We start from the raw sequence: 64,792 nt of genomic DNA on the forward strand, positions 1-64,792 counted from the left end.
TCGCTCATCATGCACATGTACCTGCTGTAGAAGTAGTGGATGTGATTCACCCTCCTACATCACACGCATGAGTATAATGAGCAATTTGTGGCACCCGCTCATAATGCACATACGAGTGTCACAACATGGCTGCCTGCACCAGGGGCTCCCATTGGCGTGAGCTTTTATTTAAAAAAAAAAAAAACTATTGTTCTGTCAGACAGAGACAGAGTTACTAATCCCCAAATCCGAATCCCGAAAGGGAAAAAATCGTATTGGAACCAAAAATTTAGCGACTTTTTTGTCACTGACGTGATTTCGCGTATTTGTTGCGATTTTTTCGTATTGACCGATTGTAAATGGCGAAAAAAACAATCTGATTTTTTCGCAATGGCAATGAAAAAGTCGTGGGAATTATACGAAAAAAGTTGCGACGGCAACGAAAAAGTTGCGGAACATACGAAAAAGTCGCAAAAATACAGATCATTACGAAAAAACACATTTGGACGCCTTCGGACCGTTTGTGGATTAGTAAATCTGTCAAGGGGAGGTTTAAGGTGTAACACAAAGAGACACAGTTGGGATGGGCTCCAGAAGAAGAAACAAAAGGAAATCACCGGAATAGCAGTTCTATCTGTAACAGTGAGAGAACAACAGAATGTCATTTTGGCCTGGGACTGAAAACATTCTGTGAACTAATGCCAACGTTCTGTTTATCTCTGCAAATGGGGCATTGGAAAAAGTGAAAAATATTCATGACTCAATTTTCCTTTAAGGTAATTAAACATTACTGAACCTTGACCAGAGTCAATATCTTAGGCTACCTTATTAACTATGTAGCATCATTAATTTAATTTGGAGTGTATTATTCTGTGGGACATTTAATCACAAATCACATGACCCTGAAGTTAAAGATATAGCGTTTTTTCAATTCATTGCCTGCTAAGCAGTCTATTTTTCCTCTATGCTTCTCATTACGAAGAGCCCACCAGTGCAGAGAGAACTACAACACAGAGTGGCACATTTATTAAAGCACTTTGTGGCTCTTGCATCAAGTGATGGGCAAATAACTGCTCCCATTCAGTCGGATCTGACTACTCACAAGAGCATCAGTATACATTGGGTGTGATTTCTGATCTGATCTTATGGGCACAGTATATTGTATGTCATTTCAGCTAGACATATGAGAATATTACAGGAATTATTGAGGGAGATTGCTACATTCTAAATAAATATTGCAATGTAAAGATCTCATTTAGCCAACTTGCCATATGTGAGTGGGGCAGGGAGCGTTGCCTATGATGGCACTTTACCAGAACCAGAAAAAAGCAGGATTAGTTGTATTGATGTAAGTGAATGCAAATGGGAAGTGGGGGTTGATAGATAACCCCATTCTTAGCTTTCAGCAATCATACTGGATGCAACTGCATTTGGATCTTTAAAGCAAACATGCCAGAGAAAAGCCAAATATGTAGCCAGCATTGCTATGCGTAGCTAGGCAGATTCGTAATAATTACACCCCAGGAGCATCAATACCGAGAAAGGCAACTTGCACCCTCCATATACACATACAAGCAGTGGGATATGGTGTCCACGCAGTGTCGGACTGGCCCACAGGGACACTAGGAAAATTCCCGATGGGCCCAGGTCAGTGAGCCCTCCTGCTTCTAGCCATTTGACCTAATTCATGGTCATTACTTATTTTTCTATGGGAACAAAGCAATTAAATATATAGAAGAAGTAAGAAGTGAATGAAAAAGTGGAGAGTGGGCCCATGGGCTAAGGTTTTCACGTGCATGCCCCTTGCAACTTTGCAAGTTGTTTTTTTCCCCCATTGAGTAACATGATTCAGGAGCCCAGTGCTTGGTGTCTACCTCCCTGTAAAATACTGGTCATCCTGGGGCAGAAAGGTGCTGCACATTGTAACTGATATCATATAACCAGCACAGAATTCTAAATGTATTTTTCTTTAAAATTCTTTATTTATTATTTTTTCATAAAGATACAGAACGAAAATGGGTGGGGGGTAACAAAGAAAGACAGAGGATTCTCTGCATAGAACATATCTATGTATCCATTCACAAAATACATCGGCTTACATATGTATATACTAATTTAACATTAAAATAAGAGCAGGAGAATATGTAGTCCCATCTAACTCGTATCAGTCTATTTCATTTTAACAGTTCCAAATACTGTATATACTCGAGTATAAGCCTAGTTTTTCAGCACCCGAAATGTGCTGAAAAAGTCACCCTTGGCTTATACTCGAGTCGGGTGCCATGGGTCCCTCCAGACTAGCACCCTCTGTCCTTTGTGTGCAATTTAGGCCCCCCGCAACCAGACCCTCCAGTGCCCTGACCCACTCCCATATTCATCTTTATCTACCATCCTCACGTGTCCCATTCTGCACTAGATATTGCACTTTATGTTCTATATAAACTATATATAGTTTTGAAGGATTTTAACTCTTTGTGTTTTTGCTTGGCTGCTGATTGAGCTAAGGGGTAGTACTCTTAAGGTATCGTTGATACCATGTTGTTTTTGTTGACCCTCTTCTCCACTTACAGAGCTAGTTTACTGTTTTTCTTTGAAATAAATATTTAAAACCATATACCCTACTGATGCCTCATTTAATGTAATTTTATTGGTATTTATTTTGATTATTGAAACTTAGCAGTAGCAGCTGCATTTCCCACCCTAGGCTTATACTCGAGTCAATAAGTTTTTCCAGTTTTCTTAGGTAAATTAGGTATCTCGGCTTATATTTGGATCGGCTTATACTCGAGTATATACGGTAAGTAGTTTGTGGTTAAGCACAGTATCACACATTTGCACAGTATTACAGGTAAGAGCTTCATTCTGCTCCTAATGTTCTCTCTGTTGTACTAATATGGTATATACTGTAGTATATGATTATAATATATTTTCTATATGTAGAGATACCTCTTTCAAATGGAAATAAGTTATCCACGGCATCCACAATTCAGTATTATGTATTATATTTTTCTCACCTCTTCTATAGGTTTGACCCAGTCCTGATATGTTGGAGGTTCAGCACTTTTCCACCCTTTCCACTTTTCATGGCCTTTGCTGCCTGAAGCATATTTATTAATTATCTGTTTTTGATCACTTTGTCTGTCTTTATGTTGTGGCAAAGAAGTAGAGGAAGATTTACTAAAACTGTTATTGTTCTCAATTTAGAAAAAAAAAAATTCTAATAAACTTATTTCCATGAAAGTCTGACGTTGATCAAAAAGTCTGAACTGAAAAACCACATGTGGGAAAAAGTCATGAAAGGAGTAAGTTTTTTTACTTGTTGCACGATAACCTCAACAATTCGAAGCAAAGAAAGATGTTCCAGGGATGGGGAATCTGCCATTGACTTCTACATGATCTCGACAAATTTTAGATGGCGTATTTTCAGATTTGGAATTGACACAGTTCTGTCGCATAGTTAATCTCAAAAAAACTGCATCTTTTTTTGGCGACTTAAAAAATCCGAATCGGAAGAATAAAATATCCGACCATTAGTAAATGGCAACTTAGTTTGAGTAAAAACTAGTGTGATAGCCTTGAGTGTAGGTGCCTTCTTCCGAAAAGGCAATGCCAACATAGATTGGATGTGCCTAGGAACAGTTTCTTCAGTCTCACTGGTGTGTAGTACCACCTGGATAACTATTTATAATTTGGATGCAATAGAAAGTCTTGTGGACTGAGTTGTATGTTGTGTATCAACCTTCTTCTGTCAGGGATAATTGTAACTCCTTTTCCCATGCAGATCTGTGACTGGGGGTTAATGTTATATTGTCTGAAAGTAGGTGTTTATAGACATAGGTTTGTAGATATTAGGACATATTAGTTTTTATAATGTCTAGTGGTTTGATTAGGATTTTCCACCACCATGTTTGTTGTGACCGTTCTTGGTTGCATATCATACTGTTAATAAAGTGTCCCATGGGTAAATATCCCATCTCTTTTACACTGTAGCTAGAGTTATCACTCTATTATTATGTATAAAATCAATAGTGTTGGTTTGTTTTGATATGTTCCCCAATGTCGGAATGTTTGTCTATCAATACTGTGGGGGAAGTTTTGTATAAGAGGTTGTAGGCTGTATGGGGAGCTGAAGAGCTTATATCTGATACAATTAGGTTTCCGCACCTTTATTGTTGCACCAATCAAGGTATGCTGTTTAATGTTTTGTGGTATATTGTTTTCCTTTGCCCATAAATTATTTAGAAGAAGTATACGGGTCTCTGACTGTTCTGTTTCTAACAATAATTTGTATATTTTGCAGTTTCTGTTGAAGTATCCTGGAGAAATGCATTGCGACATTGATTTTCAAAAAGTCTCTAAAAAATCCAGTTCTCTAAAAACTCATGCCTTCACGACATCTGCCCCCTTATACATGGTTGATACAAGGAGCAGCCCTGCAAATGCCCTGTATTGCTCTTTGCCTGATCTATTCCTTTCCTTACCACCCGTCTATGATAAAGTAGACTTTAATGTAAGGCTTTCAGGGCATATGGAACTTATTGCACCACAGTGCCCTCCATCTGGACATACGGACATGTTCAGAAATGTAAGTTCAAAGACTCTCCACTGCTGTTTACTGAAATTCACTTGGTTTATTCATAAGGGGTTTATATTAGTCTGTGTCAGTTTTGCCTTCTGCATCACAGAAGCATTGCCATCTCGGCTAAACTAAAGAAGGAATATGTATAGTAAGGATACAAAGCAGAATGCAGTGGGCACAGTGCACTTTCAGATGTAATTGCCTTTTTTTCCCACGATGCATTTGGTTTTTCAAGAATTCATGTGTCACTGTGTGCATAATACTGTGTGCAGTCTGCCTGGCATTAATTCCAGTGTTCACTCAGGTCAGTTCTGGAGTTCAGCCAGCAATTTACATCCGCACCTAAGTGTCCCAGCGCAAGTGCACTGTGTCTATTGACCCAGGACCGCTGAAGGAACCCTGTAACTACCGCCTGGTCAAGAGGTGACAGTAGCTCCAAAACACACAAAACAATTGGCGCAGGAAGGAATATATACAAAAACAGGAAGGACTATACGAAAGTGCCCAGAGTGCAGTTAGACTCAAATACCTTTAATAAAAGTGGGATTGGATGCAACTCACTATGGGAAAAGCACAAAGATCTCTTATTTAAAGACATTTCCTTTAAAATATAAAGGTGACCAAACACTATAAGATCTTGCCAAACGGGCGGATCTTTTCACCGATATGCCCACCTAAGGGGGGTGATGTCAGAGTAATCCAATCATTTGGTCCAAGGGTCAACGGTTGGGATTACAATGATGGGAATAGGACCTGTTGGAGAGATGTAGGGGAAAAATCAAACCTGCCCGATCGACATCTGCCAAATTTTATGCCAGATATCGGTCGCGTAGGCCCATCAAGGGTTCCCACATATGGCCAAATAAGCTGCCGAATCAGTCTCTAAAGAACCAGAATCTGCAGCTGAAATCTGGTCACCTTAAGGCACAGTAGAGTTACAGATGCATTGTGTATTCCCTCTGAATGGAGGTGGGACAGGTGCTATTGTAAATACACCTTTAGATACCATAAGGCACAGAACGGGTTAATCTTGGCTCTTTTTGTAATAAGGGAATTCCTTGATAAAAATGCCTTCTACTTATTGCAACAACCACATTACCATGTAAATACCTACTCCTCTAAATCCCACCGACAGAAATGTAATGGGATAGCCACAGATGCGGTTACAGGTTATATATATTGTACCACTGAAGGATGTTATGGCTCTAGGGCAATAACTAGAAAAAATATAATTTGCACATAAAATTGATGCATCAGGTTGATTTTTATTTATTATTGTTTAAATTGCACCCACAGTACAACAACATTATATATATATATATATATATATTTATTTATTTATTTATATATTTAGTTAGATCATTATATACTGCAGCAATTGAATGGCTGGGGACTCTATTCAGCAGATGAAGAAACAAACCCTTATATAGATAGCAAAATAACATTGCTAAATAGTTATGGCATCCTCATAACCCCCTTCCATTTGTCCTGATTTAGATGGAACAGTCATAAATCACAGACCCCAAATGGAAGGATGGAAGGGCAGTGGTTGAGGTTTCTGCAGACTAGGGGTACAACCTAAATTGCATTCTAAACTGAGAATACAATGTGCTGAGCTTCTTAGTGGTCCTCCATAATGTCATTCACCCAGTCTATATAATGACAGACTTTAGTGTACACTCCTGGATATCCTTTCGTGGCGCAGCCATATCCCCATGATACCACCCCGAAGAGTTCTCCATCACAAACCAGTGGCCCACCAGAGTCTCCCTAATAAAAAAGGACAAAAATTAAAATGAGTAGAACTATTATATTTTTACATACATACTTATTTATAAATTGCCCTATACCTTCTCTGCACACTGATAAGGTATAAATGCCAGGGTGCATGGGCAAACATACAAATAATGCTGATTTTTCCTTCTATTTATATTTATTTATATGTATATATACCTATATAATCGATTTCCATTAGCATAATAATATTGGAAGCAAATGTTTCTCAAAAAAGGTTTTTGTAACCATTGTATTGATGTTGTGCTATGAAATATTTTGGAATAAAATGCAAATGTACATCATGAGAACATAACCTTTTGACTAAAACCATCCAGAATAACACAAGGGGCTGCTAATACTAATATAGGTGCTAAATTGTACAATGGCAGATACAGGTAAAGGATCCGTTATCTGGAAACCCATTTTCCAGAAAGTTCCGAATTAAGGAAAGGCCATCTCCCATAGACTCCATTTTAAAGAAATGATTCTAATTTCTAGAAATGACTTCCTTTTTCTCCATAGTATGTTGAACTTCATCCAAACTAAGATATAACTAATGGATTGAAAACAGTACTATTGGGTTTATTTAATGTTTAAATGATTTTTTAGTGAACTTAAAGCAAGGAGATGCAAACTACGGAAACACCCCTTACCCGGAAGACCCCAGGTCCCGAGCATTCTGGATAACAGATCCCATACCTGTACCAGTATCCTGTCAAAACTGCTGTATGGATTAGTTTGTATACTTGCCTGGCAGGAATCTTTGCCACCTTCCTGGAAGCCGGCACAGAACATGTTGTTAGTAATATCATCACCATAGGAAGATTTGCAGCTGTCTTCAGGCAGAACAGGCAGATCCAAACATTGCAATCTGTCAGGGAACTCTCCTGCAAGAAGCATGACATCTGCTCAGTGTACTTCACACCACATCTCACTCAGTGTCTGACTAGGCTGGCAGGACTCCAGGAGAAAACCTGGTTGGCCCTGTCCACCAAGCCCCGCTACCAGGGCCCGCTATGGGGGGGAGTCACAGGCCCTCCTGCTGTGAGCTGACTTCAAAATTGAGGGTGTTAACTCTGGTGCCTGCATGTTTTTTCTTCTAACAAGATGAAGTCCCGGTAAAGCCGCGTGGGGATTGGATGGGATGGAGAAGTTCAAACTTCACCAATCCAATCCCTGTACAGCTCTAACAGGACTAAAGTGACAAATGAGCATCCAGAAAGATTTGTTGCAGAAAGAAGATACAGGCACTCAAGCTCCCGCCCCCCTCTACCAAGTCTGCAGCTCACTGACAGCAGGGGGTCCCAGCTGATTAAGTAAGTGCAGCCCTGCAGGGCCCCCTTGGGGGGAAGGTTCATGACTGGGGTCGGGGGGGGCTGATATACTCGGTGGGCCCCAGACACCCCAGTCTGACACTGATCCCACTGCAATCAACATTCATTCAATATCGGTTCCAAAACTATTGTGGTGACCCCAGTAGGGCATCCCAAACAGCTAGGAAAGCGGCACAGTCTGAAGATAAATTAGGCGAGGTTTGTGGCAAATGCAACAATGCTTTCATGTATCTGCAACTTGTTGTGAGCTACATTTTGGACCACAGAGGGAAGCTTAAACCCCTCATTCGTGTTCTAATTTTTAATATTTTCTCCCAAACTAAAGCACTCTGTAGTCTCTAACTGACAAATTGTTACTGATGCTTACTGCTATATTACTGTATATTTTCTTCCATTATCTTGAATGCATTGCCCTAATCCCTTTTATTCCATATTTTTGTACTAACAAGAATAGTTACTTACCAAAGAAACCTGGACGCATATTCCCATAGCCAGACACAACGCACGTAGTTCCTTTTATTGGGCAGCTATGTGCCAATGGGATGGGTTGAACATAGTGATTGAACTGAGCTGGTTCTGCTAATTTAATCAACATAATGTCATTGTCAATGCTGCTGCTGTTGTATTTATAGTGCTGAAAGGATTTCTCCACCTGGATTATCTGTACGGTTCCTTCTGCCTTGGAAACATCGTGCATGCCAATGTGAGCCACCACGTACTTGGGTCTGTGTGAAAGGAAGAAATAGCAAGTCAAGGATAAGTTGTCTTCTAATGGATATAAAAACAAAAAAAAATGGAATAAAGGAAAGACAATCTGGTGCTGATTAAGTACAAACAAAACCGACCAAAACGTATAACCTATTAACAGACTCTACTCTATGAAATTGCTGGGATATATTATATAATGACTCTCAAAGCCAGCCACAAGGAATGTATGGGCGCTGTTCTCTCATAGATTACAGTCTATGGGTGGGATAAGGGTATCAGATACCATTTTTTTAAAGACTCAGTAAACTTATTCAGTAAAGGTATTTGGAAACCTGTTATCCAGAAAGCTCCGAATTACGGAAAGCCCGTCTCCCATAGTCTCAAATAATTTAGAATTTTAAAACTGATTTCCTTTTTCTCTGTAATAATAAAACAGTACCTTGTACTTGATCCCAACTAAGATATAAATAATCCTTACTGGATGCAAAACAATCCTATTGGGTTTAATTAATGTTTTATTGAATTTTTAATAGACTTAAGGTATGGAGATCCAAATTATCGAAAGACCCCTTATCCGGAATACTCTTGGTCCCAAGCATTCTGGATAACGGGTCCTTTACCTGTATATTGCAATGTCTTTTCAACAGAGGTTATTTGAGGAAAAAAAACATTGTCTTTCATTTACAGCAGGATAGTCCTTTACTTACAGCAAGTAGCAGTGGGCAGCAGAAACAATCCACCTTGGCGCAATTAATGACCCCCCACAAAAGAAGCTCCCTTTGTAGTTCAAGTGCACCTGCCAAGGCTTGGAATGAGGGGCGCACTCGTATCCGCCAACAATCCGGGAATCATCCAGGGGACCAGCAGCTGGTAACAAACAATATCTTATAAACAAAGCCAGGGGATTTGCACAGAGCTGGGAATTCATTAAATAGAGGTAGGATTTTTATCACAAACAGTATTAAACTGTATCCTTCAGATCTAGAATTGAAATCACTAGACTCCAAAATAACAGCATTCCTTTACATTCCAAATGTGTGAAGTATTAGAATCAAGCCTTGCATTGTATTAAAAACTGCATGAACTCTTTTTTCTGTTAATGTCATTATTATTACAATACAATATGTAAGATACACAGACCAGTGGACCCACCAACATCAGCTTTTTACCTGCAACTGCTAGGAACATCATAGCCCAGAATGGAATCATGGTGGGTATTTTTGAGGGTGTCAGTCACTAGCTTGACTGGATTGAAAGGACTGTTCATTAGAAGGAGAAGCCCATTTATAGGCAGAAAATCAACACAAACCGAACAGCTGGTTCCTTTCCATGGACCATCTCCAGACACCTGTAGGTTCACAAGCCATGGCACACACCTCATGAAAATTATGTTTAAGTGATCCAGGTCAAAGTCTGGCTTGTCATTATTTACAATAGAGATCTCCTGCCTTTTCCAATAGCAAAAAGTATTCATTAAAAATCTGTAGCATTTTTACTCTGATGCATTTACATGTATGGGGCCTGTAATCTAGAATGCTTGGAACTTAGGTTTTCTGGATAAGGGCCCTTTCTGTAATTTGGATATCCATACTATAAGTCAGTGCTGTCCAACTGGCGGCCCGCGACCCCCCTCTCTGTGGCCCCCCACCTGTCTGGCTGCTTTGATGGCTTACTCTTGTGAAAGCTTTAAATGGTATCAGTACTGAGATTAACTGGCCCCCTGCATGGTTCTCACCTCAGATTCAGGCTGTAATCCCCCTGTATTGTTTAAAAATGCAATCCCCTGTGTTGTTCACACCTTTTAATCCCTGCATTGTTCAACCAATGCACTGTTCACACCTCAGGCTCAGGCTGTAATCACCCCCATTGTTCCCCTGTTCACACCTCAGAGCAGTAGAAACCCACAAATAAACCCTGCACACTACAAAAAGAACATATACTGAGGTGGTACTGCAATTAAAAAGTTTTTTTAATATATAGTTATTGTGCAGACTGTAGGAGCAGTGCCAGCATTGTTTCACTGTATGCTGCCTGTGTGCGCCATCACTGGGCAGGGTAGGGCAGCAGAGTATGGCACATACAGGCAGGGTAGGGCAGGCTGAGTATGGCACACACAGGCAGCATAGGGCAGGCAGAGTATGGCACACACAGGCAGGGTAGGGCAGGTAGAATATGGCACACACAGGGAGCATAGGGAAGGCAGAGTATGGCAGGCTTTTGCTGTACCATTGCGTATGGTCATGTGATAACATGGGTGTGGTTTCAAGTCGGTGTGGTTTAAAAAGGGGAGTGGTCAAAACTGGCTTCCATTATCGGCCCTCCACCACGTAGGCCGGAAAAATTCTGGCCCTCGGTACCACAGAAGTTGGACAGCACTGCTATAAGTCTACTGAAAATCATTTAAACATTAAATAAACCAAAGCTAATTGTTTTGCCTCCAATACAGATTAGTTATATCGTAGTCAGGACCAAGTACAGGTACTGTTTTATTAATACAGAGAAAAAGGAAATCATTTTTAAAACTTATATGCTTTTGAATTTTTTGAATTATTTGCTTATAATGGAGTGTATGGGAGATGACCTTTCTTTAATTCGGAACTTTCTGGATAACCGGATTCCGGATAACCATACCAGTACCTAGACAAGCAGGTATAATGACCCCTAATCTTCTCTAGTACCTGCATTAAGTGCCAGGGTAGACAAAGACGTTACAATTCACATAGCAGCACCGGATCAAGGACACATGCTGCCTACCTAAACAAAGTCCCCTATGGAAGTTATTCATTTTTAGAGATGACAATTGTAGAATTGAGCGTACAAACATTGCTCTAGTGTGATTGTGCCTAAACTCTTCCTCCAACCACAGAATAAATGATTTAGGATAAGCAAGGGCAATATTCAACTCCTATTACAGTCCCATGAAACAGGAGTCTTAATAATGAAAAATAAGACGATATCCAACAAGCCAGTAAAAAAAAAAACAACTTGTTGTTCTGTCTCATTAGGTCTCATTAAATGACCATAACAATATGTGAATACAATTCACAATTTGAGCTGACACATTCATATAACATATATTGAACTGGCATTATTGTTTTTTCTATTTTCTTTGTCCTTAATACCAAAAAACGAATCACAAGCCTACTCTGACTGTAAAAGTCCACAAACCTTGCTAGCTTCTGTAATGCACTGGATTATTAGCAAAGTGTACCCAGATAATCCATAATATAACAATCATTAATTGCATGCCACATTTTATATTATTAAAATGTAAAGCTAACCATACGTGGCTGACCAAATCAGGCTAACCCAACCAAATATCAGACCTAGACATAACTGTCAGGCATGGATTACATAGGGCAATTGATGCCGTTTTTATCCAAAGGGATTTTTAAAGCTATAAAATTCAATATCAGTGATGCAGGAGTTCATTTGGGCCAAATACACCTGCCAACAAACTGCTAAGAGAGGCCTAGTGGGCAGCTAATATCAGTCCTTTACTGTGGGGTTCAATGCGTTCCAATTTGAACCTTTGTCATAGCTCACTTTTTATCAAGTTTCTCAATTTTAAACCATACTTTTTCCTACAAAAAGGTAGCGGTACAACTGATACCACATGATGAGAGCATGATGGATAGCCAGCAAAAAGCAAACAACTGGTCATTGTAATCAGTCATTCTGAGGGCAGTGCCAGTGTTCCATTTACCTTTCCGAGAGATTCTTGGAAACTGCTATTTTATTAGGCCTATACAGCAGCTACAATTTCCATTACTAAACTGCATCTAACTAGAGATATTTCCATTTAATACTGTAATTAGTTGGCTGTGAGTCAGTTGACTAAGCACTCAAATAGGTAATAAACTGAGTTATAGGAGAATGAAAAAAGAAATGTTCACAGCAGATTAAGGGCCTGCCACTGTGATTTCTGCATCTTACCCCTTTCTCTAACTATATTTTGTCCCTTTACATTTAAGATTATATAAGGTATGGGACCTGTTATCCAGAAAGCTCAGAACCTGGTAAAGGATCTTTCTGTACTTTGGATCATCATATGTAAAGTCTACTAAAAAAAGATTGCTACATTAAATTAACCCAATATAATTGTAGACCAGGTTGTACTTACACTTTAATCAGAAGCAGTAGTGAAAAGAGCAGGGGAACTCCAGAGACTTAGGGGCACATTTACTAACCCACGAACGGGCCAAATGCGTCCGATTGCGTTTTTTTCGTAATAATCGGTATTTGGCAATTTTTCGGAAAATTATCGCGACTTTTTCGTTGCCATTCCGAATGTTGCGCAAAATCTGGCGATTTTTTCGTAGCGTTCGGATTCATTCAAGCTTCAGTATGGTGACTTTTCTTGGGCCAGGTTGGAGCTGCAGAGTGCCATTGAGCCCTATGGGAGACTTTCCTTGGGCCGGGTTGGAGCTGCAGGGTGCCATTGAGTCCTATGGGAGACTTTCCTTGGGCCGGGTTGGAGCTGCAGGGTGCCATTGAGTCCTATGGGAGGCTTCCAAAATTATGCTAAGTCTGAAAGTTTCGCCCGCCGCTTACGAGCGCTCAATACGAAAAAGTTGCGACAAGATAAGAGCGAATCGTAATGGCTACGAAAAACTCGCGTTTTTTCGCGCAAATCGTATTGGTAACGAAAAAGTCGCGACAATTTTCGAAAAGTCGTAAAGGCGCCGAAAAAAAATCGCAAAAAATACGAACAAGTCGCAAAATGTTCATTTTCCCAATCGGAATTTTTCCAATTCGGATTCGAATTTGTGTCTTAGTAAATCAGCCCCTTAAGGTACATTTGTAAAGAGTTCTGTAAAGAGTTCTAGAAGCATTTTAGGCTACAGTTTGTACATAAAACAAAAAAAAGGAATTGCAGCACTCCCTCTAGTCTTTATTCTGGAGGTGCACAGCTGCTAGAAATAGTACAGTCATTATCAGTGCACTAAGCCACATGTAACCACATGTAAGTGCCACATGTAACCGCCACATGTAGCCTCCATCAATTGGGGGGGGAACTGCAGTAAACTGAATTTGAAGTCTTATTCCATTTTGTTTTATAAACTTTGGAGTTGAACTGTCAGTTTAATGAATTTGGTGTACCAAACTTATGGAATATAATACAATCTGATAAAATTGGTGCACGTTTTCCATTTTGCTGGAGTTAAAGTAAAATTCAGAAAGATGGAGTAAAACTGGCAAAACCATTCTCGCATAGGGAGACATATAAAATAATATTATCAGTCCAAAGCAGATGCCGCACTCACAGGACTTAGTGCAACAATTGAAAATCTTTATTGATGGAAACACGTCAAACTAACGTTTCGGCCGTATCCACAGCCTTTCTCAAAGTGAACAAAAACATTTACAAACCCTCTTAAACCAAGTTTGGCGCCAAACTGTAGTTCATGACGTCATTGAGTGTCTGACCAATCACCAATCGCCAGTGCAAATGTTAAAGTAAAAACATATAAACTTATCTACATACCGAAATTAAGAATATTGTGTAAAGAGCAGCATCTATCCAGAGTACCAAGCCAAGGATCGGAGAAGAAAGAAACAGGTAAGTAAAAACTAGATCCAGAATGGAGAAGGCTGTCCCGTGTGGTCGAACTATAACTCGCACACTGTGAGTTACGAGTGTGTTTCAAGAATAAAAGAAAATATAACGACTATCAAAAGAGCAAACTACTTGTAACTGCTATCAATATCGGGAAGACAAAATCTTAGGAAGAAAGAGGGAACCATAGATTGCTAAACTTTAGTGCCCAACATAAATGCGGGTTGCTATGGTAACCAAGCCGCGCTGTCTATCCCTGTCATTCCGCTCTAACCTACGAGCGCTACTCACCGGGAGCTTTGTAGTTAGTGGCATAAAAGCACTGTTTGCAAAGAAGTTTGAAATAATATTATCATTCATACGATTGTGACTTTGTCATTTGAGGATTATTTGGTATAAAAGAGCACTTTACTCCAATTGAGCTCCATATTTATGTCACTTATGGCACTAATACATGCAGTGATATAACAAATGAGTTCCAGACCAAGGATTAGGGCTCACAAAGAGCTTATAAATTTATTTGTTCAGAGAACAAGAGATACAACCATTTAAAATAATCTTGCCATTTCATTAGTTAAACGGTTTTTATATTTTATTATAAATCTATTTAATTATTTAAAAATACATAAATATTTGTAAAATAAAGCTAGATAGAAGACAGCAGATCTTATGGTTATCCCCAGTGGCTTTGTTGATATGGGTAAAAATGGGCGTAATAATTTGGCGTGGGGTTTCCAGAGGGTAACCTTTTGCGGTTTTTTATCTCCCGAGCCACTTGGCAGGTTGCACAAAGAGGGCAGCAGCAGATGGCACCGTAATCTTGCAGGAGGGAACCCTGTGTAGGAGAAATTCTTGTTACATATTTGTATCTCTTTCAATTAAAATTTTCAATTACATTTATATAGTATTTAAAAATTTACTTTCTTGTAACCACAGATAGCCGCTTAGGGCTGCCAATACTTATAACCAAGAGTGAGGAGCCTGGCTGTTGTCACTCCTAGGAACGTCTTTCCTCCATAACTCATGCCCCTTCCATCACTTAGGTCCAGGCCTAACCCTATTTACACCCTGCAATTCATATCCCTACCCCCCTATTATGCCCTACACTTCAGCTTCCCCCCCAGGTGAACCCCAAACCCCTTTCACTGAAACTCAACACTTATACCACCCCCCTACTCCCTTGCTCTGGGGAGGGGGCCAGAACTGTTCAAGGTAAAAGTGGACAACCCCTTCACATCTTTCCTCATGTAAACCCTTTTGTCTCCATCCCTCCTAATAGGCAACCAAATTAAAACCCATAATAACCAACTTAAACTCCTCCAGTTCCTTCCAACCTAGATCAATTATAGCCCTGTAATTCCCTAGTTCAGTGATCCCCAACCAGGTAGGTATCTTTAAATTTACTACCAAATAAAGCCCCCTGTAATCTGATAGTGTGCATAGAGGCCCCTAATAGCCAATCTTAGCCCTTATTTGGCTCCTCCATGAACTTATTATGCTTGTGTTGCTCTCCAAGTCTTTTTGCATTTGGCTCATGAGTAAGAAAGGTTAGGGACCCCTGCCCCACTCATCACGGACATCCTTTCAGGATGCACAGAATCCAGTGTTGGTTTCGGTTACACCAAATCCTCCACAAATGGTTTGGCTGAATTTAATATTCAAGAGAATTTAAAAACAATGCATTGTCTGTAAACAAAAAAATGTCACATACATTTTATCGTTTGGCCAAACCAATTCTTGGATTTGGTATATCCATAATAAATGCTTTAGAACTCATCAAAGGGCACCTGTATAGGCAACATGTCACCCGGTAGGGAAGGGGCTGCCGGCATAAAATCAAGCTCGGAACAGCACAATTCAAGTTTATTTGATTCATGCAAAAGACTCACTTGAATTTTGTGGCGCTCACGTATTCCAGTTCGCATAGAACACATGGCCCCCGGTAAGAATCCAAGAAAGCAAGTCTCATTAAAGAGTTTAGAGAGGTAGCAGGGCATTATACACGGACAGACTGTCCCCAGCAAGCCTAGGAAAAAGGGAAAGCGTTAGCTACAAGGTACATAGTACAAGTCCCATTTAGACACGTTTCTAGTGTACAAGTTGGAATTTTAATATATCAGTATAGATTACAAGCCCAGTGCTGGTACAGTAAAAACAGCTTTTGTTTTCTTGCCCCAGGTCAGAGGCTCAAAAATGCCATGTGTGCCATTGAACTTAAGGCTGGGTGTGTGCATCACTATAAGCAGCCAGTGGTCTGTTTCCTACAGCAGGAGGAGTGGATCTTGTATTATTTATGCCTTTATTAAAGGGCTGGAATTCCCCTGGAATTCACATTAGACCAGTTATGGACAACCAGTCACTCAACAGAAGTTATTTAAAGGGGAACTATCACCAACATGACAATAATAGCTTCATATCATGGAAATTTTGATGGTATGTTTTTACTGTGGAAAATAAAACATGCTAAAAATGGGTAAAACCATTAGGTGTGCTCTGGGCCTAGGAAGTTTGATAGCACCCAAGTGGAGATTGTAGGAGTTGCAGAAAATGACAATTGAATTATAAACTTTGTTTTATGGTAATCTCAGCACTCTCTCTTCATGCAGGGGATAGATTTTAATTGGTGTTGGTTCCCTTTGCCTAGGAAAGTGCAGCTTCTGTGCCTTTAGAAACTGCATCAGAAAGCAGAGGCAGATTGCCGAGAGGGGGATGCTGAAATATAACTTGAATATTTCAGTATTAACTGATTATATTTAGAATGTTTCTTATTTTCACGAAATTATATTAGTCATTTCTGCAAGGCCAGAATCCACTGAGAGCACCTGGGGCCCATCATGGTTGTTAGACCCAGAGCACAACTAGTAAGTTTTGGCCCTTTTTGGCATGTTTTACTTTAACACCAAAATGACCCCCACTTGTGCCTAATGAAATTATATAAAAATAGCATTCCCATTTTCACAAGATTCTCATGTAAAAAAAGTGCAAAAATTTATCTTTTGGACTGACCATACTGGGAAATGCACCACATTATAAGTAAAGTCCATACACCCAGCTTGTTCTTACATGTCTTAAGATCAGCAAAACAATTAAAAAAGTCAGTAGTCCATGAAACAGGAACATATGGCTTCTGCTTCCAGCTAGTCCCAGGGAAAGTGTTCTGTACGTTACCCATACTGCCAGTTGTGGCTTGAGGATACGGCTGCGTAACCACTGTCAGGAGAAAAGAAAGGTGAGAAACAACAGCTAGTGAAAACCAATGGCAAAGTTGCTACGAAAAGGGAATTCTATAACATTTTGCAAGGAGTTTGTGTGCCTCAACAGATTTTCAAATCTGCCTGATCAACATTTGGTTGATTTTTATCCAGATATCAGTGAGCAGGCCCAACAAAGGGCCCCATACACAGGCCAATAAGCTGCCAACTCCTTTTATCAGCCCTAGTAGGGCCACGTTTAGATAGTGTCTTGGAAATTATACTAAACACTGTGCTGAAGCCCTTACTAGTTGCCATTTTGACATGTGGAGCCACACTATAAGGTCACCATTGAGGGCTTACAATGAACAGACAAATAACCTTGTAATTACATAGTGGGACATTTTTTTCCATTGGATTGGTGACAAGAGGGCATTCACCCGACTTGAGGAAAAGGTATAAACTAACCAGTTTGGAAGGGTTTCTTTATTACAAGGGCTCAAGGGGGATCAAATATGGATTGGATAACTTTTTAGCAGGAAGGGAATATGAAGTTACGAACTGGTAAATAATCAGCTGTATTAAAGCAAGGGTGCAACGGTAATTCTTTTTTAGAGGTAGAAGAATTCTCTTTACCCAAGTGAGCCTGAACTGACTGATGGGGATTTTGTTTTTGCTTCCATTGATTTGTACAGTGTATTGAGGGGTCGAAAACACATTATTGTCCTTTTCCAACAACACTTAGCAAATAATATGGAAGATTTTCAAATTTGTGAATGCATAGCTGCCCACCTGGAGGTACTGACTGAAGGCGCACTGGCATCTGTGTAACTCCTAATGGTTTTTGCATACAGTTTTGTGATTTCGCCGTCTGTACATGCACAGATATAGGCTGCTGTGTCACAACAGGTGTAGGCTCGGTTACCTGCACAGATTTAGACATTTGCACAGGCGAAGATGTAGCCATCAGAACAGGTGCTTCTGTGGACCCATACGTAGATTCTTGCAAGTGCACAGATGTAGGTTCCTGTGTGATTACAATGTTGTCGGCCTGTGAAGGCACAGGGACCTGCGAGGGTACATACATGTTCCTAGATGTAGGCTCCTCAGCAGGTACTTGCAAGTGAAGAGAAGTAACTGGCTCCACAATAATAGACATGCTTTCCTGACAAGATGGTGGCACAGAGGTAGAGACCTGATGGGGCACAGAGTAAGGTTTGTGAGAGGGTACAGGGACCTGCATTAATGTTTCCACATTCCCAGATGTAGGCACTTCTGCAGGCATCTTCAAGGATGTAGGTTCCTCTGTAGTTGTTGATGTAGTTACCTGATAAGGCAAAGGCATGGGGAGAGATGGCGGTGTCTGAGTAAGAAGATTTGTAGTTAACTGACCAGATACCTGCTCTAGCACAGATTTGAATATCTGCGTGGCCACATTTGTTTGTGTCTGCAAGGACATGAATGTTGGCACTTGAGTCACTTTAGATACAGGAACCTGCATGGGTACAGATGCAGGCAGCTGTGTTGACAATGAATCGGGCCCCTGCACTGGCAGAATGGCGGGCCCTTGAGTGGGTATACAGGCAATTTCTAGGGTGGGCATAGGGGCAGGCCCTGAAGAGGGCAAAGTGGGTGACCCAAATGTAGGTATCTGCATAGATATAGGAGTCTGTGTCGACAGAGATGTATTTTCCTGGTCAGGCATCTGCATAGGCATGTATGGTGGCTCGTGTCGTGTCGATTATTCACAACAGATACCAGTACCTAGAATAAAATCAGAAACACAGTGTAACAATCTGCACAGGCAGCTGTACTTTCATGTCCTTATTCTGATCCTGTGATAACAGTGCTCCACTAAACCTCTAAGACTCACTAGTACATTAGAATGAAAGGGGCCCAATCTCCTTGAATAGGCGGTTTTACATAAAATTGTTTGTGTACAAAATTGCCATATTCATACAGTAAGGTTTTTTGGAATATGGAGTTAGAGAAAATACACCTTTAAAAATATACCCGTTAGCTCTGTGTAGTCCTTAATTTAGGGGTTCAGTGACTGCCCTACACAGTGCATTTCGCACAACAGTCTAACTAAAGGCAAGTACTAAAAATAATATTCCACATGGAGTTGCAGAGATGCAAAAATACAGTCCTAAACAGAGTATACACTGCATGATGTGTGCTTATCAAAGTAAAAAGCATTGCAAGGAATATAACAGGGGGCTGCACAGCCCTCTCAGTGAGTGAGTGATAGTGTTTATCACACATTCCTATGGAATAGTTATCCTGAATGCTTGGGCATGAACACCATCCCTTTAATGGGTAGTTTACCTTTAAATTAAGTTTAGTATGATGCAGTGAAATTTCGAGGCAGTTACTAATTAGTCATTATATGTGGCTTTTGAATTATTTAGCTTTTTGTTCAGCAGTTATGCAGTTCGGAACGTCTGCAGCTATCCGGTTGCTAGGGTCTAACCATAGCAACCGTACATGCATTAAGTACATGTAAAGGGCATGACCCATACATCTAAGCTTTTTGAATAACAGGTTTCCACATAACAGATCCCATACCTATATATAGTATTTGTGTCACAAGAGAACCTATGGTAATGGCTTGCCTATAGTGGCTGCTATAGAAGGCCAATAACCTACAAAGAAATGAGGAACTGAATCACTAATACATTAATATGTGTAGAATCTCTAACAGGCTGTATATCATATGGGAAATGATAAAAAAAACAAACAAACAATTCTAAGTACAGACAAAACTGGCATTGGTGGCTCATTACAGGCAACTGCGATGCACCTTACCTTGCTGCACTCAGCCTTGTGTCTGACTTCCTTCACGCTTCACATTGATCTTTTCCAATGGTAATTGGTTTTAATAAGTATCAGGTGAAGCCAAGGCAGGGTGATTAACGCTCATAAAGAAAGTTTCATTGGACTACTATGTATAAATAAATTATATTCTGTGTATACCATAACTCCTAATCCTAGCGCTACATAAAAGAGATAAAAAAAAATAAACTGAAATTTATATTTCTACTTAAAGTGGTTTCTGAGATATTAGCAGTTTTAGACAGTTTATGCTGATATGCTTATTTCTAACTCTCTTTAAAGGCCAACAGTGTCTATGCACTTCTTGCATTCAGTTAACCCTTGGGTTGCTAAATCTCAGTTGAGTCAAAGGCCTGCTATTAGCAGTCTAAAACTGCAATTCTTGCAGAAACATAAAACATAAAAAATAAATGTAAATGGCAAAAGTGCTCAGAGAAACACCCTGAGTACATTTAGAGCTATAATTTTTGGGGGTTTAGATCCTCTGGAAATACAAATCATTTTTCCATTATTATTCACAAATCTGTCAACTCTCCTGAAATTTTCATGAGTCTCCCAACTCTCTCACTCACCTCTCCAGATGCTTGTGAGGTTGGTTGAATGTTCACTGCGCATGATGATTTATATGTGAGAGGCTGAAAGAAATCCTATACAAGACATAGAGCAGGAGGTCAGAGTTTCTAATATATCCAGAATAAGTGACTGTGTGTCATGTGACCTAAAACAGAATTGTCTGCATGATGATGTAAAAGTGGAGGGGACAGTGGGAACAAACTGACATGGGGTGGAGCTCTCAGAGGAAAAGCTGTACCCTGTTCCCCTAATCTGGCTTGTTTTGCCATCATTCATTTTATCCAAAGTGTTTTCCTTAATTTGGGATTATTCATACTAACATTCAGGCCACATTATGGGGGAGACTTATTAAGACACGTACACCCGTGCGACTTTTTCGTACACCCGCGCGACTTTTTCGTACGCTTACGCGAAAAATTCGGAAAGGTTCTGCCTCTGTTTACAATCGTTCGGTGCGGAAATTTCGTGACTTTTCGATCGCCAATACGATATTATCGTGACTAATTTTTTCGTAAGCATTTTCGTGATATTTACGATCTTCAAAAATTATCGTATCCAATCCGAATTTTTCCCATTCGGGATTCAAACTTGCGTTTTAATGAATCGGCCCCAAAGTGTGTTGTGTTTCATGATCTTCTGATATAGTGTGAGCCCCTTGGTTTATATTTATTAAACATTTACACATTGTGCTGCATTTACTCGTGTCAGGAACTATTCAGACTCGACTAGAGGCTGAATTTCTCCACTGTCACAGCAGCAGCTGAGCCCAACTAGTCCACTAGGTATATGATAAAGCAAGTATTCTATTTAAGCCAAGACATTTAAATCACTCACAAGCTACCTTAATTGATAAGCAGGTTGGCTCAAATCCCACGGGACCCATAGATAGTTTGGATTTGGGCTGAAAAACCTCGGGTATGGGTTTTACTGGGTGGCAGATCAAACCTCATTCGATGTACCTGCTTTTTGAAGGACCATCTGCTGATGTTGCTGTCCCAGTCCTGTCAGTCTGTGACATTACTGGAGCCAACAGGCCAGGGTCTGGGTCATAAAATCATTGAGGCCACTTTGGCCTGGTTGGCCCCGGGTTACTAAGCAGACTGAGGTGTAGATTTGAAACATTTTAGACCCACTTATCATTAAAGGGGTTGTTCACCTTAGTGAACAAAAAATGTGCAGCTGAAGAGAAATTGACCTCAGAACCATCCCTCATGTGTGACATCCTTATATGATGTCCCACATAGTCCTGGCAGCAGACTTAGCTCCTATTGGCTGTGTCTCCTGTCAGTCTGACATTGCTTCCTGTGCCTGTGCCTGAGTGCTGCAAATCTAGCATAACAGTATGTAAGGTTAGTGATATGCTGAGTCTGTTTGCCTATGTCATTGCAAAGTAGAAATTGGCCGATGACCTTTCAACTTTGCAACTGGTCAGAGTGCACAAGCGACCAATGAATTGGTCCAATAGGAGAAAAGTAAGTCTGGGTGTAATGATGTAAGCATACAGGAAGTTCTCAGTGTTTCAAGTTCAAAATAGGCCACTCCCATCACTTGAGAAACCCTATCAGAGAGACAGGACTGATTTAACAGGTATAAACAGTAGCTTTTACAGTGGCCTTTTTACTTTTTCTTATGGAAATGGATTTTCTGACAAGCTGAGAGCATTGTTGGTGGTTTAATAAGATTTGGACATTGAAGGTGAACAGCTCCTTTAACTGACTTGTTCTCATGCCTGTGCTCAAAGCACTTACAAACTGGCATTTTATACAGACTGGCCTTTGGTACTGACATCAATGGCAGCTGCCTGTCCTGGGGAGATTTTGGCCCTATTACACTTGAAAGTTAAAATACAAATGCAATCAAAGTATTGCCCAGTATATCAAGATCTGCTTACCAGTAGATTTACTTCCACTGATTTTCCCTGGGATATTATTCAAAATTAAATTCCAAATTATTGAAAAGTATAGTAAAAATATATAGCATCCTTCTAGTATTAAAAATCCACATCTGAGGGCTCGCACATGTGCACAAAGAGTCCCCCAAGCCCTGGGCAAGTGCATTGAAATCTAGTAAACGTACTTTCTTGCTCAGTGGTTTAAACTCATGAACACATGCAGCCTTTCCTTGCCATTCTTGTGAACGGAGCAGGGAGCTTGGAATGATATAACGTCTCTATGGTAACAGGAAGCAATGGCATTCCAAGCTCTCCTCTCCATTCCCAAGACACAGTTTTCCCAAGAAACAGTTTTGTGGAAAAAAGGCTGAATAAAAGTGTTTTGTCTGGCTGAGGTCTGTAACCAGTAATCCTGGCCAGTCAGGTTTATTCACATAAACTCTGGAACTATCTAAGGCTCATTGACAAATACTGAGAAAAGTTCCAAGTAAAATACCCAGTACTGGAATAGTTGATAAAATGCAACTGATGTTTTTTCCATTTCTCAGCAAGCTGGCTTGATTTACTAATTAAATTGAAGCAACCTTCTTATTGAACCTAGAGCAATAGCGAAGTTTGGGTAAATCTCCAGTAACCATGTTAGCTTTCTGCAGAAGGCCTTCACCTGAAATCATGCAGGTTTTAATGGAAATCAGGTCTAATGTATGTAACGCTTTTCTGACCCAATTTACCAAACCCAGGCTAGTAGTGATAAGGTGAGCATGGGTTACATTGCGACACTTAATACAAAGGGGTGAGCCTCCGCTATATGGGAGAATTAGATGGAGCTGAGGGTGTAGTTGAACTACAACTAGCTGAGGTGTGTAGTGCAAATAGAGAATAATGGACGCCAGAGGATTCTTGCTTAATAACTATGGTACAATTTATTGGACAAAGGCACAACTTTATAGTGCAGCAGGGTATACTCACAGACACAGCAGTATAGAATGTGTGATCACCGTGGATAATACAAGGGTGACACTTAGGCACAGAATAACCCACTTGGAGGATGCACAGAGGATTAGTTGACACCTGAGATATAGACCTTTCAGAAGGGAGTGTTCCGGCCGACTGTGGTCCATGGGAGAGCTCCTAACACTGGTACCTGGAGTCTAATAAAACCGGTCCCTAAAGAACGACTACAGAGGTGGTGGACTAAACCCTTTTACATCTCCTGGTTGGGGCTATTAACTGCCCTTGCTAAATAATCTGACTACTCTCACCACTTCTAGAGGGTGCTATAAGTAAAACTGTCTGTGCTGGCTAGTTCTCATTCACGGGGCCCTGTCCCCGACTTACAAAACTGGCAGTTCTCTTTACTGAGACCGTGTGTCCCAGGCCCGATGACATGCAGCCTGAGAGAACAGCAGCCAAAGAGGAAGACACTTCCTTGTGCAAGACACTATATAGTCTGCACAAGGGGAGTGGTCAACCTGGGCTAAACCTATAGGGGGTAGCCTAATACTGTAATCTGAGTGTAGAGGGCTCTGCCCTATTACAACACAGATAACATTAAGGTAGGGGATAACACCATAGGGAACTTAACCCTATGGGTCCCTACATTCACCCGGGGGAAGAATCCATTCCGACCCGGCAATGGTAAATAACAATAAGTACACTTTTCAAGCAATAACAGTAGTGCATTGAGTTAGTGCAAAAATACAGTACCCATACATCCGTTTCTGATACCCTCTCCTGAGGAGTATCTGGTACACTGGATAGCTGTAAAGAAAGAATTAGGCACATACAGCAACTTTTTGTTGAGTCATATACACTTTGAGTGTCCTGTAGGATCACTCTAATGCAAACATGGGAATTTTCCTGAGGTACAGGTTCCCAGGCACCTTCTTAGCTGTAACAGAATTTTGATTTAAACAAAATATTAACTGTTTCGTTGCTAGTTACGTTACTGTAAACCATATACATTCATGAGTGTCCTAATAGATCACTCAGGCACTTTACTTAAAACAAGTCTTGAGTCACCTTCCTGACCACTACAGGGGTGCTCAGGCACGCACTTACACATGGAAACGATCCTGCCTTCACTCAGGTGTCTCCAGGCATTTTGCTGAGCTGTAAAGAAATAGTTATTGGGCACAATTTAAACTGTTGCACACTCCCACCCATCAACTTTATTAAGTCCAGGCCTTCCACCCTAACCCAGTGTTCATGGATCTCTCGACATGCACTCCGTAGGTGTGGATTAGGCATTGGGGTCCACCCTTAGATGAGGTAGGTGAAAATAGAAGTTGAAGTGGAATGGGGCGCAGCAGTCTTTTTGGTTGTTCACCCAACTATTAACAATTTTACAGTCTCTCCTTGAGAGCTTCAACTTAGGAACAAGAAAGCAAGTCCATCACTGTGGACATAACTGCAGAAATGGAATCACACTCCATGGCGGCAAACCGGCAGTCTTTTTGGAGGTGCCCAAAACGGTGGGTGTTTTACCCTTTAACTTTAGGGAACTAACAACCCACCTCCCACCCGGGGGAAAATCCCATCTGGGATGAAGATCCAGACCGGCATGGGGTTTTCCTACCTAATGGAGGTTCCTGTCGTACTTCTCCTTGGTCACTCGGTAGGACACATAATAGGCAGGGTGTGGTTTGTCCGTCTTCCCTCCTGAAGGAAGATTTGACAGTAGAGCAAAATTTCTATCATCCTGAAATTTTCCACACGATTGCACTCCATGTTTCAGTATGGTTCGTCCGAACCACCACTCACGGGCAATATTTGACAGGTACTCAGTATCTTGGGTTCTCCGTTTTACATTTTGATGCAGGAGGCCTCCAGGAATCAGGCCCTCCCGACGGATGAGTTCCCCATACAGCCATTCATCAACATGGGCTTCCACCTCATCGTATACCCACTCTGGGGCGTATGGCATGTAGAATCCCCATTGTTGAAAAACTCTCTCATTAATCAGTCTCTGCACTCTAGATACAGAGCGAAATTTTTCTGAGTCAGCCCTTCCTGGGGCAACCCAACAAGCACTTCTTCCATCAGTCTGGCTACAGTCTGCACTTCTTGCCTCCACCCCCCGGCCTAAAGTCTCTCAGGCAGTTTCTTCAAACTTTCAGTACAATCTTTAGTATACTAGTGATAAGCCTGCTCCATACAGGTTTTCATACAGCCCGTACAATGGAGTATTTGCACTTCATGTGATCCAGCAGCCCACTCAATCTCTGTCACACACAGAAACAAGACTTTCTCAACCATATTCTCCGATTCAAATGCACCATTCTTTCAGGGAAATGGGACCAGGCTATCAGTCTGTGCAGGGCCGCCATCAGGGGGGCACAGGGGGTACAGCCGTCCCGGGCCCGGGCGATTTTAACTTTAAAAGGGGGCCCGGCCGTGCTAAAGTTTTCTTAGTAGCTCGGGCCCCCTTAAATCGATTCCGGGCCCCCTGTCATTGGTGGTCAGCGGGGGATCCTATTGGTCGCGCCCCGTGCGTACATCACGTCAGTACGCACGGGACGCAAACTTATAAAAGGGCCTGTCTTCTGCCGGCGCCCAGAAGCGCCGAGGTGTCATACAGGGAAGGCCTCGCCGGAGAAGCGCGAAGCCGCCGCTGCCAAGGAGGAACCGCCGCCAAGGAGGAGCCGCCGCACAAGACGCTGGCTACCAATGTACTGGGGGAAGGGGGGCACAGCTGGCTACCAATGTACTGGGGGAAGGGAGGCACAGCTGGCTACCAATGTACTGGGGGAAGGGGGGCACAGCTGGCTACCAATGTACTGGGGGAAGGGAGGCACAGCTGGCTACCAATGTACTGGGGGAAGGGGGGCACAGCTGGCTACCAATGTACTGGGGGAAGGGGGGCACAGCTGGCTACCAATGTACTGGGGGAAGGGGGGCACAGCTGGCTACCAATGTACTGGGGAAAGGGGGGTACAGCTGGCTACCAATGTACTGGGGGAAGGGGGGCACATCTGGCTACCAATGTACTGGGGGAAGGGGGGCACACTGGCTACCAATGTACTGGGGGAAGGGGGGCACAGCTGGCTACCAATGTACTGGGGGAAGGGGGGCACAGCTGGCTACCAATGTACTGGGGGAAGGGGGGCACAGCTGGCTACCAATGTACTGGGGGAAGGGGGGCACAGCTGGCTACCAATGTACTGGGGGAAGGGGGGCACAGCTGGCTACCAATGTACTGGGGGAAGGGGGGCACAGCTGGCTACCAATGTACTGGGGGAAGGGGGGCACAGCTGGCTACCAATGTACTGGGGGGGCACTACTGGCGGGGCACTACTGGCTACCATGTATTAGGGGGGCCCTGCTGGCTACCAATGTACTGGGGGGGCACTGCTGGCTTCCATGTATTAGGGGAGCCCTGCTGGCTACCAATGTCTCATATCTGCGAGTCCTTTGTACTAGTGGGAGGGGGCCCCAGAATTTTTTTTTGTGAGGGGCCCCGTGATTTCTGATGGCGGCCCTGAGTCTGTGGATTAAAATGAGGCTGCTGCCTGGCAGTGAGACTCTGCAATGTGATTTGGTAAAACTTACTGCCATGGTTTAGATGATTAAACCTTTGCTGCCAACCAGGTTTCATACTTAATTAGTCAAGAGATAGTATTGCGTGCTCTTCTCCTTTAGGTGCTTTTTCTTACATAAACTTGCACAAGTGAAACAGTAGCCTCACTTCTGTAAGTTAAATGAAATAGCCACATAAATATGAACTAAAACATGATCTGTTTTCATGCAAATCTTAAAATTAGATGCTAAGATCTGAGTCAAAAATATTATACTTGTTCATTTATTTATTAAGGGAAATAATTTGAAGTTATTGTGTGTGGCAAAAGCGTTTGGCCTCTAGTATTCTCAGTGCATTTAAAGGACACGGGGAACTTAGGCTGATGCCACACGTGGCATTTTTATGCTGCGTATTTTCTAATTCTCTCAGCGGCTGAAAAACGCCCGATATCATCATCCATAGAAATAACTTGAAAAGACTCTAGGCAAACCAGACAATGCGTAAATACGCTAGAAAACGCCTTAGCATGGATTTTTCAAGCGTAGGCTGAAATATGCCAGTATTTGCACAGCAACCTATTCCTATGTATACACAAAGGCAGCTGCCAGACCTAGCGGAAATACGCAGCATTTTTTACTATTTTGCACTATTAGCACCATGGGAAATGGGATTTGCTACGTCACCAGTACTAGGCTGAAAAACTGTGTTGTGTGGCTGGGCTGTGTGGCTTGTGCGGCGTTTTTAGGCTGAGAAAAAACGCAGTGTAAAAACGCCACGTGTGGCATCAGCCTTACAGTTAGATGTTTCAGTCAATTGGATGATAATCAGCTGTGAGTGGGGGACAAGGAGGCCCTGCCCTGGGTCTTTGCCAGCCAAGTCTGACCTTACAAGGTACATTACAGGTTTGTGGAAGTGTCATGGCTGGAACAAAAGAATTTCTAAGGATTGATGCTTTAGTTATTGATGCTCACCAGGCTGGAAACATTTAGGCACATTGTGCCCAGGAGCACAGAAGGCTGAGTTGGACTCAGACAAATGAGCACTATTTTTATGGTCACTTGTGGTCATTTTCCTAAAGTCTAGTCAGTAACTGATCTTGTTCTGAGCGCTAGTGATGAGCAAAATGTTTCACCAGGTACAGATTCACTGTGAAATTCGCATTTTGCCATTGCCGAATTTTTTCGAGAATTTGCGTTAAAAAAAGCGTGAAAGAAGGTCACACACGTCAAAAAAGTTGCTCTGTAGTCCCATTTCACCACAAAATGTGGGGCAGATTCACTCATCTCTAGTGAGGGCTTAAACTTCTAGTTACACCACTGACATCAGTATTGTTGGACTTGCAACAGGGCTACCCAGGGCAGGCAGCCATTACAGTCAGATGTGTGTGAGTGGCCCTTACTGTAAGAACCGTGCATATTACACAATTATGCAATGAGCAAAGCACATTTGATTAACAGGCAGCTTAGTTACATGGTAACGCTTCAGCAGATTCTCTCCCTCAACTTCTCACACTCACACACTGTTCCTCCCCTGAAGCCTGTAGGACCCCAGTCATGTAGGAATGCACAGGCAGAGTGCTATTGGCCGTACAGGGGCCTCCTCTCCACAATAAACCTTTCCCCTAATTCTCAGCGGTGCCCTCACATACCGTGCCCTTGCTTCACCCGTAGATTCTCCCCTACCCACACCTAACTCTCTCAGTTCCCTGCCTGGCACACAGTCGCCTCTGCCCCAAAATACTCACTTCTTGTCAGGACAACAGACTGTCTTTCTTTCTCGCTAACTATCTTTCAATCGCCACAGTCTGCTTAAAAATGGTTTCCTTTTTCTCTGTAATAATAAAACAGAGATACAACTAAGATATAATTAATCCTTATTGGGTTTATTTAATGTTTAAATAATCTACTAATAGACAAATAGACTTGAGGTATGGAAATTACGGAAAGATCCCTTATCTGGAAAACCCCAGGTCCCAAGCATTCTGGATAAAGGGTCCTATACCTGTAATAATAAACTAGTACCTTGTACTTGATCCCAATAAAGATACAATTAATCCTTATATGAGCCAAAACAATCCTATTAGGTTTAATTACTGTGTATATAATTTTTTTAGGAGACTTAAGGTAGGAGATCCGAATTACAGAAAGACCCCAGGTCCCGAGCATTCTGGATAATGGCTCCCATACATGTACTGGTACAGAAGCTTTAAATCACAAAATGTTTTTCATCTGGGACAAAGGGCATGCTGGGAAATTCCAAATCGAAGAGCTTCATTTCACTTGCAAATTGGGAAAAAATCTCTTTAATTCTGTTGGACTGATATTCCTGTAGCTTTACCATATCTGTTGTTACTCAATACATTTTGTAAGAAAAATTATGCAAAGAGGGTTGATGCTTCATTGTTTTATTGGATACATTTTACACACAGAATAGCACTGGTATCTATTGTTGTGTATTGCATACAATATGTGGTATTTTATTTTGTGCTATAATAAATGGTGATGTATAGTAAGTGCCTTTCAGGCTCTGAGCTGTTTTAGTTGTTGTTAATAATATTCTGCATCCAGTTGGTAAAGTTACAGACTTTAAGGTACACTCCTGGAATACCTCTTCCCGAGCAGCCATTTCCCCACAATATTATTCCGTAGAGCTCTCCCTTTTGGGGGATTCTTCTGTTCAAGCAGCGATAACACACATTTAATGTGTTTGCACAGGCAGAGAAAGGGACTCTGACGTTGGAAACTCTATTATAGAAAGGCACAATGCAAACCACACAAAATAGCCGGAGACACATCACCAAATGTCACCAATGTGAGTGAGGAAAGTGGAATTTGATTGGGGTCCTGTTGGCCCCGGTCATGAGGCTAGAGGTAGATTTAAAAGAGTGCCTGCTTGGTGCAGTCAAATTCACACCTATTGCCTGTTATCAGGTAATGATTTACCCTTACACAGAGCCAGGAAATGCTATTACACTAAGGGGCACATTTACTAAGACACGAATTCGAATCCGAATTGGAAAAATCCGATTGGAAAACGAACATTTTGCAACTTTTTCGTATTTTTTGCGATTTTTTCGGCGCCTTTACGACTTTTTCGGAAATTGACACGACTTTTTCGTTACCAATACGATTTGCGTGAAAAAACGCGAGTTTTTCGTAGCCATTACGATGCGCTCGTATCTTGTCGCGACTTTTTCGTATTGAGCGCTCGTAAGCGGCGGGCGAAACTTTCAGACTTAGCATGATTTTGGAAGCCTCCCATAGGACTCAATGGCACCCTGCAGCTCCAACCTGGCCCAAGGAAAGTCTCCCATAGGGCTCAATGGCACTCTGCAGCTCCAACCTGGCCCAAGGAAAGTCTCCCATAGGGCTCAATGGCACTCTGCAGCTCCAACCCGGCCCAAGGAAAGTCTCCCATAGGGCTCAATGGCACTCTGCAGCACCAACCTGGCCCAAGGAAAGTCTCCCATAGGGCTCAATGGCACTCTGCAGCTCCAACCCGGCCCAAGGAAAGTCTCCCATAGGGCTCAATGGCACTCTGCAGCTCCAACCTGGCCCAAGGAAAGTCTCCCATAGGGCTCAATGGCACTCTGCAGCTCCAACCCGGCCCAAGGAAAGTCTCCCATAGGGCTCAATGGCACTCTGCAGCTCCAACCTGGCCCAAGGAAAGTCTCCCATAGGGCTCAATGGCACTCTGCAGCTCCAACCCGGCCCAGGGAAAGCCTCCCATAGGACTCAATGGCACTCTGCAGCTCCAACCCGGCCCAAGGAAAGCCTCCCATAGGGCTCAATGGCACCCTGCAGCTCCAACCTGGCCCAAGTAAAGTCACCATACTGAAGCTTGAATGAATCCGAATCTTTCGTACTCGGCACGAAGGCTACGAAAAAGTGGCGACAAAATACGAGTGCATCGTAACGGCTACGAAAAAGTCGCGACAATTTTCCGAAAAAATCGCCAAATACCGATCATTACGAAAAAAACGCAATAGGACGCATTCGGCCAGTTCGTGAGTAAGTAAATGGGCCCCTAGGGGTATGATAATGAATGTCACTGATCAAAGCCAAGCAGTAAAAGCAGATATAGAAAATGCAAAAGTCAGCAAATGTGGCAGGAGAAATGCCTGGTGAGACAAAGAAGAAAGGCCTGGGTTAGGGGTGTATGATTGGAGGGGCAGTTAGGTGATGGTAAAGGCAGATGAAAAAGATATTAATAGTTGCTAGTTAACTGTCTAACTCATTAAAATATACTTAAATTTGCTATACTTTAAGTTGCTATACTGCCAAGCTGAAACCCCCAGCCAAGCTGCTCCCATAAGATGGATAGATATAGTGAGATATAAGCTAGAATAGTTATAGTGGAAGTTAATATAGGAATACAGATAAAATATTGAGTTTTTAGGGCCAAATGTTGAGAGAAAGATTATTTCTCTACCTCAGGTATCAATTCTTCAAACTTTTTTGACCACGCCCACCTTTGTGGCCACGCCCCAATAAATACACCCCATTTTTTTCTAAAATTGCTCCTTTTATATAGTTGGAATGGTGAGATCAGACGCAAATGTGCAATACCTTTATATTGTACTATTTAAGGAAAACAATATATCAACTCCTACATATAAAATACAAATATAGAGAGAAGGCAGTCAGTTATAAGTGAGTTATAACTATGTACCAGTTTTGCCCCCCCCATACACAGTGCCCCCAATGGCCCAATAGACAGTGCCCCCCTAGACAGTGCCCCCCTAGACAGTGCCCCCCTAGACAGTACCCACCATACACAGTGCCCCAAAGACAGTACCCTCATACACAGTGCCCCCATAGACATTACCCCCCCCATACACAGTGCCCCCAATGGCCCAATATACAGTACCCTCCATACACAGTACCCCCATACACAGTGCCCCCATACAGAGTGCCCCCATACACAGTACCCCCATACACAGTGCCCCCATTGCCCCATACACAGTACCCCCCCCCATAGAAAGTGCCCAGATAGAAAGTGCCCCCATAGACAGTACTATGCTGGGAGTAGCAATACTGGGAGTAGCAATGCTGGGAGTTGCAATGCTGGGAGTCACACTTTAGCAATAGTCGCAGAGCAAGAGGTTGGCCATTATTATGGCAAGTTTTGAAATTTCCTTGCTTTCAACCCCCTCCCATTCTAGTGCAGGATTTGGGCTTCCATCATCAACAGCCTTACAGATATAGCAAAACATTGTTATAATATCCACCCTAGTACAACTGTAGGGGTATACAGGACAGGAATTCAGCGCGCACCCCAAACCTCCCCGCCATGTCGGGTCTCCCTATCCATTGCCTGGGGCGCCAAGGGGGGTGGCAGAGCAACCAATTGGGAATCCCTGCTTTATACTGAACCCTCCTGCCCAATGAAAAGCTCTATGCAGGCAAATGCTAGTTGCCAGGACCTGTGAGCACCCCTCCACGTGATTAATGGTTATAGAGATAGAAAGAATATAAAGCTATATAAAAATGATACAGGTTGCCATAAAATGTGCCAAATGGTCACTTTGAATTGGAACTGTAACTCAATAAGGCTAGAGGCTAAGTCTCCCTAAACCTGCTTGGCACATTAAAAGAAACAAACAAAAAAAAAAAAAAAAAATACCTCACGCCATATACGCAGGCACTATACGCAGCTACTATACACAGGTGCTATATGCAGGTACTATACTCAAGTGCTAAATGCAGGTGCTATATGCAGGTACTATACACAGGTGCTAAATTCAGGCGCTATACACAGGTGCTATACACAGGCGCTATACGCAGGGTACTATACACAGGTACTATACACAGGTACTACAGTATACGCAGGTACTATACACAGGTACTATATTATACGCAGGTGCTATACGCAGGCGCTATACGCAGCATACTACACGCATGTACTATACACAGGTACTACAGTATACGCAGGTACTATGCACAGGTACTATATTATACGCAGGTACTATTCACAGGTGCTATACATAGGTACTATACACAGGTACTATATGCAGGCTCTATATAAAGGTACTATACGCAGTATAGGTGCTATATGCAGGTACTATACGCAGGTACAATACTCAGGTGCTAAACACAGGTGCTATATGCAGGTACTATACGCAGGTACAATACACAGGTACTATACGCAGGCACTATACGCAGGTACTATACGCAGGCGCTATATGCAGGTACTATACTCAGGTGCTAAACACAGGTGCTATATGCAGGTACTATACACAGGCGCTATATGCAGGTACTATAATCAGGTGCTAAACACAGGTGCTATATGCAGGTACTATACGCAGGTACAATACACAGGTGCTATATGCAGGTACTAAGGTGCTAAACACAGGTGCTATATGCAGTTACTATACGCAGGAACTATACACAGGTAGTATACGCAGGTACTATACACAGGTGCTATATGCAGGTACTAAACACAGGTGCTATATGCAGGTACTATACACAGGTGCTATATGCAGGTACTATACTCAGGTACTAAACACAGGTGCTATATGCAGGTACTATACACAGGTGCTATATGCAGGTACTATACGCAGGCACTATACGCAGGTGCTATAAGCAGGTACTATACACAGGTACTTTACACAGGTACTATACGCAGGCACTATACACAGGTACTATACGCAGGCACTATACGCAGGTACTATACACAGGTACTACAGTATATGCAGGTAGTATACACAGGTACTACAGTATATGCAGGTACTATACGCAGGGTTTAGGGGAGGATGTCAGACAGGGGCCCCTGCTGGGAAGGGTTAGGGGTGCGTGGCGGGGACCCGGCTGGAGGAGGCACCTTGGGGGGTGTAGGGCCCCTGTCCGGAAGCCTCGGTGGACCTTGCACCCCCCAGTCTGACCCTGGCCGGGGGTCCCCTTGTGGTAGAAAGTGGGTTTATTATCTAGAACTTTAGCCAGAACTGGGCCCTGTAACAGAATCCCCAGTACTTACCTATACTTTTCTGTATATAGTGAGATCCCTTTCCATATCCTGTGGAGAATCACATCTTAGACTGACATGTCTCACATTTCTCTGGGGCTCAGAACCCCAATCAGCAGCATTATATAGAGATTCAGGCCTGTCACTAGCAACTGCCCCTTCATACGCAACTCTAATTATCATGGGGCTACAGCCTCTCTATAAAAGCGGTCCCATAATTGCATGACACCCAGCGGTGGGCCAAGCCAACCGGGTGCCTTAGGAAAGCCGCTCGACCACCTCGCCCCTGCACCTTCTCGTCCCGCATGTGTGGTTTGGCGCGCAAGTGCAGTTTGGGGGGTTGCGATGTGATGGGTCATTGCCCCCACCCCGTAATGACAAGCAGCGGGTCAATGACAATGGAGGGCGGACTAGGAGTAGGCAGGAGAGGCTCCTCCCCCCCCCCCCCAGTCGTTGTTCCCTAGGCAGCAACCAATTGGGAATCCCTGCTTTATACTGAACCCTCCTGCCCAATGAAAAGCTCTATGCAGGCAAATGCTAGTTGCCAGGACCTGTGAGCACCCCTCCACGTGATTAATGGTTATAGAGATAGAAAGAATATAAAGCTATATAAAAATGATACAGGTTGCCATAAAATGTGCCAAATGGTCACTTTGAATTGGAACTGTAACTCAATAAGGCTAGAGGCTAAGTCTCCCTAAAAAAAACAAAAAAAAAATACCTCACGCCATATACGCAGGCACTATACGCAGCTACTATACACAGGTGCTATATGCAGGTACTATACTCAAGTGCTAAATGCAGGTGCTATATGCAGGTACTATACAAAGGTGCTAAATTCAGGCGCTATACACAGGTGCTATACACAGGCGCTATACGCAGGGTACTATACACAGGTACTATACACAGGTACTACAGTATACGCAGGTACTATACACAGGTACTATATTATACGCAGGCGCTATACGCAGCATACTACACGCATGTACTATACACAGGTACTACAGTATACGCAGGTACTATGCACAGGTACTATATTATACGCAGGTACTATTCACAGGTGCTATACATAGGTACTATACACAGGTACTATATGCAGGCTCTATATAAAGGTACTATACGCAGTATAGGTACTATACGCAGGCACTATACACTGGTACTATACTCAGGTGCTAAACACAGGTGCTATATGCAGGTACTATACGCAGGTACAATAAACAGGTACTATACGCAGGCACTATACGCAGGTACTATACACAGGCGCTAAACACAGGCGCTATATGCAGGTACTATACACAGGCGCTATATGCAGGTACTATACTCAGGTGCTAAACACAGGTGCTATATACAGGTACTATACGCAGGTACAATACACAGGTACTATACGCAGGCACTATACGCAGGTACTATACGCAGGCGCTATATGCAGGTACTATACTCAGGTGCTAAACACAGGTGCTATACGCAGGTACAATACACAGGTACTATACACAGGTGCTATATGCAGGTACTAAGGTGCTAAACACAGGTGCTATATGCAGGTACTATACACAGGTACTATACGCAGGAACTATACACAGGTAGTATACGCAGGTACTATACACAGGTGCTATATGCAGGTACTATACTCAGGTACTAAACACAGGTGCTATATGCAGGTACTATACACAGGTGCTATATGCAGGTACTATACTCAGGTACTAAACACAGGTGCTATATGCAGGTACTATACACAGGTGCTATATGCAGGTACTATACGCAGGCACTATACGCAGGTACTATACACACGTGCTATATGCAGGTACTATACTTAGGTGCTAAACGCAGGTGCTATATGCAGGTATATACACAGGAGCTATATGCAGGTGCTATATGCAGGTACTATACACAGGTACTATACACAGATACTACAGTATACGCAGGTACTATACACAGGTACTACATTATACGCAGGTACTATACACAGGTAGTACAGTATATGCAGGTAGTATACACAGGTACTACAGTATATGCAGGTACTATACGCAGGGTTTAGGGGAGGATGTCGGAGAGGGGCCCCTGCTGGGAAGGGTTAGGGGTGCGTGGCGGGGACCCAGCTGGAGGAGGCACCTTGGGGGGTGTAGGGCCCCTGTCCGGTAGCCTCGGTGGTAGAAAGTGGGTTTATTATCTAGAACTTTAGCCAGAACTGGGCCCTGTAACAGAATCCCCAGTACTTACCTATACTTTTCTGTATATAGTGAGATCCCTTTCCATATCCTGTGGAGAATCACATCTTAGACTGACATGTCTCGCATTTCTCTGGGGCTCAGAACCCCAATCAGCAGCATTATATAGAGATTCAGGCCTGTCACTAGCAACTGCCCCTTCATACGCAACTCTAATTATCATGGGGCTACAGCCTCTCTATAAAAGCAGTCCCATAATTGCATGACACCCAGGGGTGGGCCAAGCCAACCGGGTGCCTTAGGAAAGCCGCTCGACCACCTCGCCCCTGCACCTTCTCGTCCCGCACGTGTGGTTTGGCGCGCAAGTGCAGTTTGGGGGGTTGCGATGTGATGGGTCATTGCCCCCACCCCGTAATGACAAGCGGCGGGTCAATGACAATGGAGGGCGGACTAGGAGTAGGCAGGAGAGGCTCCCCCCCCCCAGTCGTTGTTCCCTAGGCAGCTGCCTCTTCTGCCTCCCCCTAGTTCCGGCCCTGATGACACCTCATCCCCATCCCAAATACCTATACAATTGTCAATATAACAAGAAATGTGACCTATAAGGATTACAATCTCCTTAGATGTGGAGCCGCTCAGACCAACCTATAAAAAGACCCTGGATGGATGGTAATGTAGGGACCCAAAGGGTTAACATGTCCCTATGGCTTTAAACCCTACAGCTCCCTAGTTTGTGCTGTTACTGGGCAAAGCCCCATGTATCAGTTTATAGTTTTGCATGTGTGCCTTATTGGTTTACAGGTTGACCCCACCCTTTGCACGCCATCATAGTGTTTAGCAAAGGGGTGGGTCTTCCCCTTCCTCAGTAAAGCCAGACTACCCTAGAGAGGCCATTTTATCTCTAGAGAAGAAGTGTGAGTATTGATTTCCCTGCACTACTACTACTATTGGTCTTGGACAATAAACAGTTCAAGTTGGTTTGCAAGAGCTCCTGGCATCCATTCCATCATTTATTTAAGCTTTGCACTACATAGTGGCAGTGGGAGGTATAGTTCTGCAACATCCTGCATAAGCACCTTCCATACAGCCAAGGCCCATCCTGCTGAAGCAGAGTCACATGTACCCCATGCTCTATTCACTAGCTGGACAAACTTGACTTTACAGTAAGTTAACTCTTTCCCCCTGAAAAAGCTCATTGGGCTTTTATATATTTGTTGTTGTTGGTTTTTTGCACTTACTATTTTTTTTTTTTTACTATTGTCATTGTTTTGTTCATTTGTAGTTACAGTGGGGCCACTGCTGTGTATCAGTGCCAGTGTTAAAGTGCCAGGGCCTGAATATCTGCCATCCGTACCCACTGCCTCTCAGTGTATATAATGTGCCTGGGGTATCAATACCCACTGACATTCTCTCTATAAAACTACATCTAAAGGGGAGGTTCACTTTTACTTTAACGTTTAGTCTATTATAGAATGGCCTATTGCTAGCAACTTTGCAATTGGTCTTCCTAATTAATTTTTTTTTTATAGTTCTTGAATAATTTGCCTTTCTCTTGTGCTTTCTTTCCAAATGGGGGTCACTGACCCCGGCAGCCAAAAAGTATTGCTCTGTGAGGCTACAGTTTTATTATTATTATTGTAATTTTTTTATGACTTTTTTATGATTTTTCCTTGCAGGGCCCCTTAGCTATTCAAGCCCTGCAGTGTAAATATACATGAATCTCTCAGTAAGACCTACACCTCTATTTAAAGCTTTAGTGACTGGTCCACATTTAGTTCACCTTTAAATAAACACTAAAGTATGTATTGAAGCTTATAGATGGACCTATTCTTAGCAACTTTTCAGTTGGTCTCTGTTTTTATTACTACACTTATTAACCTTCCTTTCCTATCTTATTCTGGCCTTCATCTGAAAATGCTCTATAAAACTAAAACACATCTAAAGGGGAGGTTCACTTTTAAGTTAACTTTTACTATGTTACGGAATGGCCTATTCCTAGCAACTTTGCAATTGGTCTTCCTAATTAATTTTTTTATAGTTCTTGAATAATTTACCTTCTCTTCTGCCTCTTTGCAGCTTTCAAATGGGGGTCGCTGACCCCAGCAGCCAAAAAGTATTGCTCTATGAGGCTACAGTTTTATTATTATTGTAATTTTTTATGACTTATTTTTCCATGCAGTGCCCCTTAACAATTCATATTCCCATCTCTTTTTTAAACTACTGGCTGGTTGCTAGGATAAATAAGACTGTAGCAACCCGATAGCTGCTTAAATACCATATGGAGAGCTGTTGAACAAAAGCTAAATAACTGAAAACCATTAAAAATAACAGAGAACCAATTGCAAATTGTCTCAGAATATCAATATCTACATCATATTGAAAATTAATTTAAAAGTGAACTACCCCTTTGGGTTAACCCTTTAGCCTCCCCAAACAAAAAATTCACCCTCTGTCTATGGGTCCCACTAATCTGATAAAGTTTCAGCAAGGGCACCCTAAGGGGCTACTGTATCGTGAAATATATCTGTAGGGTTGTGCCTAACATGGGGGCCCATACTCGCCCATAGAGTCTCTCCATACAGGCTATGAGCATACCCTACAGTGTAAATATATATTAATCTCTCAGTAAGGCCTTAGTTCACCTTTAAATAAACACTAAAGTATATATTGAAGCTTATAGATGGACCTATTCTCAGCAACTTTTCAGTTGGTCTTTGTTTTTATTACTACACTTATTAACCTTCCTTATTCTGGCCTTCATCTGAAAACGCTATCTGGTTGTCAGGGTCACTGACCCTGGAAACAGATTAAAAACCCTAATGATTAATAGTGATGCTTCTATTATATCATCATTTCTGAACTTTCTATTCAAGCCTTTTACTATTCTTCTTCCATTCTGACCTCCCAACTGTTGCCCGCTCGTTGGGGTAATTAAGCCATTAACCCTTTAAGTGCCAAGGGACGTAGATTCTACGTCCCAGGTACCAAGGGACCAAAGTGCCATGGGACGTAGAATCTACGTCCAATGGCACTGTCGGGTTTACAAGCGCTGCGCTCGCTTTTAAAGCAGCGCAGCGCTTGTAAAGCCTTCACAACCCCCTAGGCAACGAGCGAATAAGGACATACTCACCGATCCGGTCGCCCAGCCGCACCGATCGTCGCTCCAGCCAATGACAGCAGTGGACACGCATTGATGACGTGTCCACTGCTGTCCCTTTAAATAGCGCCGCCTACTGTCGGCTCCCTCACTCCTGCTGCGCACGTTGGACCGGATGGAGCTCCCCTGCTGCCTGCCTGCTGGATTTATCGACCCTGATCGCCTCTGATCGCCTGCCTGCCTTGGGTAAGCTGAACTACAACTCTCTACCACTGTTTATTTTGCTTATTTCTATCTCAACTGTCTAAAAATTTTTTTTTTTTTTTTTTTTCAATTTTTTCTTCTATCTTTGTCATTATTACACTTTTGTACACATACACACTTATTTACAACTTTCCCAAGCACACACAGACACTTACACACACACTTACACTTACACTTTTTTTTTTTTTTTTTTTTTTTTTTTTCTTTCTTTCTTTTCTTTTCTTTCTTTCTTTGCTTTCTCTGGCAGTCTTTTTTTTTTACTAAAACTTTATTTCTGATCTTGCTCTATAATTATCTGATTTATTTGGTTGCATTTTAGTGTTTTTTTGGCATTTTCATAATTGATTTCTGTTTTTGAATTATTCTATTGCACTGTAACTTTTTTATTGCTATTGGGTGCTGAATTTGCAGTGACGTTGGTGGATCCAGGGCTCTGACCACCGATTTCATTGCAATTATTGTTCTTCTGTTGGTTTAGGTGGTTTTATTGGATTTTACTGATTTTATGGTGTTTTATCTTTGCATTGTTCTTTGTGTGTTTAGTGCCCCTAAAAGGTTGCTTTTGCAGTGACATTGGTGGATCCAGGGCTCTGACCACCGATTTCATTGCAACTATTGTTCTTTGATTGCTTTTAGTGGTTTTATTCCATTTTAACTTCATTTGATTTCAGTTGTTCTAGAAAGGTCCAGAGGTGCTAAGATTGTTCTGGTAGTTTCTATTGCCAAGGGTTAGGCTGATGCCACACATGGCGTAGGGCTGATTTTTTCAGCAAGTGGAAAAACGATTGCCGAAAATTCAGCCCTACGCTTGCTACTTGTGCCTGCACCCGAATGAATGGGATACGCTCGGGTGCAGGCACATGTAGCCGATATACGCATGAAAACGCGAGACTTTGCATTCTCACGCGTTTTCATGCGTATATCGGCTACATGTGCCTGCACCCGAGCGTATTCCATTCATTCGGGTGCAGGCAAAAAAAAAGGGGTGCATAGAGTGCAGCCCCAATATTATGCATTTTCAGGTTTGGTGGCCATGTACTTATGCGCAACCAGACATAGGTATCGTTTTATTCAGGGGAACTTGCAGATTGATGGTTAGTAAGTTTTTGGTAGTTGCCATGGAGATTTTGGGGAGAAATCTAGGTTTTTTATCTGGTTTTTCCTTGATTTCTGACCAAAGCGCTGACTTCTGCAAGGGACTGCGGCCACAATTTTCCATGTAGAAAGAGAAGAATGGTGTCTCTGAATAGCTGAAGGTGTGCACTTTTCGTAAATATATAGATTGTGGGGGTTATCTCACAGGTAGGGGGGGTTAACACTGAAAAACTGCAGGTAGTGCACATAGAGCGCAGCCCCCAAAATTTCAACTGAAATTGCCCTTATGCATTGCCCCTGTTTTGGGGCATTTGGTGGCCACGTCTTTATGTGCACCCATACATATGGGGTATCGTTTTATTCAGGGGAACTTGCAAATTGAGGTTTAGTAAGTTTTTGGTAGTTGCCATGGAGATTTTGGGGAGAAATCTAGGTTTTTTATCTGGTTTTTCCTTGATTTCTGACCAAAGCGCTGACTTCTGCAAGGGACTGCGGCCACAATTTTTCATGTAGAAAGAGGAGAGTGGCGTCTCTGAATAGCTGAAGGTGTGCACTTTTCAGAAATATATAGTTTGCGGGGGTTATTTCACAGGTATGGGGGTGTTTAGACTAAATAACTGCAGATAGAGCACAGCCCCCCCTTATGCATTGCCCCGGTTTGGGGGCATTTGGTGGCCACGTCTTTGTGTGTACCCATACATATGGGGTATCGTTTTATTCAGGGGAACTTGCAGATTGAGGTTTAGTAAGTTTTTGGTAGTTGCCATGGAGATTTTGGGGAGAAATCTAGGTTTGTATCTGGTTTTTCCTTGATTTCTGACCAAAATCTAGGGTTGTATCTGGTTTTTCCTTGATTTCTGACCAAAGCGCTGACTTCTGCAAGGGACTGCGGCCACAATTTTCCATGTAGAAAGAGGAGAGTGGCGTCTCTGAATAGCTGAAGGTGTGCACTTTTCAGAAATATATAGTTTGCGGGGGTTATTTCACAGGTATGGGGGTGTTTAGACTAAATAACTGCAGGTAGAGCACATAGAGCACAGCCCCCCCTTATGCATTGCCCCTGTTTGGGGGCATTTGGTGGCCACGTCTTTATGTGTACCCATACATATGGGGTATCGTTTTATTCAGGGGAACTTGCAGATTGAGGTTTAGTAAGTTTTTGGTAGTTGCCATGGAGATTATGGGGAGAAATCTAGGTTTTTATCTGGTTTTTCCTTGATTTCTGACCAAAATCTAGGGTTGTATCTGGTTTTTCCTTGATTTCTGACCAAAGCGCTGACTTCTGCAAGGGACTGCGGCCACAATTTTCCATGTAGAAAGAGAAGAGTGGTGTCTCTGAATAGCTGAAGGTGTGCACTTTTCGTAAATATATAGATTGTGGGGGTTATCTCACAGGTAGGGGTGGTTAACACTGAAAAACTGCAGGTAGTGCACATAGAGCGCAGCCCCCAAAATTTCAACTGAAATTGCCCTTATGCATTGCCCCTGTTTTGGGGCATTTGGTGGCCACGTCTTTACGTGCACCCATACATATGGGGTATCGTTTTATTCAGGGGAACTTGCAAATTGAGGTTTAGTAAGTTTTTGGTAGTTGCCATGGAGATTTTGGGGAGAAATCTAGGTTTTTTTATCTGGTTTTTCCTTGATTTCTGACCAAAGCGCTGACTTCTGCAAGGGACTGCGGCCACAATTTTTCATGTAGAAAGAGGAGAGTGGCGTCTCTGAATAGCTGAAGGTGTGCACTTTTCAGAAATATATAGTTTGCGGGGGTTATTTCACAGGTATGGGGGTGTTTAGACTAAATACCTGCAGGTAGAGCACATAGAGCACAGCCCCCCCTTATGCATTGCCCCGGTTTGGGGGCATTTGGTGGCCACGTCTTTATGTGTACCCATGCATATGGGGTATCGTTTTATTCAGGGGAACTTGCAGATTGAGGTTTAGTAAGTTTTTGGTAGTTGCCATGGAGATTTTGGGGAGAAATCTAGGTTTGTATCTGGTTTTTCCTTGATTTCTGACTAAAGCGCTGACTTCTGCAAGGCACTGCGGCCACAATTTTCCATGTAGAAAGAGGAGAGTGGCGTCTCTGAATAGCTGAAGGTGTGCACTTTTCAGAAATATATAGTTTGCGGGGGTTATTTCACAGGTATGGGGGTGTTTAGACTAAATAACTGCAGGTAGAGCACATAGAGCACAGCCCCCCCTTATGCATTGCCCCTGTTTGGGGGCATTTGGTGGCCACGTCTTTATGTGTACCCATACATATGGGGTATCGTTTTATTCAGGGGAACTTGCAGATTGAGGTTTAGTAAGTTTTTGGTAGTTGCCATGGAGATTTTGGGGAGAAATCTAGGTTTTTATCTGGTTTTTCCTTGATTTCTGACCAAAATCTAGGGTTGTATCTGGTTTTTCCTTGATTTCTGACCAAAGCGCTGCCTTCTGCAAGGCACTGCGGCCACAATTTTCCATGTAGAAAGAGGAGAGTGGCGTCTCTGAATAGCTGAAGGTGTGCACTTTTCAGAAATATATAGTTTGTGGGGGTTATTTCACAGGTATGGGGGTGTTTAGACTAAATAACTGCAGGTAGAGCACAGCCCCCCCTTATGCATTGCCCCTGTTTGGGGGCATTTGGTGGCCACGTCTTTATGTGTACCCATACATATGGGGTATCGTTTTAGTCAGGGGAACTTGCAGATTGAGGTTTAGTAAGTTTTTGGTAGTTGCCATGGAGATTTTGGGGAGAAATCTAGGTTTTTATCTGGTTTTTCCTTGATTTCTGACCAAAGCGCTGACTTCTGCAAGGGACTGCGGCCACAATTGTCCATGTAGAAAGAGAAGAGTGGTGTCTCTGAATAGCTGAAGGTGTGCACTTTTCGGAAATATATAGATTGTGGGGGTTATCTCACAGGTAGGGGGGGTTATCAATGAAAAACTGCAGGTAGTGCACATAGAGCGCAGCCCCCAAAATTTCAACTGAAATTGCCCTTATGCATTGCCCCTGTTTTGGGGCATTTGGTGGCCACGTCTTTATGTGCACCCATACATATGGGGTATCGTTTTATTCAGGGGAACTTACAGATTGAGGTTTAGTAAGTTTTTGGTAGTTGCCATGGAGATTTTGGGGAGAAATCTAGATTTTTATCTGGTTTTTCCTTGATTTCTGACCAAAATCTAGGGTTGTATCTGGTTTTTCCTTGATTTCTGACCAAAGCGCTGACTTCTGCAAGGGACTGCGGCCACAATTTTCCATGTAGAAAGAGAAGAATGGTGTCTCTGAATAGCTGAAGGTGTGCACTTTTCGTAAATATATAGATTGTGGGGGTTATCTCACAGGTAGGGGGGGTTATCACTGAAAAACTGCAGGTAGTGCACATAGAGCGCAGCCTCCAAAATTTCAACTGAAATTGCCCTTATGCATTGCCCCTGTTTTGGGGCATTTGGTGGCCACGTCTTTATGTGCACCCATACATATGGGGTATCGTTTTATTCAGGGGAACTTGCAGATTGATGGTTAGTAAGTTTTTGGTAGTTGCCATGGAGATTTTGGGGAGAAATCTAGGTTTGTATCTAGTTTTTCCTTGATTTCTGACCAAAGCGCTAACTTCTGCAAGGGACTGCGGCCACAATTTTCCATGTAGAAAGAGAAGAGTGGTGTCTCTGAATAGCTGAAGGTGTGCACTTTTCGTAAATATATAGATTGTGGGGGTTATCTCACAGGTAGGGGGGGTTAACACTGAAAAACTGCAGGTAGTGCACATAGAGCGCAGCCCCCAAAATTTCAACTGAAATTGCCCTTATGCATTGCCCCTGTTTTGGGGCATTTGGTGGCCACGTCTTTATGTGCACCCATACATATGGGGTATCGTTTTATTCAGGGGAACTTGCAGATTGATGTTTAGTAAGTTTTTGGTAGTTACCATGGAGATTTTGGGGAGAAATCTAGGTTTTTATCTGGTTTTTCCTTGATTTCTGACCAAAGCGCTAACTTCTGCAAGGGACTGCGGCCACAATTGTCCATGTAGAAAGAGAAGAGTGGTGTCTCTGAATAGCTGAAGGTGTGCACTTTTCGGAAATATATAGATTGTGGGGGTTATCTCACAGGTAGGGGGGGTTAACACTGAAAAACTGCAGGTAGTGCACATAGAGCGCAGCCCCCAAAATTTCAACTGAAATTGCCCTTATGCATTGCCCCTGTTTTGGGGCATTTGGTGGCCACGTCTTTATGTGCACCCATACATATGGGGTATCGTTTTATTCAGGGGAACTTGCAGATTGAGGTTTAGTAAGTTTTTGGTAGTTGCCATGGAGATTTTGGGGAGAAATCCTAGGTTTTTATCTGGTTTTTCCTTGATTTCTGACCAAAATCTAGGGTTGTATCTGGTTTTTCCTTGATTTCTGACCAAAGCGCTGACTTCTGCAAGGGACTGCGGCCACAATTTTCCATGTAGAAAGAGAAGAATGGTGTCTCTGAATAGCTGAAGGTGTGCACTTTTCGTAAATATATAGATTGTGGGGGTTATCTCACAGGTAGGGGGGGTTATCACTGAAAAACTGCAGGTAGTGCACATAGAGCGCAGCCTCCAAAATTTCAACTGAAATTGCCCTTATGCATTGCCCCTGTTTTGGGGCATTTGGTGGCCACGTCTTTATGTGCACCCATACATATGGGGTATCGTTTTATTCAGGGGAACTTGCAGATTGATGGTTAGTAAGTTTTTGGTAGTTGCCATGGAGATTTTGGGGAGAAATCTAGGTTTGTATCTAGTTTTTCCTTGATTTCTGACCAAAGCGCTGACTTCTGCAAGGGACTGCGGCCACAATTTTCCATGTAGAAAGAGAAGAGTGGTGTCTCTGAATAGCTGAAGGTGTGCACTTTTCGGAAATATATAGATTGTGGGGGTTATCTCACAGGTAGGGGGGGTTAACACTGAAAAACTGCAGGTAGTGCACATAGAGCGCAGCCCCCAAAATTTCAACAGAAATTGCCCTTATGCATTGCCCCTGTTTTGGGGCATTTGGTGGCCACGTCTTTATGTGCACCCATACATATGGGGTATCGTTTTATTCAGGGGAACTTGCAGATCGATGTTTAGTAAGTTTTTGGTAGTTGCCATGGAGATTTTGGGGAGAAATCTAGGTTTTTTATCTGGTTTTTCCTTGATTTCTGACCAAAGCGCTTACTTCTGCAAGGGACTGCGGCCACAATTTTCCATGTAGAAAGAGAAGAGTGGTGTCTCTGAATAGCTGAAGGTGTGCACTTTTCAGAATTATATAGTTTGTGGGGGTTATTTCACAGGTAGGGGGGGTTAACACTGAAAAACTGCAGGAAGTGCACATAGAGCGCAGCCCCCACATTTTTAGCTGTAATTGCCCTTGTGCATTGCCCCTGCTTTGGAGTGTTTGGTGCCCATGTCTTTATGTGCACCCATACATATGGGGCATCATTTTATTCAGGAGAAGTTTGTCTTTCAAATATGCCTTTGTTAGAAAATTTTTATGAGATTTTTTTTTGTCAAATCCACATTTGATCATGCGTCCAAGTTTACGTTTTAGAAAAAAAAAAAAATGTCATAAAAAGTTCCAAATTTCACAATGCACTGACAAAAGGTATTTGGCTTTTGAGTGAAAACTACATTGCACCTAGAAACCTGAAGGTCTGTAGTTTCTAAAGATACCAAACATGAGGGGATATTTTAGATTTACATATAAGTTATGCTGCATTAACTGTTACAAGCGCTTTTCTGCTTTGTTCTGGTGTGATATTGTACTAAGTATTGCTTTAGTTTGGGGGTTACTTCTGGACAGGAACTGTGGGGTACCACCACATATTTGGTATCGTTGGAATTGGGAGTATCAGGGCTTTTACAAACAATAAAAAAAAGTGAGTAAAATTAACTTTTCTATGGAAAAAAACCTCAAAATATACAGAAATTTTTCATAATTTTATTTTTTTTTTACATATTTCACCCAAAATACACATCATATCTCCAGAAAAGTTATAAAATTTGGTATGTATGTCGAAGCCCAATTAGTGACGAAAAAAACGATATATAATTTCCCTAGTTTCGTGGAGGTTTTCCTACCAAAAAACATTGTTAAAGTGAATGAGTACAAAATGCTTAAAAAACGTCTGGCACTGGGGGGAACCGAAATGACGAATTCGGCTGGCACTTAAAGGGTTAAGCTGTTAATATTCCAAACCTGACAGCTGCCCAACAACAACAACAAATGTAAATAATACAAAATAACAAGAAAAAAAATAAAAACTAAAGACCACCTGCAAAGTGCCTGAGAATACGACCATCTACATCATTGTACAAATTAATTTTAAGGATGTTAACTTCCCCTTTACATTTCCAGCCAATCAGAGAATACACTGTACCTCTGTGCAGATCACTATGCAAATAGGAATGTTCAGTCGTTCTGAGGGGGCCGATGTAGGAGTCTGACCTGCTGACCCAGGCCGTATACAAACAAAAGGGGCGCATTTCATTGGACGGGGCCTTTTTTCCTTCCTGTAATAGAGCTCCCAAGCGCCTGCGCTGGCAATGCCGGCCCCACAATACTCAGCTCTGTGCAAAGGGCGCAGGGAGTTACTATATGCAGAATTCAGGGAGTTTACACTTGCCCATGCCTTGGCATAACTCAACCTCTATTCATTTCAGCTCTTCCCTATATAAGCACATATAGGTATATTTTATATATGTTTTAGTTCAAGGTTTTACCGGTATTTATGTCAACACATAAGTGATAGCTATGGATTTCAGCCAATAAGGATGATTAGAGAGCGACCAATCAGGAGAATGGACACAGTTGATAGACACCCTGTTAGAGTTACAGGGGCATTGGGGTTGGCAGCTAACTGGGGGGGCTGTAAGGGGAACCTGGTGAAGTTTAGCTTTTGGGCAGTCAAGAAAGCAACTTTTTAAAATATTTTTTTTTGTTTTTTAGCAGAAGCTTCTCTGGCTTTCCCACTTCCGGACAGGTAAGGAAATATCTGGGCTCAAGGGACACTTACAAGGGTCCGGCTACAAGGGTCAGACTATTCATGTATATAGGGTCCCAATATTTCCAATAGCATTTACAGTATGTAGCCAAGATCACTTGGGAAGCCTTTCCAATACATAGCGTAGCTTAATCAGTCTCCTGGAACACACTGAATGCTGGGAGTCGCAATGCTGGGAGTCGCAATGCTGGAAGTCGCAATGCTGGGAGTCGCAATGCTGGGAGTCGCAATGCTGGGAGTAGGTACTATACGCAGGTACTATACACAGGTACTATACACTCATACTATACGCAGGTACTATTCACTCATACTATACACTCATACTATACGCAGGTACTATACGCAGGTACTATACACTCATACTATACGCAGGTACTATACACAGGTACTATACACTCATACTATACACAGGTACTATACACTCATACTATACGCAGGTACTATACACTCATACTATACGCAGGTACTATACACAGGTAATATACACTCATACTATACACAGGTACTATACACTCATACTATACGCAGGTACTATACACTCATACTATACGCAGGTACTATACACAGGTACTATACACTCATACTATACGCTGGTACTATACACTCATACTATACGCAGGTACTATACATGGGTACTATACACTCACACTTTACGCAGGTACTATACACAGGTACTATACACTCACACTATACACAGGTACTATACACAGATATTATACACTCTTACTATACACAGGTACTATACGCGGGTGTTATACATGCGTGCTATATGCGGGTACAATATGCGGGTACAATATGCGGGTACAATATGCGGGTGCTATACACAGGTACTATACAGAGGGTACTATACACAGGGTAATATACAGTCTCTAAAGGCTGAATTCTAGCTTAAATTAAATTGTTTTTTGTCATCTGACATCTATAATATCCCTCTCCCCTATCCTAACAGATGGATGGTCTTTTCCCCTGAAAATGCTCATTGTGCTTTTATATATTTGTTGTTGTTGTTGTTTTTTTTTTTGCACTTACTACATTTTTTTACTTTTGCCATTGTTTTGTTCAGTTCTAGTTACAGTGGGGCCAATGTTGTGTATCAGTGCCAGTGTTATAGTGCCTATACTCCGCCTATGTGTAAGGCTGCCAATCCCTATCCAAATCTGGGCAATGTGCACTATCCAGTGACTGTTTATATGTGGCAATGGGCTGCTTGGTCCTGGGGCCCCTGGAATCTGGGTACGGACCCCACATAAGATGTCGGTTTGGCTCAGTATAAGTATTGCTAAATTAGCCAGAGATGCACTAGGGCACTTCTCCTCCTGATCACTGTAGAATATACTATGGGATCTGCTGGACAATAATAATAATCCTTACCTCTGACTCCAGTAATTCTGGCAGCGAACCTGGAACTGGCAATTTTCTCTGCTTTATCCAACAAAGCTAAAAAAAGTCACAATGCGCTCCTGCTGCTCCGGCTCCAGCTCTTCCATGAGGGTCTCTAATCTTTCCTCTGAGGGACAGAGATGGTCACAATAACAACACTGAATTTCATACAAATTGGCTTTCAGTATCTTTGCTCAGACTTTGCACCAGGAATACACAGCGTAGTCAGAATGAAAGAGAAATTGGGCCAATAAAGCCAATAGTGAGGGGGAAGGAATCACACAAACTCTCATGAACATACAGGGAGTCATAGGGGAACAGAAGGAATGGCTCAAAAATGAGCACATAACCGAGCCAATGGTTTCTGAAAATGTTGCCTTTCTTTTGCACTTTATTTTGCACATATATGCCCCCCATATTGTCAAAGGACAAACATAAGGTGGAAATCTTTTGAACCATAAGAAGCCAATTAGACATGATGATTGGCTGATACGGTAAGGGGTTAATTATTCCATTTCACTATAAAGAAATGTTCAGAAAACACAATCTCCAATTTTTTCAAAATTACATTTTTGGAACTTAAATTTTTAAGATTGATCAATCAAACAAAAAATGGCAAATTTAACCCGTCCGACCTATATAGAAGTCAATGGATTTTTCTTACATTCAAGCAATTTTATTTTACATTTTGATATCTATTATCCCATGGTACATAGTGATGCCACCAGAGATGGGCAAGGGGGGAACATACCTTCACTAAGCTGCAGGTTCTTTGCCATCAGTGGAGAAGACCTCACTTGGCGAGTCACAAAAGCAATGGTTGCAATAATTAACCCAAGAATCGCCAGTCCGTTCATAATTGAATTCCCTATATTAGCATCTAACGGAGCAAAGTGCGCCTTGGGAGAAGGCTTGTCAGGGGGTCGCGGATTTCTGTCTGACTGCACCAAGCAGGCACTCTTTTAAATCTACCTCTAGCCTCATGACCGGGGCCAACAGGACCCCAATCAAATTCCACTTTCCTCACTCACATTGGTGACATTTGGTGATGTGTCTCCGGCTATTTTGTGTGGTTTGCATTGTGCCTTTCTATAATTGAGTTTCCAACGTCAGAGTCCCTTTCTCTGCCTGTGCAAACACATTAAATGTGTGTTATCGCTGCTTGAACAGAAGAATCCCCCAAATGTGTAGGCAAACCTTGGAAAGGACTCCTGTCTCAGCTATCTGGATATCACAAACTATCTCCCCGCTGCCATTGTCTCCGGCTGCATGTTAATAAGGATGCTAATTGAAAAAAGGGATTTGAAGCATGCCATTGACGTGGGTGCTTGGCATAGCAAACGTCCCAACAGTGCAATACATAACTAAAAGTCATAAAAGTTAGCCACAGACGTATCCCTGAACAGCTGCACGGCACATATTGTTCTTTCTTACATCATACATATTGGATGATGTACCCCCTACTGTAAATGATAAGGATATTAGCAGTCACTGAGGGGTTCTGTGACCATATAAAGGCACAAGGCTGCAGGCTGAGTTATACAGGGAACTCTGAGTATCACTCATGTATTATAAGGGATAATGTACCCCCTACTGTAAATAATAAGAATATTAAAAATCACTGAGGGGTTCTGTGCCCATATAAAGGCACAAGGCTGCAGGCTGAGTTATACAGGGAACTCTGAGTGTCACTCATGTATTATAAGGGATAATGTACCCCCTACTGTAAATGATAAGGATATTAAAAGTCACTGAGGGGTTCTGTGCCCATATAAAGGCACAAGGCTGCAGGCTGAGTTATACAGGGAACTCTGAGTATCACTCATGTAATTTAAGGCATAATGTACCCCCCTACTGTAAATGATAGGGATATCAGAAGTCACTGAGGGGTTCTAAGGCCCTATAAAGGCTGAGTTATACAGGTCCAGGAACTATGAGTATGACTAGTTAGTATAATGTTTTAAAAATTAAGCAAATACATTTTTGTTGCCAAAATGACCCTACTCACTAAATGTTACCTATTGGTTAAAGCAGCGCCTGATTGGTCATCAGGGTGCCCCTAGGCCGCCCCCATTCACGCTGACCCCCCGCACGTGCGCATTTGCATGTTCATTTAAACGTACATACGAAGCAGTGGGGAGAGGGCCCCATTGCTCCGTTTGAGAGCAGAATATCAGTGCGCCTTGGGCAAGCGTGCCTTTGTAGCCGCAAATCTGGGCCTGGGTTTAAGGCATAAAATATTTTCTTATGAGTCCATTTCAGTTGTGGAAAGGCACGAAACCACATAATATTATAGTGATCAGGCCTGGACTGATTGGGCTGGGGGGGAGCTGCTTGGGCTTCTGTGCACTTGAAATGCCGGTGCTGATACTGAATCTATACTGAATCCCAGTCCGGGCCTGATTATGATACACCCCACAATTTTTCAGTCATTACACATGTGCCGATCTCCAGATCCAACAGCTTTTGGTTCCAATGAACTTACATTTATGAAGACCGTTCTGTTGGTCCCTGAGGAGCCTCATAGTGCTGGACCCATGGCAGCTATACTGTTTGTCTTGGAATAATGACTGCACCTTCACCTTAGTGACTGTGAGCTGCAATACTATTTATTCTCTTCTTGCTTTGATTCCCCCCTAGGTTATATACTGTATATGTGTAGCTTGCCATACACTGGCCATACACAGTCTGGTAAGGGAGCTTATTGGCCCATGTGAGGGGCCGGCCAATTGGCTCAACTGATATCCACCTGAAAATCGGGCAGTTATGAAAATCCCATTGGGTGGGAACTGTAAGTGCATGATCTCCATTGGCCCTGCTGTATGATCCCAGGATTGGCCTCTAGGATCAGTCTGACTAAGGCCAGTGTGTGGTTGACAACCTCACAAAATGATCAGACCTGAATGTGTATCGCCAGGTTAACACAATAGTCCATATGTACAATACTCCACAGAGCAACTGTGCTCTCTGCACAAGTAAAGCAGCCCCCCCCCCAGATCCCCTCTGGAAATGGTAAGTGCGGGAGGGCCGGGGGGATGGCATTGTGAACAGGCCTGGGCCTAGGGCGCCATTCCGCCAAGCCACATGTAAATTTTGCTCCTATAAGGAGCACAGGGAACAGAACGCAGAGAAAACTCCAGCCCGTCCCGTCCCCAGTGCTCCGTATGTGAGCAAAATAATCTGGCGCTGATCGTGAAAGCCACATCGGCATTAGGTACAGAAACACAGCTGATGTCATCAGTGATAAGTGGGGCTTATATAATATCATTTGTGTCATATGAGTTACTGAATCTAATGTGTGATATAGTGAATAATGTACCCCCAATTATAAAATATAAGGATAATGTAAGTCACCATGGAGTTGCATTACATTAACATTTATTTATAAAGCGCCAACATATTCCGCAGCGCTGTAGTTCCATAACCCATGACCATATAAAGCCAAAGCACCAAATATTACTGATGACATTACTAAGCTCCGTTTATAATGATATCATGTAAAGAATATTCATGGATTTTGTGTATTACAATAAATAATGTACCCACTGTTGGTGATCCATGACCTGTAAAAAATACTTGGCTCACTGCTTTGTACATTTATGTGGTCTTGGAACTTCTTGCTGACTTACAATATCCTTATGTTTTACAATAGGGGTGCATTATTCAGAGGGCGTGGCCTAGGATGGATATTAGAACTGGATGACCAACAAGTTGGACAATGAATTGAAGGTAAATATATCCACCACCCAACAGGGTGGCCATCTTTTTTCTTTAAAATACTGACCTTTGGGTTTAGGTGACTGGTGATGATGTTAATTGGGGGCAGGCAATGATGTCACAGGGCAGGGCAATGGGAGTGTGGGGCAGGGCAATGGGAGTGTGGGGCAGGGCAATGGGAGTGTGGGGCAGGGAAATTGTATGTTTTACAATAGGGGTGCATTATTCAGAGGGCGTGGCCTAGGATGGATATTAGAACTGGATGACCAACAAGTTGGGCAATGAATTGAAGGTAAATATATCCACCACCCAACAGGGTGGCCATCTTTTTTCTTTAAAATACTGACCTTTGGGTTTGGGTGACAGGTGATGATGTTATTTGGGGGCAGGCAACAATGTCACAGGGCAGAGGAAATGGGAGTGTGGGGCAGAGGAAATGGGAGTGTGGGGCAGAGGAAATGGGAGTGTGGGGCAGAGGAAATGGGAGTGTGGGGCAGAGGAAATGGGAGTGTGGGGCAGAGGAAATGGGAGTGTGGGGCAGAGGAAATGGGAGTGTGGGGCAGAGGAAATGGGAGTGTGGGGCAGAGGAAATGGGAGTGTGGGGCAGGGAAATGGGAGTATAGGGCAGAGGAAATGGGAGTATGGGTAGGGCCGGAACTAGGTGTAGGCACCTGCCTAGGGTGCAATCACTGGGGGGTTCACTTCTCAGGAAAAAAAAAAATTTGTTTCATCTTTAGTGGGTTCACTTATCCATTCTATTATTAGCCTTTATTTATATAGTGCTCACACATTCACATACACTATGGTCAGTTCTATCAGGAACCATAGATAGACGGACAGACAGACAGACAGTGCAGGTATGGGACCTTATATCCAGAATATTTGGTACCTGGGATGTCCGGATAAGGGGTCTTCCCATAATTTAAATCTCCATACCCTAGGTCTGCTAAAAAATAATTCAAACATTAATTAAACTCTATTATTGTTTGCTGTCCAGTAAGGATTAATTACATCTTAGTTAGAATTTTATTATTGTATTTTATAATTACAGATTAACCCTTTTACTGCCAGCCATTTTGGTCAAAGCGGAACTTGTATTGCCAGACAGTTTTTGAACATTTTGCACTGTTTCACTTTAGGGGCCTTTCCTCGGGGGGACTTTTAGTTTACCAAGGAAAACAATATATCGTTTTTTTCAGAACAACCTAAGCTTTCAAAATATGGTAGAATTTTTGTGTAATTCCAATTCTGTAACAAGATATAGGCTTCTAAATGTCTAAAAATGCAAAAAAAATCAAATTTTCCATAATATAATCACACATACTAGAAACAAAAATTATTTTATGCACGAATATACAACTGATTTGGAAAGTCCCATGTCTCCTGAACGTGCCAATACCAAATATATATAGTTTTATGGAGATTTCTCACTTGTATAGGTCAAAAACTCCCAGCAGTACACTACCAAATTCCCAAAGCACTGCTCCAAAAAAACTGCATACTTTGGATTTCAAGGCCAAAATTCCACTAACAGAAGGTTTATCCCAGAAAATTGTACATTTTTGGAAAGAACAGATTCTGGGGAATACAGAATAGGCACAACTGTCTGTCTACTCCAAACTATCAAGTCGCAATGCTTTCCTAAAGTTATTGGTTTTTATCAAAATTTGTGATTTTTTTTAAAAATCGCTTCAAAGCTTCTAGTCTATAGTATCTTATCTCCTACAGGTCATAAAGTAACCAAATAAAACACCCTAAATATGAATGCCTGGGGTCCACTGAACAGTTTGATGCCCAATATGTATAGGTTTACCTAAGTATGTGGCATGTAGGGGCCCCAATGTGAACATACCCCCATATATACTGTCATTTCTGTCATTTCAGCTCCTGCAAAATCAACACATTTACATCATTATATGTGGGATAAAGCTACAAAAAAGTACGCTCACCCCAGAAAGTCATATATTTTTGGAAAGTACACATTCCCCCGAATCTAAAATGGGTACCCATGTCTTTCTACTCCAAAGTACCAAGCCGCACAGCTTTTCTAAAGTTAGCAATTTTGATGACATTTCCAAAAATCCGCTCAAAGCTTCCACTTTGCAGCATCTTATCTCCCACATAGCATTAGGTACCAAGATAAAACACCCTGAATTTGAACACCAGGGGTCCACTGAACAGTTTGATGCCCAATATGTATAGGTTTACCCAAGTATGTGGCATGTAGGGGCCCGAATGTGAACATACCCCCATATATACTGTCATTTCTGTCATTTCAGCTCCTGCAAATTCAACACATTTACATCATTATATGTGAGATAAAGCTACAAAAAAGTACGCTCACCCCAGAAAGCCATATATTTTTGGAAAGTACACATTCCCCCGAATCTAAAATGGGTACCCATGTCTTTCTACTCCAAAGTACCAAGCCGCACAGCTTTTCTAAAGTTAGCAATTTTGATGACATTTCCAAAAATCCCCTCAAAGCTTCCATTTTGAAGCATCTTATCTCCCACATAGCATTAGGTACCAAGATAAAACACCCTGAATTTGAACGCCAGGGGTCCACTGAACAGTTTGATGCCCAATATGTATAGGTTTACCTAAGTATGTGGCATGTAGGGGCCCCAATGGGAACATACCCCCATATGATCTATCATTTCAGCTCCTGCAAAATCAACACATTTACATCCTTTATGTGGGATAATGCTACAAAAAAAGTACATTCACCCCAGAAAGCCATATATTTTTGGAAAATACACATCCCCCCGAATCTATAATGGGTAAATATTTCTTATTGCTACAAAGTACCAAGCTGTAAAGCTTTCCTAAGTTTGCAGATTTATATGACATTTTCGAAAATCGCATAAAAATGTTGCAATTTGCCGCATTTATCTCTCACAATTTCTTGATAAAGATCAGATAAAGACAAATCACCCCAAAAAGGAACACCAGAGGTCTACTGAACAGTTTGATGCCCAATATGCATAGATATACCAAAGTCTGCGGTATGTACTGAACCCAAAATGAAAATAGCGCATAAGGATTTCTCGCCTGCCAGCTCAGCTTTTGCACACAGAGCCCCCTGTCAGTGTATTATGTGCCAAAACTTCCCCTAACCATACAGTGACCCCCACAAAACCATATATTTTTGGAAAGTACACATTCTGACAAATCCAACAAGGGTAAAGAGTCCTTTCTACACCAAAGTACCAATCTGCAGAGCTTTCCTAAAGTTATTGGTTTTTATGACATTTCAGAAAATCGCCTAAAAATGTTGCAATTTGTCGCATTTATCTCACACAATTTCTTGCGTACAAAGGCAAGTCACCCCAAATAGGAACACCAGAGGCCTACTGAACAGTTTGATGCCCAATATGCATAGATATACCAAAGTCTGCGGTATGTACTGAACCCTAAATGAAAATAGCGCATAAGGATTTCTCGCCTGCCAGCTCAGCTTTTGCACACAGAGCCCCCTGTCAGTGTATTATGTGCCAAAACTTCCCCTAACTATACAGATCCCCCACAAAACCATATATTTTTGGAAAGTACACATTCTGACAAATCCAACAAGGGTAAAGAGTCCTTTCTACACCAAAGTACCAATCTGCAGAGCTTTCCTAAAGTTATTGGTTTTTATGACATTTCAGAAAATCGCCTAAAAATGTTGCAATTTGTCGCATTTATCTCACACAATTTCTTGCGTACAAAGGCAAGTCACCCCAAATAGGAAAACCAGAGGTCTACTGAACAGTTTGATGCCCAATATGCATAGATATACCAAAGTCTGCAGTATGTACTGAACCCTAAATGAAAATAGCGCATAAGGATTTCTCGCCTGCCAGCTCAGCTTTTGCACACAGAGCCCCCTGTCAGTGTATTATGTGCCAAAACTTCCCCTAACTATACAGAGACCCCCACAAAACCATATATTTTTGGAAAGTACACATTCTGACAAATCCAACAAAGGTAAAGAGTCCTTTCTACACCAAAGTACCAAGCCGCAAAGCTTTCCTAAAGTTATCGGTTTTTATGACATTTCAGAAAATCGCCTAAAAATGTTGCAATTTGCCGCATTTATCTCACACAATTTCTTGCGTACAAAGGCAAGTCACCCCAAATAGGAACACCAGAGGCCTACTGAACAGTTTGATGCCCAATATGCATAGATATACCAAAGTCTGCGGTATGTACTGAACCCTAAATGAAAATAGCGCATAAGGATTTCTCGCCTGCCAGCTCAGCTTTTGCACACAGAGCCCCCTGTCAGTGTATTATGTGCCAAAACTTCCCCTAACTATACAGATCCCCCACAAAACCATATATTTTTGGAAAGTACACATTCTGACAAATCCAACAAGGGTAAAGAGTCCTTTCTACACCAAAGTACCAATCTGCAGAGCTTTCCTAAAGTTATTGGTTTTTATGACATTTCAGAAAATTGCCTAAAAATGTTGCAATTTGTTGCATTTATCTCACACAATTTCTTGCGTACAAAGGCAAGTCACCCAAAATAGGAACACCAGAGGTCTACTGAACAGATTGATGCCCAATATGCATAGATATACCAAAGTCTGCGGTATGTACTGAACCCAAAATGAAAATAGCGCATAAGGATTTCTCGCCTGCCAGCTCAGCTTTTGCACACAGAGCCCCCTGTCAGTGTATTATGTGCAGTAACCCCCCCCTAACTATACAGTGACCCCCAGAAAACCATATATTTTTGGAAAGTACACATTCTGATGAATTCAAAATAGGTAAAGTTATTTTTGTACACCAAAGTTACACCTGGCAAAGCTACGCAAAAAACAGATCAGGAACACTTATATAGGGATAAAATGTGATAAAACCACAAAAATTGTGCAAATCAGTGAAACAACAAAATAAGTTACATGACAGTGTAATTAGTGGCCAGAATATCTGATCCAATAGTTACGCTGTCAAAATAAACAGTTTTTAGGTAAAAGAAAATAAAAACAAAGTGGTAAAATGAAAAAAAAAAAAAAAAAAAAAGCAAAACAAAAAAAAACCAAAGTGTTTGTGTATACATGTGTGTACATGTGTAAAAGTTGTGTGATAGTGTGTAAGTGTGTATATGAGTGTAAATAAGTGTATAAAAGTGTGAAAAATGAAAAAAAAAATAAAATAAAAAAATGCTAAAATATGTATGTAAGTGTGTATAAATGTATGTAAATGTGTGTATAAGTGTGTAAAAGTGTGTAAATGCAATAAAAAAAAAAAGTCCTTACCTGTTCCTGAAGACCGATCGCCTCCTTCCTCATTTGGGCCGGCGCTGGGGGAGAGGGAGGAAGCAGCAGATGCGATGCGATCGCATCTGCTGCTTCCTGGAGGGTCCTGCGAGCGATCGGCTCGCAGGACCCTGATGACAGCCCCCCTGGCACATTGCCCAGGGGGGCTGTCATTGTTAGAAGCCCTCTGCAGCGGCGGCACATGCCGCCGCTGCAGAGGGCAGCGCTTAAACGCCAACGACGTATGAGACACGTCGTTGGCGTTTAAGCCCTTTTACTGCCAGCACGTATGCCATACGTGCTTGGCAGTAAAAGAGTTAAAAGGAAATCAATTTAGAATTATTTGATTAAATTGAGTCTATGAGAGATGACCTTTCCTTAATTCTGAATTTTCTGGATAATAGATCCCATACCTGTAAAATGTAGAGAATGCTATTTTGAGACAATTTGAAATTGGTCTATATTTGTTACTATTTGCGCTCTTTGGATGTTTAGCTTGATGTGACCTTTATTGGCACCCATTCATTTTCAGCATATTTTATGTAGGCCGTACTCAGATACATGTACTATTACCAAATAATTACAAGTTATCACAACTATAATTAATTCTTATTACCTGTTCTTGCAATGGAGAATATTATATTACTTGTCTATGTTATTTCCTTCTCTTCCATGCTTTATTCCCTCCCATACTTAATCCCATCTCTTCTTCTTTTTCGTCCTTTTATTTACTTATTAATATTTAGTCCTTTTTTAATCTGTCAGTCATCATGTTCTCCTGATCACCTCTTTTTCTTGTTTCTTAAAGGAGAAGGAAAGGTACAATCACTGGGTGGTGCCAGTAGAGTAAAAAGCCGAACTTTAACCAAAAAACGCCGGCATTGTCACTCGATGGCCCCACAATTGCGAAGAAAGAAGACAGGAGAAAGAGGATCGCTTGTGCGCAGCTACCCTGGGCTGGTGCGATTTTCCCCTAACAGGAGAACCAACCTGTGCTATAAGGTAAGCAATTATATAATTTTACCTTTTCTTCTCCTTTAAAGTGGCTATATATGCTAAACGAGCAAATATTTCTGTCCGATATGCCCACCTTGGCTTTATTATACCTTCACTTCTCTATCACACCCCTCTTCTCCCTATCTCCTTTATGTTCTCCCTTTTGGCTGCTTTTGTTCTACTTTATCACTTTCCTTTGTCCTTTCCTGTGTCCTTTCTATCGCTTCTGTTTTATCTATATTTTCACATTCTTTATGTTCTTCTGCTATTTATTCTTCTTTATTTTCATTCACCCAGTTCTGCTTCAAGGTCCCCATACACTGGCAGATCCGCTCGCTTGACGATGTTGCCAAGCGTGCAGATCTTCTCCCGATATCCCCCACCTACGGGTGGGCGATATCGGGAGAATCCAGGGTAATTCAATCGTTTGGCCCTGGGGCCAAACGATCGAATTGTAGTGATGAGCATAGGTAAAGTCGGTCCGATGCGGTCCCCGATCCGACTAGATTTTCTAACCTGCCCAATCGGAAGTGCCCATACATGGGCCGATTAGCTGCGGAATCGGTCCAAGGGCAGCTACTATCGGCCCGTGTATGGGGACCTTAAGTCTATCAGTCACCATTACATTCATTCCCATAATCTTTCCCCTTTTATGCCCTTATTAGGTTTTCTTTACAATAATGCCTTTTTTCCCTCCACCCTCCCACCACTGGTCTCTCTCTTTTGGCCGCTGTCACTTCTGCTTTTTAATTTTATTGTTGCCTTCTACCCTTTCTCTTTAACTATCACCAGGTGTCATGTCTTCCATTTCTAGTTTCTATGTGGGGAAACAATTATGGAGCAATATAGTATCCTTATCTGCAGAGCAGGCAATTAAACTTAAGGTGTTTGAAGCTTTTAAACTATGACATTTGCAAATTAATTACATAAGAACAAGGTGACGAAAGACAGATCACTCACACAGAAAGAACTGCACAACTGCCCTTGCTACATCGCTGGTGTCAGCAATATATATATATATATTTACACACTGTTGTGATTTTCTCTGTTTTTCTGCTACAATACTGCCCCATGCACAACAGCTGGGACACACCTAAATGTTGCTATTTTTTATCTCACACCCACTGTTTTATTCAGTACATTACTTCAAATTTGTGCAAGTTTGTACTAACAGTACTTAGTGTCAGTTTTAATTAGGCAACTAAATGGTTGATACAGACCTTTTTGCCCATGTGGCCCCAGGCCTTAGTTGTTGTTTTCCAATAGGCCATGGGACTGAATGTAGCCCTCCAAGGGTTTTCATGGTCAAATGCTCCACAGATTTATTTCAATTACATCATGGTTTTCATATAAACAAGCCCCTGAAGCCATGCATTAGATTATTGCTATCAGTAGTATCCTAGCTAATAACAATTACCCGTTGTCTTATAGAGCTTCTTACCTCCTCCATTCTGGTGACACAGGTAAGGAAACCTCCATACATTCCCAAGGCCAACAGAGAAGCCAACCTGAGCAAGAATATATTGCACTTTACTGCTTTACTGCCCCATGTAGGGAGGGCCACTGATTCAGCAGGTAGCAGACCAAGCTGGGACTCTCCAGCAGTACTGCCTTCTAGATCATTTAGAGACTTTTCCATTGGATGTTCAAGTAATAGAGATTTGCAGCTATTAAATTTCAAGTGGAAATTATCAGCACCAAAGTCATCAAACTGCAAAAAAAAAAAAAAAAGAAAAACAGTTATTCAAAAATATAATACTAGTTTCAAATGTTACTGGGGAAAGAAATGTAACTTTTAATTTCTATATGTGCCAAGACACAACTATAGAATGAACAAAAACACATATACCTTTCAATATACCTGTAACAGAAAACTAGAGCTGTCCTTCCAAAGGTTAGCAATTCACACTTAATAGCGTCAAAGCAATGGACACTCTCTGGATTATAAAGCTAGACTGTGTTTATGAACAGGGCCTATGGAAAGATGACCCCCCCCCCCCCAAATTATCAGGAGTGGCTTTTTGCAGCGCCTGGTAACTTTGGGGGCAATGCTGCCTTAGTATCCAAGCTCGCAGGCAGCAGGGCCCCTTGTTAAGAAAATACACAGGATTAACCCCCAGCTATACAATATCCTGAGAATCATAACACAAAGAACTAGGACCACCCCACAATCCGTATATCCTACCCAATCCCTTCTCTAGCCTCCTTACTGTGTCTAACAAGGGTGACAGTGGTCTTTGGTTGGGATTTGATCAGATATGATACTCTGAGCTATGCTGATTGCCAACATCAAGGGTGATTGTCTTTTGTAGATGGGATCTTAGAAGAAGTCACACTGATGACTCCTTACAAAGGTGACAGTGGTCCTTAGTTGGGATCTAATCAGATTAGATGCCCCAAGATAAACTGGTGGCCACCAACAAGGTTGATAGCGTTCTGTAGCTGGGATCTAGTGAAAAAAGGAGACCCAAGCTATTTTCATGGCCACAAACAAAGATAATTGTTGTGTTGATTCCGCAGACTGACAATAAAGGTCCCCATACACGGGGCGATAGAAGCTGCTGATATCGGTCCCTTGGACCGACTCGGCAGCTTATCGGCCTGTGTAGGGGCAGAAACGAGCGGACTGGCCGACCGATATCTGGCCTGAAATTGGCCAGATATCGGTCGGCCAGGTTAGAAAATCCCGTCGGTTCGGGGACCGCATCGGCTCGTTGATGCGGTCCCCGAACTGACTGCCCCATTGCCGCGTGCAGAATTCGATCGTTTGGCCCTACATGTCTCCCCGATATCGCCACCCGTAGGTGGGGATATCGGGTGAAGATCCGCTCGCTTGGCGACATCGCCAAGCGAGCAGATCTGCCCATGTATGGCCACCTTAAGCCTGCGTGACCTTAGCCTTAGGGTGACTGTGGTCTGCAGATGGGATTTGATAAGAGGTTCCATGTCACACTGATGACCCATACCAAGGGTGACAGTGGCCCTTGGTATGGGTTGGAATATGATTAGATAACCAACAGGGCCACCAACAGGGTTCGGTTCATAGATCAGACAAGAAGTCCCAAGCTATATTATGGGCACAAACAAGGGACATTGTGTTACGTAATTGGGATCTGACCAGATAAAAGAAGCTTGATGCTATCCCTACAATGGGATCTGATCCTATCCTATCCTAGTTTTGCATTAAAACCTAAATATGAGGCATCAGATTGCTTTAAATGGAAAACTGTGAAGCAAAGCTTGAATTATTTCCTGCTGCAACCCTTAAACATGAATAAACCTGAAAAGCACATGTAAACAAGGGATTAAATATGTAAATAAGGATGAGCAGTGCAGCCAATGACACCACTTGATGTGGACTGAATCTTAACCAAGCACATTCTTGTGAACTAGCACATGCATCTGCTTTGATAAATGTGTCAATATCCTGACTATCAGAAGAATTCAGACACCAAATAGTGGTGTTTTATGAAAAAAACCATCAGATTAATTTTGGTGAATGTGCCCAGCCCAACTGTGTGAGGCACAATGCCCTCTTGCAACGGCAATCACGCTGAGATTCTGGGGAAACAATGCTGCATTATGCTGTATTAAGCGTGACAAATTTACAGAACATATTTTATATATGTTTTTATAGTCATATACATGGTAAACAAATGTCATTACTGTGCTGTGAAAATGTCATTCTTGCACCCAAAGATTTTCTCTGTACAGACTTAAAAGGACATATAGGATCAATTAAATCTCTAATCTTGTAGGCAATTATGAATAACATATGGCGTTGGTTTCACTTTGGTCTAAAAACTAATACTATTTCTAAAAATGGCCCCTTTATTGGAGCTCCCTATAGATCCTATCAGGTCCCTGTCTGTGTTTCAAATGAGGGGTGAGTGTGTCCTAACGGTCCCAGCCAGAACCACAGTAGGAAAGGGATAGCCAATCACAAGCAAAGACAGGATTCAGTTTCCTATCCGGTCAGCCTAGCTGCTGATAAGTGCAGTCAGCTCCCCTAAAGAGCCTGGGAAAGGAGGCAGCAGGGGGTGGAACAAATGGGAAAGGCGTGTTTTCCCACCGGTAAATTAGATTTATGCTGGTGCTGAAATAGGTCTGGACATTTTGTTACACCTGGGCTTTTGATCAGCATTACCACTATATAAACTGGCTGGCCTTTGTGACTCTAGGGAAAATTTGAGCTGCCCAGCAAAGGGCCTACTCAAATAGACATGCTGATTAATATTAGGCTGATTACATTTTGGCAGCAGGGTTGTGCAGGAAAGGTCGGGCCCTGGGCATATTAACTCAAATTTGCTCACAATAACCAATAGCAAGGTCTTCAGCACATGTAGTGTTGTAACCAGCAGTGCGAAAAGCAATAAGTGAGCAACCTTCCCCATACCATCCTGCCTTTCATCACTAGTACTACCCTATTTCGAGCATGTGGAATGATTTCAAAATCAGTGTTTTATTTTAGAGGTTAATGTGAGCTAACAATACAGCGGAAACATTTCTGCATGAACACGTATAAGCTGAGGAGTGATGGCACAGCAATATTTATATTATGGGAGGGAACGAAAATCGCCACCTGTCTGGTTTTGACCCAGTAAGTACAATTTTACGAAAGGCTGTCTGGGTCAAAATTTTCCAAATCAGGAAATCCAGACAGGACTATCCCTGACTGATGCGACGACTGGCCAATCACTATTTGCTACTTCATAGCCCCACCCCCTGATGTCAGTCCTGCCTCTGACGTCGCCCACTCCCCCCCATGATGTCACAGCCTTGCCTCTGTGATGTCACTGCACACCCCCCAGCCCGGAGTTTTGGAAGCCGAAAGGTGGCAACCTTAGTGGGATCAGGATTAGGATCAGACCAGGGGGAAACCCAGTAGTACCCAGTTCTGTTGGTCCCCACTGTCCCTGGCATGTCAGTTGGCTGTGAGGCACAGTCAAGTCTGACTGGTATAACTCAGTAATCACTATCAATGGCTGGTGGGGAGAACTTAATGTGAAAAAGGCAGAGAAGTGTGAAGGCGGGTCCTTTACTGGCCTTCTGGTGGGCACTGGTATGCCAATTTTGACAATGGGTGGGATACACTAAATAGATTATGAATAACACAGGTTTAACACTGCTACTCCCCTATAAGCAAAATGTAATGTCAGCCAATATGTCGGCTAATTCCACAAAAACAGTGTAAAAATTGGGTTTTCCAGATAAGGTATCTTTCTGTAATTTGGATCTTCATACCAACCAAAAAACATTTCAACATGAAATGAACCTAAAAGGATTGCTTTACCACCAATATGGATTCATGCAGCTTAGTTACCAAGTACAAGGCACTGTTTTAGTATTACAGAACAAAAAGTATTTACATGTTAAAAATTAGAACACACAAGGGCCCAACAATGTTGGTAGTGTGTGGGAGACCTTATATATATATATAACTTGTACAGGGTCCCAACATTTTTAAAGGCGGCCTTGTATATACAGATAAGGTGAAACAATCAATTAACCCCCAGGCCTGGAGGGAGTCACACCAAAACAGTGTAGGACTGTATGTGCACAGAATAATGATTCTTGATCAGCAGGGTACAATCATTAAAAAAAACATAATATAACCTGAAGGTGTTGATTACACTTGACTTTCTTGAATACAGGAAATATTTAAAGTTTGATGCTGGATTATTTATGAAGCGTTATAAAGATGAAATATACTGTACAGCACACAAATTTTGCATCTATGGTGTTATAAACAGTTGCTTATGCTCCATGACTTAATTAGCAGTACCTACAGAGGCCCTAATGGCTTACAGAAGGTGTCCATGGTGAGCATGTGCCTACAGAGGGGACCTCTATAATATAATTAGTAGTACTACCTACATAGGATATACATGATGTATTGAGCAGTTTCCATTATG

General features: G+C 42.2%; 2 protein-coding genes across 5 annotated transcripts; both read right to left on the reverse strand.

Moving 5' to 3' along the window:
• Window positions 1-5,811: 5,811 nt before the first annotated feature.
• Window positions 5,812-9,622, reverse strand: prss3 (serine protease 3). The gene is given in 5 exon segments (NM_001004941.1): window positions 5,812-6,328; window positions 7,085-7,221; window positions 8,131-8,393; window positions 9,084-9,243; window positions 9,546-9,622. Coding segments are annotated over 5 exon segments (750 nt in total). The 5' UTR covers window positions 9,586-9,622; the 3' UTR covers window positions 5,812-6,178.
• Window positions 9,623-14,426: 4,804 nt separating this feature from the next.
• On the reverse strand, window positions 14,427-20,603 carry MGC147172 (uncharacterized protein mgc147172). Of its 4 annotated transcripts, none has more exons than XM_012957326.2 (5): window positions 20,535-20,603; window positions 17,920-18,891; window positions 17,000-17,146; window positions 15,826-15,962; window positions 14,427-14,771 (listed from the first exon to the last, which is right to left on the reverse strand). In XM_012957326.2, the coding sequence occupies exons 2-5, from the start codon at window positions 18,842-18,844 to the stop codon at window positions 14,610-14,612; spliced, it is 1,371 nt and encodes a 456-aa protein (XP_012812780.2). In that variant the 5' UTR covers window positions 18,845-18,891; window positions 20,535-20,603; the 3' UTR covers window positions 14,427-14,609. The 4 variants fall into 4 exon arrangements, with proteins under 4 accessions (XP_012812780.2, XP_012812779.2, XP_012812781.2 ...); XM_012957325.3 differs by lacking the exon at window positions 20,535-20,603 and adding an exon at window positions 19,936-20,026; XM_012957327.3 differs by lacking the exon at window positions 20,535-20,603 and adding an exon at window positions 19,696-19,926.
• Between the last annotated feature and the right edge of the window lie 44,189 nt (window positions 20,604-64,792).

This window comes from Xenopus tropicalis, chromosome 7 (assembly GCF_000004195.4).
Source record: "Xenopus tropicalis strain Nigerian chromosome 7, UCB_Xtro_10.0, whole genome shotgun sequence".
Classification (NCBI taxonomy): Eukaryota; Metazoa; Chordata; class Amphibia; order Anura; family Pipidae; genus Xenopus; species Xenopus tropicalis.

Excerpts from the sequence above, each read along its gene's own strand:
- MGC147172 (XM_012957326.2), bottom strand. The coding sequence starts at position 18,844 with ATGCCTATGCAGATGCCTGACCAGGAAAATACATCTCTGTCGACACAG. Across the intron at positions 17,147-17,919 it reads CCTTCAGTCAGTACCTCCAG|TGGTTACGCAGCCGTATCCT; the intron begins GTGGGCAGCTAT and ends TTCTCCTGACAG. Across the intron at positions 14,772-15,825 it reads GTGAGCGCCACAAAATTCAA|GGTTCCCTCCTGCAAGATTA; the intron begins GTGAGTCTTTTG and ends TCTCCTACACAG.